Here is a 72,089-nt window from a genome sequence, read left to right as displayed (position 1 = left end):
GCCCTATGCAAAATTAAAAGTGGGGCCGCAAAAGCCAAACAAGTTAGATTTTATTGTGAAACGACTGATGTCATTACAAAGTAAAATTGGTAGTGCATAAAACAAGCCCTTGTAGGGGTCTGTAGGTGGAAAACTGAAAGCGTTATGGTTTTTAGAAGGTGGGGAGGAAAAAACAAAAGTGGAAAAACGCTGAGTCCTGAAAGGGTTAAATCATCAGGAGCACAAGCCACAAAGCTTGTAGACACACAATATTTGCTAGACACACAATACCGCTATATTATTCCAAATTAAAAACCACGATAAAAAGACCAATATTCTGACATACAATAACATATACTGTAGTAGTAGATACCAACTATACACTGGCACCCTGCAGATCGAATGAGGCCGGGTTCACATATGTCAGGCGTGCACTGGAGGGAAACTAATGCTAGAACTGATCCCATTTATTTGAATGGGACAGTTCAAAATCATCCAGCGTCTTAATTTTGACGCTGGATTGTTGGACACACCGGAGAGGGAGGTTTGGATTACACCCCCTGAAAAACACTACTGTGCGTGTGTGTGTGTATATATATGTATATATCATAAGAAAGAAAGAAAAAAAAAAAAAAAAAAAAAAAAAAAAATATATATATATATATATATATATATATATATATATTTCCCAACCAGAGTGTATCCAGCTGTTGCAAAACTACAACTCTCAGAATGCTGGGATTTGTAGTATTCCAACAGCTGGAGGCACCCTGGTTGCGAAACATTGATATATACACACACATGCATAAATCAGTGTTTCCCAACCAGGATGCCCCCAGCTATTACAAAACTACCAATCCCAGCATGCCCAAATAGCCTAAACAGCTGGAGGCACCCTGGTTGGGAAACACTGTTAACAATATATATATATATATATATATATATATATATATATATATATATACAAAGTCCCGAAATCACAGCACCAGTCAGGTCATGGATCTTGAAATACTGGATTATTTTATTCTTCCCCACAGCAAATGCAACGTTTCGGAAGTAGTAGCCTTTATCAAGCATAATACAAATACAAAATGTGCATATATATATATATATATATATATATATATCACAGATACCTTTCATTGGCTACAACTCATGTGATACAAATGTATAATTATCTAAAAACGCACCTCTATTTAATTTTAATTGGAGCAATGCTCTGTTAATCACAGTGATGTCAAGTTGACATAGCATCCGTCTATATACAATACAATCAATACACATATAAAGTGCCCTGTGCCATATGACATACAGTGCTATATAGTGTTATATAGGTACCTTCAGTATCAGCCAAATATATAACTCGATCGCACCCAGAACATGCCGATCGCTGCCATCTCCGTTCTCATTCTTGTTTGTATACAAAGCGACTGCGCATGCGTCGGAAAAGTTCCTACGTATCAGCGCATCACTTCCGCTCCCGATTGCTCACAGTAATGTGTGCTGATCAGGTGCGCGTAATGCCCTTACCCACACTAATCACCATTTGTGTTCTGCGGCTGCGCAAACGGGTCCGACGATCGTGTTATCACACTGGACATATCGCGATCCAGCCGGCCGGCTGTGCATGCGCATTGTAACCAAACACTTGTAACCTAGCAAATCATGTTTGAATAGTACAACAGTAAATGCTGACATCAAATTATCATGCAACTGATATTTTATTTCTAGATGACATGAATGAGGGCATATATTAGAAAAAATAATAATATATAAGAGGATGGCTGCAATGGCTGCGATCTTGGCTGTAGTGAAGGTCCCCACGCATTTGCTGTCGGGAAGAATAAAATAATCCAGTATTTCAAGATCCATGACCTGACTGGTGCTGTGATTTCGGGACTTTGTTTATATATATATATATATATATATATATATATATATATATATATATATATTCTTTTATTTTATTGAAGAGCTGAGGTATGTGCTCTCAAGTCACCCAAGTGCAAGTATTCACACAAAATACCGTGCACAAGGATGCGGTCTATCGCAAGCCCTTTTTTTACACTTGATCTTAGCCAAAAGGCCCAGAGGTGATAACCGGTAAAGGGGTGGAACCAACCATGCCCCCTTCATGAGCACTCACACTACTTATAGGGAAGAAAGGAAGGCTGGCAGGTGGCCTCCCATGCATAGGAAAGGAGGGAGGCAGGCAGTCTCCCATACACTCTCTGGGTGGGTGGCAGTCAGCCACCCGTACATACAGCACAGGCTAAATCCACATCATTGCTTAAAAGAAGGACAGGAGTCCATTCCACTCTGATGGAGCAATAAGCAATGCAATCCATACCCTGGCTTTTACAGGAACCCCTGTAATTGTGTAATTCACATTTCTTGCCACAAGATGGCAGTGGTGTTTTAAAATCTTGAACGCTGTACACAGCTAACTCCGTACTATTGAAATTGCTCAGTGTCTGTCAGACAGACTGGTATTTAGACTCTTCTATCTAGTTAGTTCCGGTGCTCTGCTGCAGCTCAGGCACGGGAGTTACTAACTAAACTGGGACACTGGCACAGCGTTATTATTAAAACATAATCCTCCCTTACTTTAAAGGAAGGGAGGATTACGTTTTATATCATGAAAAACTATTTCCGAAACTATCTCGGAGTTAGCTGTGCACAGCGTTCAATATTTTAAAACACCACTGCCATCTTGTGGCAAGAAATGTGAATTACACAAGTCAAGAAATATTTTAAAGAAGCATTAATAAAAGTAAATTTTTAGGGGATCTTTAGTCAGGGTTAATCCTGAGGGGATTTATTTCCCCAAGTAGGTTGCTCATTAATAAGTCGGCCCAGAGATCCCTAGGGGATTTAGCTAGTGTAGGTTTTCGTGACATATTCTACTTTAACATAGCGGTAAATTTTTGTCGTTACTTGCATCACAAAATGTCATGAAAATGTTGAAAATTTAGCATTTTTCTAACTTTGAAACTCTCTGCTTGTAAGGAAAATGGATATTCCAAATACATTTTATATTGATTCACAAACACAATGGGGGAGATTTATCAAAGGATTTAGACTGATTTTTCCTGTCTAAATTTGTCGCACAGAAAGTCGCAGTCTAAATATGTGCGACTTTTCTGCGACTTTTGCTCTAGAGGATTTTTAGAACATGATGCATGCAAGTCTATTTTAGACAGAAATGCATTGGAAAATGCATTGGTGCTAAATTTATCAAGTGCGACTTTTGTGCGACAAGTCGCATCTGCCCAGAATACGCTGAAATGTCAGACCATGTTGGAGCAGGTCTAAATGCAGTTTAAGCTGTAGACCCTGAAGTCTGAGCACAGAATTTATCAAGGGCTGTGAGACCTTTGATAAATTAGGAGCACAATAGACAGGAAACTACCACATACGCTGGTCTATTAGCATACCCAGAATAGACTAGATTAGTAAATGTCCCCCAATATGTCTAATTTATGTTGGCATCATAAAATTGACCAATTTTTTACTGTTTGAAGACATTAGAGGGCTTCAAAGTATAGCAGCAATTTTCTAAATTTTCATGAAAATTTTAAAATCTGAATTTTTCAAAGACCAGTTAAGTTTGAACTGGATTTGAGGGGCCATTCTGTGAGAAATACCCCATAAATGACCCGATTGTAGAAACTACACCCCTCATAGTTTTCAAAATGACATTCAAAAAGTGTGTTAACCCTTTAGGTCTTTCACAAGAATTGCAGCAAAGTGGAGGAGAAAAATCAAAATCTGCATTTTTTACACTAACATATTCTTGTAGCCCCATTTTTTTCATTTTTAAAAGTGGTAAAAGGAGAAAAAGCCCCCCAAAATTTGTAGCTCAATTTCTCTCGAGTACGTAAATACATCATATGTTGACATAAAGTGCTTTGTGGGCTCACAACATGGCTCAAGTGGGAAAGAGCAACTGTAGGATTTTTTTAAACAAATTTTGCTGTCATGGTTTTTGGGGCCATGTTGCATTTAGGAAGCCCCCATGGTGCCAGAACAGCAAAAAAAACATATGGCATACTATTTTGGAAACTACACCCCTCAAGGAATGTAACAAGGGGTATAGTGAGCCTCAACACCCCACAGGTGTTTGGCGACTTTGCGTTGAAGTTGGGTGTAAAAATGGAAAATTAGATTTTCTCTATCGGCTCCATTGGGGGACACAGACCATGGGTGTATGCTGCTGTCTCTAGGAGGTATGACACTATGGCAACAAAAAAAATCGTCTCCTCCCAGCAGGATATACCTGCCTCTAGGCCCTGAGCTAATCAGTTTTAGCTTAGTGTCTGAAGGAGGTGGACATGGTCTGGAATTCTCCAGACCAGGTCTTCTGTTTCTTATTTTTCCTAGTTTTTTTTTTTGATTGAAAGAGCTTTATTTTCCGTTCAGTCATTACAAGTCGTACAATAAATTACAGTCACACAAAGCATGATAGTACAATACACAGCAAAGGTTCCCTAAGCTATACATCGCACACCATGCTACTCTAACATTCAGCTCAATCCTGCAATAGAAAGGCACAAGAGATCAAACAAAAACCAAATAATACAATCTGTGATCGGGGTAGGGGTGTGGGCGACTATGTGGGGGTAGGGAGGGGGCGGATCACAGGGCCAAACTGTTGGGCTGTATCTTCAGGGAGACATGGGAGAAGGAGAGGGGTCTTCACTCCTCTTCTTCCTCATCAACGGCCGAGCTGTCCAAGATGGAATAGTCTCTAAGCAGGTTCTTGATGAACCTGCAGCAGTCCCGGACGGACATGTTTTCCCTGTTGATCACGAGGCGGTTCCTGGCAAGCCACACTGCGTCCTTAAAACAGTTCATAAGGCGCCAGGCCTCCTGGATGGCCTCCACGTCGTGGGTCCCAGGGAACAGGCCATAAAGCACCGAATGGTACGATAGGCAGCTCCTGGGCACTGAGTCTCTGAGTTCATGTTCTAGGGCCTCCAACAGACCCTGTGCAAAGGGGCACTGCCAAAACACGTGGAAAGATGTTTCCTCCACGTAGGGGCAACGGGGGCAGTACCGGGTCTTGCACAGGTTGTGGGCATGCATGAATGACCTGAGAGAGAGACCTCCCATGACGGCCATCCACGACAAGTCCTTGTGTCCATTGGTAAGCCGCTTTGAGGCCACATTGTTCCAAACTGTCTCTGCAGTGGCTGCGGGGAGTCCCGGAACCAGCTCGGTCAAGTCCTTAGCTCGGATGAGCTTGTGGATTGTCTTCGGCTTCCATAGGTCGGGTTTCAGTCCTTCCAGTTGGTGCTCCCTCACAAACCGGACAACATCCCCATAGAACCAGGGAGTGTTCCAGTTGTAAGGGATGGAGCTGTCCCACTTGTCCCAGCCCAGCTGTCTCCAGAGGGGCATGAGAAGCAAGCGAGACATGGACCTGCCCGCTGAGCCAGTCTTTTCAACAAGAGTCCGCTGCACCGTGACACATGCAAAGGAGGCCCTCAGCAGAGCGGGGATGTCGGGTATTCCCTTCCCACCCTTGCGGGGTTCCTTGTACATCACGGTCCTCTTGACTCCGTCCATTTTGCCCCAGACGAAGCCAAACACTGTCCGGGTGATGGCCTTGCAAACGGTGGTATGGGGAGGCCAGGCCTGTGCGGTATATTGGAGCACAGGCAAAACTTCACTCCGCAGGACAAGTGCCTTGCCTTCCATCGTGAGCTTTCTGGAGCTCCACAGTCCGATCTTCGAGTTTATCCTTCCTAGTCGGTCTTGCCAAGACTTAAGGGCCGCTCCTTCCTTCCCGAACCAGACTCCAAGAATTTGAATGAAGTCCGGCTTAACAGTAAAGGGGAAGGGGGCGGAAGAAGCCAGGTGCCATTCCCCGAAGACCATGGCCTCCGACTTCCCGCAGTTGACTTTTGCCCCCGAAGCTCTGCCGAAGTCCTCGCAGGTCTGGACGAGTGCAGTCACCGAACGCTGGTCAGCGCAGAAGACGGTCACGTCGTCCATGTAGAGCGAGCACTTGACCTCGTGGCGATCTGGTCCTGGTGCGGTGATCCCTCTGATCTCTCCATTCTGCCGGATAGTCTCAGCGAAGAGCTCTATAACACAAACAAAAAGGAGAGGTGAAAGAGGGCAGCCTTGTCTAACCCCTGAAAGAATAGAAAAGGGGTCAGTCTTCCAGCCGTTCACCAACACCGTGCTGTAAATGTCAAAATACATAACGTTAACAAAAGAGCAAAACATCTTCCCCAGACCCAGCCTGCGCAAAACCCTGTCCATGAATGCGTGGGAGACACGGTCGAACGCCTTCTCCTGATCTAAGCTGACCAGGGCGGCGCGGCCCCCGCGGTCCTGGATGTAATGGACCGTGTCTCTAACAAGGGCAAGGCTGTCAGCAATCCTGCGGCCAGGAATGCTGCAGGTCTGGTCCGGATGGACGATCTGCCCCATGACAGGTTTCAGCCTGTTGGCCAGCACCTTGGCGAGGATCTTGTAGTCCACGTTCAGGAGAGAGATGGGACGCCAGTTTTTCAGGTCACATCTCTCCCCCTTCCGCTTATACAAGATCGTGATCATCCCTTCCCTCAACGACGGAGGCATTCTGCCCCCCACCACCATCTCCTCGTACACCTCCAACAGGTCCGGACAGATCAGGTCACCCAGCGCTACGTAGAGCTCGGCCGGGAGACCGTCACTGCCCGGGGTCCTGCCGGGCTTAAAGGATTTAGCGGCAGAGAGCAGCTCCCCCACCGTCAAGGGATCGTCCATAGCCGCCGCACCTGCGGGATCAACAACGTTAGTGACACCTGACAGGAACCTCTCGGCGGCTTCGGGGTCAGATGACTTGGGGGCGTAGAGGTTGCTGTAGAAGTCGTGGACGACCCCCATCACTTCCTCCTTGCCGCTCCTCATGTGTCCGGTCTCATCTCGTAGCTCAGTCAGGGGCGTGTGGCCGGCATGGAGCTTCCTGAAAAAGAAAGAGTTACATTTCTCACCCTTCTCCAGGTTCTCCACCTTGGAACGAAAGACGATTCGCTTGGATTCCTCCTCAAAGTGCCTTTTCAAGCTCTTTTTGGTCTCCTCCAGCTCCTCCCTGATGTCCCAGCCACACTGGAGCAGGTCCTGCAGGGACCGCAGCTCGCACTGCAGTTTCCTCAAGTCCCACTTCTTCGCACACGCCTGTTGTCTACCTTTTGCCTGAAAGAAACAACGGAATTCGACTTTAACATATTCCCACCAATCGCTGATGCACTTGAACAGACATTTGTCATTTCGCCATACAAGGTACGCATCCCTAAGTTCCTCCATGACCTCCCTCTGCTCCAACAGGGCACAATTCAACTTCCAGGAGCCTGGGCCAGGTGGGAATCCATGGCCCAGAGTCCCCCGGAATCGAATGGCCCTGTGATCAGAGAAGAAGCAGGGGACCATAGAGTACGACACCTTTCTGACTGCTCTCGAAGTGAAGATGAAGTCTATCCGAGAACGGAGCGAGCCATCGGGGCGGCTCCACGTATAGTTTACGGAGCCATTCCCGACGGACCCAACAACGTCCTGCAAGGATGCCTCCGTCACCATCTCAATCAGCAGTTTAGACGTCACGTCCAGGTTGGCGGATGTGCCAGAACTGCGCCCGTCCACCTCAATGGGGCAGTTGAAGTCACCACCCAACACTACTGCCCTAGTGGTGGCGAGTTCAGCCCGCAGGGCCTGGAGAACCTCCAGTCGGACATCCCTCTCAGGGGAGGCATACACGTTGATGAGCCGCACGGGCTCACCCGCCCAGGAACCGTCTGCGACAAGAAGTCTGCCACAGACGAGCTCCCGGACGGAATCAAGTGCAAAGTTACCTCCCCTGATCAGGATGGCCACCCCCGCAGACCTATTGTCGCCCCCACCAGACCAGTAGGAAGGGCCGTGAGGCCACTGCCTGGCCAGATGGTTGTGAGACCTAGAAGCAGACAAAGCACATTCCTGCAACATGTAAACATCACACCTCTGGGAATCTAAGAACGTAAGAACAGTCTGAAATCTAAACCAAGCTCTAATACTCCTCACATTAATGCAGAAGATGTTGAGATCAGCCATGGGAATAAAAAGAGAGGTTAGTTCTGATACTAGTTACCAGTCTGGTCGGACGGGTCCTCTTCTCTGGCGCCTGTCTGCTCGTGTGGCTTCTCGTAGCGCCCTTCCAAGAACTCGTCGTAGACCGTGTTGGACGGAGTGTCCAGGATTTTCTTGACCTCTGGGTCCTGCAGCAGCTCCTCCATAGATTGAGCTTGGACTGGCTCTGCTTGGACCTGCTCCACTTGGGCCTGCTCCATCACCTCCTCTCCTTCTGAAGCTTCAAGGCTCTCGCAGACCTGCTCCATCTCCTCCTCCTCATCTGAAGCTTGAGGGGTCTCGCAGGTCTCGATTATCTTTCTTTTGTGGGACTCTTCTGATGCGTTGTCCCTTCCTTTCCTCTTCCTCTGTATGGTACCTGGGGGGGGAATCACAGGAAAGTCCTCCGAAGGGCGGGCACCAGCAGCTGGAGGGGGGTTAGGTGCTGCTGGGCCAGGAGAGAAAGGAGGCTGGGTGGGGCGGGGGGCAGGAAAGAGTGCCCGGGCAGGGGAGGACGGGGCAGGGGTGGGCCGGGCAGGGGAGGACGGGGCAGGGGTGGGCCGGGCAGGGGAGGACGGGGCAGGGGTGGGCCGGGTTGGGGTACGGGGGGCAGGGGTGGGGCGGGATGGGGCAGGAGGGGCAGGGGTGGGACGGGATGGGGCAGGGGTGGGGCGGGATGGGGCAGGAGATGGGGCGGGAGGGGCAGGGGATGGGGCGGGAGGGGCAGGGGAGGGGCGGGACGGGGCAGGGGTGGTGGCTTTCGCCTTCTTACCCTCCTTGGTCGGCTTGGCCATCCGTGGTGTTGGCTCCGGAGCTGGGGCTGGCTTCGGTGCTCTCGCTGCCACAGATGCCCATGTTCTCTCCCTCTGGGGGCAGTCCTTGTATCTGTGGGCTGCCAGTCCGCAGAGGTTGCAGGTCTTGCTCTTGGGGCAGTCCTTGGTCGTGTGACCTGTCACACGGCAATACCTGCAGGCATCCTCCGTACAGTCCTTGCCCTCGTGGCCCATCTTGCCACATCTCCTGCAGGTCTGCGGCATATCCGGGTAGAAGATAAGTCCTGTGGAGTTGCCCAAGGAAAATGTCGTTGGCAGGTGCTGTAGTCCGTCTGGAGAAGCAGGGTTCTTGTTGAGTCTGACGACCACAGACCACTTGCAGGTCCAGTATCCGAGTGAGTTCAGGATGCGGGTGGGCTCCCTTACCACAGTGCAGAAGCGCTTCAGGAAGGTCGAGATGTCCGTGCCTGGGGTGTGTGGGTTCCGCATTGAGACCGTCACCCGCCTCTCCTCTCTTTGAATAAGGCAGTTGCCCACAAAGCGAGAGAAAGGAGATTCGGGACTCGCCGCTTTCACCACCTCCCAGTATCTTCTACAGGTCCCAATGGTGGCAAAGGTGATGTAGAAGATTCCCGAAAAGAAGGTTGCTATTCCCAGGGTGTCAGCCGTGGGGAAGCCTTGATCCGCCAGCATCTTCTTGCAGAACACGTCGTGGGACATGTCCGGCACCCTTCCGTACACGGGCTTGAGCTTCAAGGCAACAGTCTGCCTCATCCAGGGCTCCAGGGTTGGAGCTTCCAGGTTAGGAATTCTCCCGCCCTTCTGCCTTGCTGTGGTGGAGGTTGAAGCTTGCTGTGGTTGGGGCTGGACCTCCAGGCCTTGCCCTGCAGCCTCCTGGGTGGACTTGCTGGTTGAGGCCATGGCTTCTTCCAGCAGGCTCTTTTCCGCTTCCTTGCTTGCTTTTGGAGAGAGGCTTCGCAAAGTCTTCTTTCCAGAGTGGGAGGAGCTATGCAGATCCGGTCCCGGTGGGAGGAGCTATGCAAATCCTTCTCCAGAGGCAGCGAGTTTCTTCGAAAAGATTCTGCGCCGCCTTCCTCTTCGCCGCTGTTCCGGAATTCACCGCCGATTTCCTTCTTCCAGGTTCTTCGTCGGCTTCTTCCGGAGCTGCAGTCTTCAAGATCTTCTCCTTCTTCAGATGTTCCGAGGCAGGCAGGAGAAGATCTTCAGGTGGTATGCTCTAGAGAAATGCGATTCTAATAAGAACGAAAAGTACTGCAATCTTACTACGCAAAATCTCTACCACAATGCTTTGGAGTTCTTCAGACCGTAGCGATCATGGTATCTCCCCTGCCAGGTACTACACTTGATCTTAGCCAAAAGGCCGAGAAGCGACCTTCTTATTTTTCCTAGTTAGGGTATGTGTTAGTTTTTTATTCCGTTTTCTTTCATGTTTTCAGGTGGGGACTCAGGAACTGCGGCTCACTGTTTCCTCATTGTGATTGAGGGGGCACAGACATTGCGTATATGCGCTGTTCACCCCCTCTCGCCAACGGTCAGCGTCTGGGGTTGTACCTCATGGGTCCGGGTCCCCCTATTCCCTGCTCGCTTTGCTCGCACATGGTAGCTCAGCGTGATGCAGGTAACAGAAAGCTGACTGAAGACCTCACAGAAGACTCCATTAGGTAAGTACTTCTGATTGAGGTGAGTATATATTCTTCTCCCTTTAGGTGCTGACTTGCAACCTCTGGAGACCCTAATTTTTTGGCCCACCTTTCAGGGTCCAAGGGGCTGGCCTGTGTTAGGGGCTCTATCTTTTATTCTAAAAAAGGGGCGAGCAATGGCATATTGGGAATGAATGGTTTACTTTATTATTATGCACATGTGTGTGTGTGTTATACAATGTGGCTGACAGCCGCGGCGCTTACTATGTGGCTGACAGCCGCGGCGCTTTTACTGTTCGGGCGCATGAAGCGCCGACTTACTTTCGCTTTCGGCAACAGACGACTGTCGGCGAATATGTGTATCGCCCGCTCACTTCCCCGTGGGCGCATATGCGGCTGACATGTGCGCCTGGGGCAAGGAGCGGGCGCCATTACTATTGTTCTTCTCGGCGGCCGGGGCGCTATAGCTCCGCCCACAGGGCCGCCGGAGCTCACTGGAGGCGCGGATTGTCCTCCAATCAGCGCCGTGCGTGCGATTTTCGGTGGCAGAGGCCAATCAGACAGGGCCCCTGCTCCAGGCACGCCCCTCTCTGGCTATTGGCTGGCCTGTTTCTCCCTCTCTATCCACACAGAGCGGAGTTCTCCTCACAGCAGCCGCCACAGGGGACACAGACTCGGGTGAGATAGTTCTTTTTTCATTATGTTCGTACCCAGAACTGTTCCTCCCTCTAAACAGACAAATGGAGCGTTAGTTTCCTATTTGGTCTGTAAGAACTGTAATTCCAAAATGCCTGGTTCTGCTGAACCCACTTGCTCTGCCTGCTCCTCTGCTGCCCCAGACCCCCTGGTACCCTCGGATGCTCTTTCAGTTCTGGTGGATTCGGCCGCCCCTCCAGCCTGGGTTTCTTCCCTATCCCAGTATATGGGCTGACTTGACTCAAGTCTCCCGTTCGGTGGCTGAGGCTTCTCGTGACGTGGTGTCTGCCTTGAAGAGGTCTGCCCTGTGCCAACCCTCTAAAGGGCCCCGCTCCTCTTCTCCACATACTTCACCCTCTCACAGGCGTACTAGGGGTGTATCTTCTGACTCTTCCATTGAGTCTTCAGGTAGACGTGGGTGCTCCCCTCGTGGGTCCCGCCCCCCCGTGTCATCTGGTCACAAACGTCGCTCCTCCAGAGGAGTTCCCACTCTGCCTCGCAAGAGTCGCGTACCCGGTCATGGTCGCCCCCCTCCAGGGCTGCCTCCACTTGTTCACATTCTCCTGGTGAACTGGTGGATGAGGCTTTCAAATCGGCATCTGACTCGGAGGACCGCTCGGATACAGTTGAAATGGTGAACTCATTGGTTGCGGCCATAAGAGACACCTTTCACTTAGAGGACCCAGGATCTTCGGATGTGACTCCTGAAGTATCTTTTCATCATGCTAAACTGGCACCTCAAAGGTTCAGCTCTCACGCTGAATTTGACACCCTTCTGGAATCTGCATGGAAACATCCAGACAAGAGGCTCCCGGGAATGAAGAAGGTTCAGGTGCGTTACCCATTCGACAAGGACCTTGCCTCTAAGGTGGTTTCCCCTCCCTTGGTGGATCCACCAATTTCCCGCCTCTCTAAGGCTACTACACTGTCGCTAGCAGATATGGCTGCTTTCAAGGATTCTACGGACAAGAAGGTGGAGTCCTTAGCGAAGTTTGCCTCTGAAGCAGCAGGCTCTTCTCTGCTTCCCACCTTCGCCTCGGCTTGGGTGTCCAAGGCCCTATCGGTGTGGTGCTCAAAACTCTGTCAGGGTATCCAGGCGGGATCCCCCCAGAGGATCTGTCTGCTTTGGTTCTCCAATGCTCTAAAGCTGGGGACTTTCTGTGCACAGCTTCCATGCAGTAAGCCCGTTGTGCTGCCTTTGCTGTGGGTCACCTGGCGGCCCTCCGCCGTTCCATGTGGCTTAAGGCTTGGGATGCGGATGCCGCTTCCAAAAGGTCTCTCACCGAGCTTCCTTTTACTGGTGCCCGTCTTTTTGGCAAGCGCCTTGACGAGATTATCTCTGAGGCGACGGGGGGCAAGAGTTCCTTGTTGCCTCAAAATAAGGCTCGCTCTACTTCCCAGAGGAAGTCCTCTTCCTTTCAGTCCTTTCGGACTTTTGGCCCTAATAAGGGGTCTAGGCAGGCGCCTTCGCGGGACAAGAAGGCTCCCTCATTCCGGGCTTGCCCGTCTTGGAAGTTGGACACCAACCGTTCCGGCCGTTTTGCGGCCAAATCGGGCAAACGCAAACCCACTTCCGCATGAAGTGATGCCCTCACCCGCAGATTTTTCTCGGGTGGGAGGTCGTTTCTTACTTTTTCAAGACATCTGGACCACACACATTCAGGACTCATTGGTCAGGTACGTGGTGTCCAATGGATACCGAATGGAATTTGCCTCCCTCCCGAGGGATCGTTTTTTTCAGTCCCGGGCCCCCCGGTCTCCTTCTCTGGCGAAACAGGGAGGCTCCTCCGGTCCCTGCTTCTCCAGGGAGTTATTGTCCCCGTTCCTCCAAGGGAACGTTTTTGGGGTTTCTATTCCAATCTTTTTGTGGTCCCCAAGAAGGGCGGTTCTGTGCGGCCAATCCTGGACCTCAAGCGTCTCAACCTTCATCTTCTCATCCGCCACTTCTGATTGGAATCCCTCCGTTCGGTAGTGGCATCCATGGAACAAGGGGAATTTCTTTCTTCAGTGGACATCAAAGATGCCTACCTCCATGTTCCAATATTTCCCAGCCAACAATTGCTTTTTTTCCTATTACTCCTTGTGAAAATGAAAAATTTGGGATAACACCAGCATTTTAGTGAAGAAAATAAAATTTTTCCATTTTCACGTCCAACTTTAATGAAAATTTGTCAAACACCTATGGGGTGTTAAAGCTCACTATACCCCTTCTTACATTCCGTGAGGGGTGTAGTTTCCAAAATGGGGTCACATGTGGGTATTTATTTTTGTGCGTTTATGTCAGAACCGCTGTAAAAGGTAAAAGGAGAAAAAGCCCCCCAAAATTTGTTGGGCAATTTTTACCGAGTACGGTAAAGTGAGAGAGCGCCATGCGCATTTACGGCCTAAATTACGGATGCAAGAGTTAGACTTGCCTCGGATATTAAAATTACCCTACGGCAGTGTTTCGCAAACAGAGTGCTTCCAGCTGTTGCAAAACTCCCAGCATGCCTGGACAGTCAATGGCTGTCTGGCAATACTGGGAGTTGTTGTTTTGCAACAGCTGGAGACTACATTTTAGAAACCGTGCCATACCAGAGGTTTCTCATTTTTATTGGGGGGGGGGGGGGGGGGGTGGGAATGTGTAGGGGTATGTTTATAGGTAGTGTTTTTAGGGTACATTCAGACTGCCGGGGGATTACAGCGAGTTTCCTGCTGGGAGTTTGAGCTGCAGCAGAAAATTTCCTGCATCTCTAGCTTGCAGCGAGAGACTAACTGTAAACCCCCGCCCCTTGTGAATGTACCCTGTACATTCGCATGGAGGGGGGGGGGCAAACCCCCAGGTACCGCCACCATCTTCTCCCCCCCCCCCCCCTCTCTGCCTGACATCCAGGGGCGGGCAGAGCGGGGAATTTCCATGGTAACCCCTCCGCCTTTAACTGCCATTGGTCAGTAGTCATTACTAATGGCAGGGGATAGGGGGGGATGGCACCACTGCCACCTCACTCCTATCCCTTAGGAGGATTGGGGCTGTCACTGACAAATCCTTTCATCCCTATTTTCCGGGCAATCGGGTCATCAGAGACCCGATCAGCCCGGAATTGCCACAAACGTCGATTTGCCGCCATGGCCGACATGGGGGGTTCTCAGGACCCTCCTAGGCATTTTCACAGGATGCCTGCTGAAAGATTTCAGCAGGCATCTCGGTCCGTTCCCCGACGGCTAGCGGCGGGGACCGAAATTCCCACGGGCATATCCATACACCCTCAGTCCTTAAGGACTTTGAAACGGGGGCGTATGGGCACGCCCTCCATCCTTAAGGGGTTAAGATCTGCATATGAAAACAACACGCCTACCTTTGTTGCCTGTAGCCACCTCCCTGGCTGTCCGGACACGGAATCAAACCAACTGTAACGAGAAACTGAAAATAAACAGTATTCACCTGCATCCTTTTGGACTCTTTGCTGAATCAGGGTAATCTAACAACCCATGGTCGTGCTGTTGGTGCTTCTGGTTCTTCTGCTGTTTACACCTGGCAGTGGCATTGAATGACATTTAATAGAACTAAAGGTCCTGGGTGCAACAATCCTCCCATGAGGACCAGCCTCAACAGCTTTGTAGATTGCACTCATGTTTGCAACTCCATATACATTTTCTTTTCTTCATACTTCTTTCTTCATACTTTTTTCTTTCTGTCATTCAGACTTTCATTCATTCATTCTCACTCACTCACTCACTCACTTTAATTCATTTGTTCTCTCTCTCACTCACTCAATTACTCACTCAATCACTCATTCACTCTCACTCACTCTCTCTCTTACCCACTCACTCAGTCAGTCTCTCTCTCTTTCTTTCTTTTTTTTTATTAATTTTTTTCCATCTTCTTCTTCTTCTTCAGACCCCATCATAGCACTAATGCTTATCCAATACCACCAGCAGATGGAGACACTCCATTGCAACATTGGTTGTGAGCAGCAGTTTCTAAAAACAAATGCCTCATGGCTGATTTCCCATCAATCAATGAATGGCAAATTTTGTTTTTATCATTCACTGACCACAGAACCAATGCATGGTCAAGCAACAGCAATGACGCACCCTTGTGAATAACCATGAGACCCTCACATCATTTAACAGGATTAAGCACCACCTGCAAGACAGCTACGTATCATGTCATGTCAAACCTGCACAGGTGTGCTAGATTAGTATTATTATTATTTTTTTATTTTTTATTACATCAATCAGTGTGCAAACATGGTCAGTAAAACGCCAAATGGATAGACGTTCATAAACCAGTCAGTGCAACTCATTATTGTGGTCTCTAATTGTGGAACTCTTTTTTTTTTTTTGTGAGGATACGATGAGCTTATCCAATTAAGGAGGCCATTCAGCAGTACTGGGTCTGGACAGCAGCGGCACCTTCTGCAGCCAGACTGACTGACATGACAAGGCAGGCAACAGCTGCAGCAGCACCCACAGAGGATTAAATAAGAATCTGTCTTTTTTAACACTGGAATGGGGTGGTGCACTGTACCCGAAGATACTGCCATATCGGGTCAATGCATTGGGCGACGGAAGCAAGTTTCCAAATCGTCTCCCATTCTCAAAAATCCATTTAATTTATGGTCCCCAGATAGGGGACGTATCAGATATTAAACTGATAAGAACAGATTTTTGATTGAAAAAACCTTTATTACCAATCAATTGTCAATCACACAATAAATATATTCACCATAACAGAACTGACTTTTTTTTATCTATCTATCTATCTATCTATCTATCTATCTATCTATATATATATATATATATATATATATATATATATATACCGTATTTATCGGGGTATACCACGCACCGGCCTATAACATGCACCCTCATTTTACCAAGGATATTTGGGTAAAAAAAGTTTTTTACCCAAATATCCATGGTAAAATGAGGGTGCGTGTGTGCGCGTGTATACCCCGATAAATCCCCAGGAAAGGCAGGGGGAGAGAGGCCGTCGCTGCCCGCTTCTCTCCCCCTGCCTTTCCTGGGGTCTAGAGCGCTGCTGCCGGCCCTTCTCACCCCCTGGCTATCGGCGCCGCTGCCCGTTCTGTCCTCCTGACTATCGGTGCCGGCGCCGATAGCCAGGGGGAGAGAAGCGGCGCCGACAGCCAGGGGGAGAGAAGGGGCAGCGGCAACCATTGCCGGCGCCGCTGCCCCGTTGCCTCCCCCCATCCCCGGTGGCATAATTACCTGGGTCGGGTCCGCGCTGCTGCAGGCCTCCGGCATGACGTCAGTGCGCCGCGCCGTGCAGCGCATAGCAACGACTCCGGTGACGCACGCCGGAGGCCTGCAGCAGCGCGGACCCGACCCCGGCAACAGGTAATTATGCCACCGGGGATGGGGGGAGGCAACGGGGCAGCGGCGCCGGCGCCGGCAATGGGTGCTGCTGCCCCTTCTCTCCCCCTGGCTGTCGGCGCCGATAGTCAGGGGGACAGAACGGGCAGCGGCGCCGATAGCCAGGGGGTGAGAAGGGCTCTAGACCCCAGGAAAGGCAGGGGGAGAGAAGCGGGCAGCGACGGCCTCTCTCCTCCTGCCTTTCCTGGGGGTGTATCGGCGTATAACACGCACATAGACTTTAGGCTAAAAATTTTAGCCTAAAAAGTGCGTGTTATACGCCGATAAATACGGTATATATATATATATATATAGATATATAAAAAAAATTATTTTATTGAAGAGCTGAGGTATGTGCTCTTAAAGAGTAGCTATCCTCAACTAAAATGTCCATATTCCCCCTCCCCATCTTTCCCTCACACTGTCTACATCTATCCCTGTTTTTTTTATCCTCTTAAAACATTAGAACAATACCTTTTTCCACTCCTCTTTGGTAGCTCAGAGTTGAGCAGTCTCACGATTGCAGGAAGTCGGCGGGCGGGCCGGCGTGACGTCATCTGAAGCCTTGCCGGCCACCACTTCCGCCCATCTTGCTGTATTCTGCGCTCAATGTCGGGAGCGCGCATACAGGCGCGCATACAGGCTGGGAGGGACGGCAGCCTCTGAGTCTCCTCCTTTCTGTTTGGTTTTGCACGTACCATTCAGAGAGGAGGAGAGTCTGAGAACGGAGCTGCTGTACTGTGCCCTGAGGGAATTTATAATATCAAAATGGTGGGTAGTACAATTGATTATATGCCTAAAACAATAAAAATAAAATTTCACAAAGCTGCAATCCCCAATGAATGACTGCAGACCGCAGTGCATTATAAATGGTGTGAATAATAGTGATTTTATCCCAATCAAAAATGATGCATAATTTTTGAATGGGATAAAATCTCCATTATTGACACCATTTATAATGCACTGCTGGCTGCAGCCATTCATTGGGGATTGCAGCTTTGTGAATTTATTTATTTATTTTTTCATATAAAGCTGCACTCCCAAATGAATGGCTGCAGCCAGCAGTGCATTATAAATGGTGTCAATAATAGTGATTTTATCCCATTCAAAAATGATGCATCATTTTTGTAATGGAATAAAATCTCATTTTTTTCACCATCTATACCAGTGGTCCCCAAACTGTGGCCCTCCAGATGTTGCAAAACTACAACTCCCAGCATGCCTGGACAGCCAACGGCTGTCCAGGCATGCTGGGAATTGTAGTTTTGCAACATCTGGAGGGCCACAGTTTGGGGACCACTGACCTATACTGCATTGCTGCGGTTTTATCGTGTACATGTGCTCACTGATTGCATATTTTATTGCATTAGGAACACCGCAGCAATTCAGGATAGTTGGTGATTAAAAAAAAAGATTTTATTCCATTCAAAAATTGTGCATATTTATTGATGGAATGAATTCACAATTTATATCACCATCTAGACTGTATTGCACATAACACCATAACCTCCCCCCAATGGAATAAATGTGCTTTTTTTGCTCACCATCTATACTGGAGTGATCCGGTGTTACTCAATAAAACCGCAGCACTACAATGTAGATAGTGATCCAAAGTCCCAAATGAGTCCAAAATCTGAAATTTACCGTGCATACCATCCACACTCAATATATGATAATGAGCGTGCATAGCATGCAGGCTCAAAACATGATAATGAGAGTGCATACCATCCACACTCAATATATGATAATGAGCGTGCATAGCATGCAGGCTCAAAACATGATATTGAGAGTGCATAGCATGCATGCTCAATACCTGATATTGAGCATCCATAGCATGCACACTCAATACATAATAATAAACATGAATATTTTGAGCGTGCATAGCCTGCATGTTCAATACATGATATTGAGCATGCATAGCATGCACAGTAAGTATATGATATTGAGCATGCATAGCATACACACTCAATACATGATAATGAGCGTGCATAGCATGCAGGCTCAATACATTGTAATGAAAGTGTGTAGCATGTATGTGTAGCATACATTGAGCATCCATAGGATGCATACTCAATACATAATAATGAACGTTAATATATGAGCGTGCATAGCATGCATGCTCAATACATGTTATTGAGCGTGCATAGCATGCACAGTCAATACATGATATTGAGCATGCATAGCATGCACAATCAATACATGATAATGAACGTGAATATATGAGCGTGCATAGCATGCATGCTCAATACATGTTATTGAGCATGCATAGCATCCACAGTCAATACATGATATTGAGCGTGCATAGCATGCACAATCAATACATGATATTGAGCGTGCATGGCATAAACACTCAATACATGATAATGAGCATGCATAGCATGCAGGCTCAATACATCGTAATGAAAGTGTGTAGCATGCATGCTCAATAAATGATATTTTACATGCATAGCATGCACACTCAATACATAATTAACGTGAATATTTTGAGCGTGCATAGCCTGCATGTTCAATACATGATATTGAGCATGCAAAGCATACACAATCAATACATGATAATGAGCATGCATAGCATACATTTTCAATAAATGATATTGAGCATGTATAGCATACACACTCAAAAATGATATTGAGCATGCATAGCATACAGGCTCAATACATCATAATGAACATGGATGCTCAATACATAATAATGAACATGAATATATGAGCGTGCATAGCATGCACAGTCAATACATGATATTGAGCATGCATAGCATACACACTCAATACATGATAATGAACGTGAATATATGAGCGTGCATAGCATGCATGCTCAATACATGTTATTGAGCATGCATAGCATCCACAGTCAATACATGATATTGAGCGTGCATAGCATAGCATGGATGCTCAATACATAATAATGAACATGAATATATGAGCGTGCATAGCATGCACAGTCAATACATAAACACTCAATACATAAACACTCAATACATGATAATGAGCATGCATAGCATGCAGGCTCAATACATCATAATGAAAGTGTGTAGCATGCATGTTCAATATATTACATTGAGCATCCATAGGATGCATACTCAATACATAATAATGAACGTTAATATATGAGTGTGCATAGCATGCATGCTCAATACATGATATTGAACATGTATATCCTACACACTCAATACATTATAATGAGCGTGCATAGCATGCAGGCTCAATACATCATAATGAGAGTGCATAGCATGCACACTCAATACATAATAATTAGCGTGCTTATCTGATCAATATCTGATGTTGAGCGTGCATAGCCTGCACAGTCAGTACATGATAATGAGCCTGCATAGCTGAGTGTGCATAGCATGCACACTCAATACATGATAATGAGTTTGCTTAGCTGAGCGTGCATAGCATGCAGGCTCAAAATATGATATTGAGCAGCCCTAGCTTGCTGTCGCTATAAATACAATGTGCAGAGTATTATTAAACCTTGTATAATTGATTATTGTACTGAAAAAGGATGATAGCCACTAACATGTTATCTCAACAAGACCAAAACCAAGTAATGGAGAATTTTGCTTTAGGCTATTACATACTCTATTAATCTATTTACTAAAGGCAACTGGATATTCATATGCTGCAGAGGAGGAAAGGGATGAAGAATATAATCCTGAAGAATCTTCTGATGAGGTAATTAATATTCTTTATTATTTATATATATATATATATATATATATATATATATATATATATATATATATATATTATTATTTTTTTTTTTAATACTTATTATTATATTAATTCACTTTTTTTTTTTTTTTTTAAATAGGAAGATTATAGTATTCAACAGGAGACGGAAAGTGACAGTGAGGAGGAAACAGCTGCAACAATACATGAAATAACGCCGGTAAGCATATCAACAAGCTACACTTGAAGATCATTTGAACACTGTAATTGAACCCACACCAGGGTCTAACCTACACATTACTAACAGCACCCTGATGTTTAGCTTTCTACCCCGTTTGACAAAAGATCTCCATAGAGCTCAATGGGCAAAAAAAAAAAAATAATAATAATGTTTTAGATCTAGCCCATTCATTCCTATCCACCAAAAATAGACCCTGGAGGCTGACTTCCAGTACCCTGCTGTTTAGCTTCCTACTTCATTTGACACAGGATCTCCATAGACCACAATGGGCCATTGAATTCAATGGGCAAAAAATCTCAATATTATAGATGTAGCCCATTCATTTCTATACACCAACAATAGACCCTGGAGGCTGACTTCATACTCAGCCTCCAATGGTATTTTGACTAAACAAACCTCAAATGTTAATTTGAGTTAATGGGTTAATTTGTTGGTGTATAGGAATGAATGGGCTAGATCAGTGTTGTTCAAACAGTGGCCCTCCAGATGTCGCAAAACTACAACTCACTCACAGTCCAGGCATGCTGGGGGTTTTAGTTTTGCAACATCTGGAGGGCCACAGTTTGAAGACCACTTGGCTACATCTATCTTCTACAATCTTCACTATCACCAATCTCTTCTTTCTCCTGCCCTAATCTAGCAGCCAAACATTACCATGACACCCTAAAGTCTACCCTGGATCAAATGGCACCCTCTAAAACACGAATCTCCCGACACAGACGGCAGCAACCCTGGCACACGCAAACAACCCGCTTTCTCAGGCGATGCTCTAGGTGTGCTGAACGTCTCTGGAGGAAAACTAAGACTTCTTCAGACTATCTGCACTATAAATTCATGCTTAAATCCTATTACTCCGCTCTTCACCTCGCCAAACAAACATATTTTACCTCCCTCATCTCCTCTCTGTCTAACAACCCAAAACACCTTTTTGACACGTTCAACTCTCTCCTTCGGCCTAAAGTACAGACCCCAATCACTGATCTCTGTGCTGAAGACCTGGCCAAATACTTCAAAACTAAAATCGATGAAATTCGTGATGAAATCCTCTCCCAGTCCCCTAAAAGTTCTGATCCAATTCCCAGCCACGTCTCCTCTTCATCACTCTCAGTTTTTGAGCCTGTAATGGAGGATGAGGTTTCCAGGCTCCTCTCCTCCGCCCGCCCCACTACCTGCTCTAGCTACCCCATGCCTTTACACCTCATCCAGTTTCTCTCTCCCGCTATCAGCTGTCACCTAACTAAAATCTTTAACCTCTCCCTCTCTTCTGGGGTCTTTCCCTCCTCCTTCAAACACTCTATCATAACCCCACTATTGAAAAAAACCCTTCCTGTGCAGCCAACTATCGACCTGTCTCAAATCTCCCCTTTATCTCCAAACTCCTGGAATGCTTGGTCTACTCCCGCCTTATCCGCTATCTCTCCAAGAACTCTCTCCTTGACCCCTTACAGTCTGGTTTCCGCTCCATTCACTCCATTCACAGAAACGGCCCTAACCAAAGTCACTGACGATCTTCTGATGGCCAAATCAAATGGCAATTTCTCTTTACTGATTCTCTTGGACCTGTCTGCGGCTTTTGACACTGTGAATCATCAACTCCTCCTCAATAGTCTCCGCTCCATCGGTCTCAAGGACTCTGCTCTTGCCTGGTTTTCCTCCTATCTCTCTGGCCGCTTCTTTAGCGTCTTGTTTTCTGGCTCTACTTCTTCTCCTCTTCCCCTTGCTGTCGGGGTTCCCCAGGGATCGGTCCTAAGTCCTCTACTCTTTTCACTCTACACATCCCCCATTGGAAAAACAATCAGTGGATTTGGTTTCCAGTACCACCTCTACGCTGATGACATCCAACTTTATACCTCCTCCTCCAACATCACCCCTGCACTCCTACAGAATATCAGTGACTGTCTCTCTGCCGTCTCAGACATCATGTCCTCTTTATATCTGAAACTAAATCTTTCTAAAACAGAACTTCTTGTCTTTTCTCCATCAACTGATACTGTACCTAACCCTGACATTTCCATCTCGGTATGTGGTACTACCATAACTCCCGGGCAGCAGGCTCGCTGTCTTGGAGTTATACTTGACTCTGATCTGTCTTTCACTCCCCATATTCAGTCTCTTTCACGTTCTTGTCACCTGCATCTAAAAAACATTTCCAGAATCCGCCCGTTTCTCATTACTGAAACTGCTAAAACTCTCATTATTGCTTTGATTCACTCCCGTCTCGACTACTGTAACTCTTTACTAATAGGCCTTCCTTTCTCCAAACTCTCTCCTCTACAGTCCATCCTTAATGCCGCAGCCAGACTCATCTCCTCTCCAGCCGCTACACCGACGACTCCTCCCTGTGCCAGTCACTACACTGGTTAACAATTCAGTCCAGAATACAGTACAAAATCCTCAGTCTCACACACAAAGCTCTCCACAATGCTGCACCTCCCTACATCTCCTCTCTCATCTCCGTCTACCATCCTACACGTTCTCTCCGATCTGCTAATAATCTCACACTAACATCTTCTATAATCCGAACTTCTCACTCCCGTCTACAAGACTTCACTCGTGCTTCATCGGTTCTCTTGAATGCTATCCCTAAATCCCTCAGACTCAACAACAACATCCATAGTTTCAAACGTGGCCTAAAAACACATCTCTTCAGACAGGCCTACAGTAGTCTCTAATTGGCCTCAACATATCCTCAACATATCCCCAACATATCCTCAACATATCCCCACACCTCTTGTTTGAATAGTTATTGTGTAATTTTATGTCTGATACTTGTCTTTGTTTGTACCCCATAATTGTAAGCGCTGTGGAATCTGTATGCGCTATATAAATAAATAAATAAATAAAATAAATAAATCTATAACATAGTGATTTTTTGTCTATTTAAATCCAAGGGCCCATTGTGGTCTATGGTGATATTGTGGTAAACTTGTAAGAAAGCTGAACAGCAGTGTCTTGTTAGTAATGTGTATGGGAGACCCTGGTGTGGGTTCAATTCCTCTGTTGATATAGAGGGAGATTTATCAAAACCTGTCCAGAGGAAAAGTTTCTGAGTTGCCCATTGCAACCAATCAGATTGCTTCTTTCATTTTTCAGAGGCCTTTTAAAAAAAATGAAAGAAGCAATCCAATTGGTTGCTATGGGCAACTGCACAACTCTTCCTCTACACTGGTTTTGATGAATCTCCCCCATAGAGTTCTGTGATTATACTCATATTAGTTTGAACTTTTGTGAACTAGGTCAATTGAATACAACACATTACCTCCTTTTTCAATTAACCTAGTTGCCCATTTATGGTATCCAATCAACCTAGTTTCAATTGACCTATATCTGTCAAACCTAATTAAAGAATAATCACACAACTTGAGCTGAACCCAGGAATTGAACCCACACCAGGGTCTCCCATACATATTACTACCAGTACCCTGCTGTTTAGTTTCCTACTTCATTTGACACAGGATCTCCATAGACCACAATGGGCCATTGAATTCAATGGGCAAAAAATCTCAATGTTACAGATCTAGCCCATTCATTCCTATACACCAACAATAGACGATGGAGGCTGACTTCATACTCAGCCTCCAATGGTATTCTGACTCACCAAAATGATAATGTTTAATGGGTTAATTTATTCCTAAATTTCTGTACTTTCCTATTTTGTCTGTAGCTTGATGCATTGGACAAACATTTTAGCAGGAACTGGTGGGTTTGGATAAAACAGTCCCCCATAGTGCTACTGTAAGTGGTCCCCAAATTTTTTTGTGACACCCCTATGTCCATTTAATATATTGTTCAAGAGGATTACATTTTTTTATTGTATACAATTTTTTTATCTTTTTGTATTCATTTTTAGAAACGAAAAGCTCTTCTGGAAAGACTAAGAAAAAAGGCAGAACTACATGGCGAGCTCCATGAGCACTCTTTCCAAAACGATCCAGAGTGGCCAAGCATCAATGACATCTCAGGTGACATAGTTACATAGTTACATAGTTAGTACGGTCGAAAAAAGACATATGTCCATCAAGTTCAACCAGGGAATTAAGGGGTAGGGGTGTGGCGCGATATTGGGGAAGGGATGGGATTTTATATTTCTTCATAAGCATTAATGTTATTTTGTTCCAGGAATGTATCTAATCCTGTTTTAAAGCTCTTAATTGTTCCTGCTGTGACCAGTTCCTGAGGTAGACCGTTCCATAAATTCACAGTCCTCACGGTAAAGAAGGCGTGTCGCCCCTTGAGACTAAACTTTTTCTTCTCCAGACGGAGGGAGTGCCCCCTCGTCCTTTGGGGGGTTTAACCTGGAACAGTTTTTCTCCATATTTTTTGTATGGGCCATTAATATACTTATATACGTTTATCATATCCCCCCTTAAACGTCTCTTCTCAAGACTAAACAATTGTAACTCCTTTAATCGCTCCTCATAGCTAAGATGATCCATGCCCCATATTAGTTTAGTCGCGCGTCTCTGCACCCTTTCCAACTCCGCAGTGTCCCTTTTATGGACAGGTGCCCAAAACTGAACAGCATATTCCAGGTGAGGCCGTACCAATGCTTTATAAAGGGGGAGTATTATGTCCCTGCCCCTTGAGTCCATGCCTCTTTTGATACATGACAATATCCTGCCGGCTTTGGAAGCAGCAGCCTGACATTGCATGCTATTCTGTAGTCTGTGATCTACAAGTACACCCAGATCCTTCTCTACCAGTGACTCTGCCAGTTTAATCCCCCCTAAGACATACGACGCATGCAGGTTATTAGTACCCAGATGCATAACTTTACATTTATCCACATTGAACCACATTGAACTATAATGATCCAAGAATTGGGAATACACATTGGTACAAGTGCCAAAATTGCAAAATTATGCCAACAAGAGATGAGAGCATCTGCTGCCAGGAGGAGGATATTCTTAATCCCCACTTTGATAAAGGACTAACTTGTATTCTACAACACGAGGAGTTAGTCAACTTGAGATTTAAAGAAAAAAGTTCAGTGGATGGATACGTGCCAAAGAATTGTTAAAAAATCGCAATAGGTAATAATATTGTATTGTATATTAATTTTTATATCTTTTTTAGAAACATTTTTTTTAATGTTTTTAAATATTACTCTCTTTTTTTGACCTTTTCATAAAACTTGAAAAATTAAAAATGTGCATATCAGCATTTCTCTGTGTTTACATGAACATAATTGCAGTTGCTATTACAATTCATTTTATTTTTTATTTATTTTTTTGTGTGCAAATAATCTACCAATCTCAAAGTACATTTACACAAACTTTAGCGTATACGGCTGGGGGAGATAAAACCGGGGGATCACGTATCCCTGCCATATGCAACCGTATGTTAATTCCTTTCTATGAGCCGACCGGAGTGAAATGCCGATTATGGTTGGCTCATTTTTGCCCTGTATGCGCTTTTTCCACAGACCTAAAGCCATAGTCGACCATGGTTTTACTTCACCTTTTTAGGTACGGTTGAAAGTGCATACGGGACAAAAATGAGCCAACCTCACTGAGGATCACTCCGGTCGGCTCATTGAAATGATTTACCATACGGCAGGGATACGGTAGCACATGGTTTTAGCTCCACCACAGCCTTATGAACTCATGTAAGTGTAACAACATGATGTAGGTCTTTATAAGTCTTCGCCCAGGTTTGTGAAATTTTAATCTAAATCCACATATCTGTAAATTATTCATAATTTTTAAACTATTTTAATCTTATTTTATTTGTAGGGTTATTCGCAAGTCCACATATAGATCCTACTCTTGTTTTGCGCATGGAATCCTTGGGCCTAAACGACGAAAGCCAATACCATCATGTGTCGTCAATTTTATTAGGTCTGAATTTCCAGATCCTGACGGGCAATATATTGGATTCCACTGGCCTGATGAATACCCAGCAAGTGACATGGCTGCTGATGTTTGATTCACTATGACACTTACTTTCTGCACTTTTCATGTTACTACAGTTTTACATTGCACTTTTATTGTTTACAATTTTTTTATGTTTATTTATCTTGTTATTTATATTATATTAATTAGTTATTTAAATTTTTATGGTGGTTATTTTATTTTGTCTATTTTAATCTGTCTACACCAGTCATTTCGCAAACGTGGTCCCTCGGCACACTGCTATTCCATTTGACACTTCCCATTGTTGGAGTTTATTTTTCCGTTTATTTTTTTATTTCCAGCCCTGGCATGCTCGCTGATGACTGACGGGGCAGGATGGAAGGGAAGCCTGCGTGCGAACTGCACACAGTGTCCCACTCCCCCTTGCGGCCCAGTGAGGCAAAAATGGAGCCATGGTGAAGAAGCTGTAATACCTGCGGTGCCACCGTCACTGCGGTGTCACCCAGGTCCACCCTCTACCCACCCCAACTGTCAACCCCCCCCCCCCCCCGTCCACACCCGTGTCACCATGTTCATCCTCCTGTCCTCACTGTCACACATGTTCCCCCTCCCCGTCAATCATGTCTACCCCCTATTCACATCTGTCACCCATGTACACTCCTCTACACCCCTGTTACCCAATTACACCCCTCTGTTACCCATGTACACTCCTCTACACCCCTCTATAAACCATGTACACTCCTCTACACCCCTCTATAAACCATGTACACTCCTCTACACCCCTCTATAAACCATGTACACTCCTCTACACCCCTCTATAAACCATATACACTCCTCTACACCCCTCTGTCACCCATGTACACCCCTCTGTTACCCATGTACACTCATCTACACCCCTCTGTTGCCCACGTAAAATAATTGCGGATCCTAATGTGTTTGTTTTGCATGTTTAACAGTGAAGAATTGTGTGTGGAATAAATAGTCAAGATGGCAACAATTCAAAGTAGAGAAGATATTATTTTTTTTTTTTTAAATAACTGTTTATTTTTCAAAAAAATTCCAAAACAAAGAACAACAAATACATATACAGAAAATAAAAATAAAATAAGTAAATAAATAAAAATAAAGAACAGGCACATCTTTAGGTAAATCAAAGTAAAAAAAATAAATAAATAAATAAAAAAGGGAAAGGAGTATATGAAGAGGACATAAGACGGTGATCAACAGTTCATATGATGTTTCAACTTCACATATTCAGTCGACATATAACCATAGAAATAACATCCCAGATATCCATGCAGGCTCACCAGTTTGGAACAGAAGTGTTTTGCACCCAACATGGCAATGGAAAAACAAACACAATAAGGTATGCACAAAGCATTTCGATTAGAGAAGGTAAATAATAATGAGAGTCACTTATCTTCAGCGACAATTGAGAACATAGAGCAAGTCTTACAATAAGACTACACCATTATCTGGGATATTGGACAATAACGTCCTAGATATATGGACAAAAAACGTGGTAAATAGGAGGAGCCATGAAACAGATAAGGAGACTGTTGAAAGGGGGACATAAATAAAAAGGAAAAGTAGAGGAAAAGAAAAAGTGAAAAGAACGGACCCGCGCAGATCCGAGACCCAACCCCACCGTCTCACGATGTTGCCTCCGTTTCTATAAACCTATCCCAGACCATCCAGACTTTATAGAACTTTGGTAAGAGATTGTCTGTCAGAGCTGAAAGGTATTCCATTTTTCTGATTGACGAAATTTTATTCTTCAGATGTAGCATAGTGGGTACATCTGTAGTGCGCCATCGTTGGGCAATCAAGCTCTTGGCTGCAGTTAAAATATGATGAAATAGTCCAATCTCAGGTCTCTGCATGTCTTTGGGAGGGAGGTTGAGGAGGTATGTTAAAGGATGGAACGGGATATCTTTATTAATCACTGATCTTACCATAGTTTGAACCTCTAACCAGAAGTGTCTAAGTGAGGGGCAGTCCCAGAAGATATGAGGTAAGGTACCCAAACTGGATTGGCATCTCCAACAATTGGAGGACACATCTGGATAAAATCGATTGAGGACCACAGGGGTATGGTACCAGTGGAACAAGATCTTGTATTGCGCTTCTTTATGAGCAACACAAGATGAGGCTTTCGCCGTGTGTGTCCAGACTGTCCTCCAAGTAGCAGGAGAGATTGGGGTTCCCAAATATGACTCCCATTTTGCCATATATGCATGGTTTATAGTGTTAGATTCAGCAGGTGTGTTGAGGATGGAATAGATTTCTGATATCAGTCCTCGTGTCGAGGATCCTCTTTTACATAAAATCTCAAATGGGGTAGGGCGAGAGAAAGGGCTATTCACTGAAGAGGATAATAACTTGTTTAGTGTAACGTGGTAGAACATGCCTGATTCATTGGGTAGGTTATGTTGCTTTTGTAGGGCAGAGAAAGGGACAATTTTCCTTTGAACAGGTTCTATTAAGTCTGCGAGATGAAAGATGTGTGTCATCACCCAAGGCGTGATTATTTCTGGGTTAGTACTGTCGGGGACACAGGGGTTAAACAATAGAGAAGTAAGAGAGGATGGAGAAGACTTCAAAGTGTAGATGTCAGTGAGTTTCCTCCAAAGAGTTATGGTGGATCTCATTGGGCCCAGTAAGTTTTTGGGTAAGACAAGAGGAGGAGAAGACCAAATTAAGGAACACGGGTGAGTGGGGGCAATCCATTTTTTTTCAATATCTGTCCATTTATTGTAAGCCAAGAATTGTGTCCAAGACGGAATACGTCTAAGATGGACAGCATGGTAATATTTAAAAATATCAGGCATGGCTAGACCACCATGTGATTTCCCTGCAGTAATAACTGAAAGTGGCACCCTGTGTCTGCCACCCCGCCAGATAAATTTAAGTAGGGACGTCTGAAACCTCTTTAGTGCTTTATTAGGAATCAAAATAGGCAGAGTTTCTAGTAAGTACAAAAATTTGGGTAGAATGGACATTTTAATAGCAGTGATTCTACCAATGAGTGACAGGGGTAAAGAGGACCATTTGCTCAACAGTGAATCCATATCAGTGAAGAATCTCGGGAAATTATGTTTATAAAAAGAAGAGTAGGTAGGGGTAAGGCAGATTCCTAAGTAACTGAGGGAAGAGTCTTGCCATCTATAGGGAAAAGTAGTTTTCAAAATGTTAAGTGTCGTGACAGGTAAGTTAATGGGCATAGCTTCCGTTTTGCTGTTGTTAATTTTGTATCCTGACATCTGTCCGTACATGTCCAGTATCGAGTGAAGAGAAGGGAGTGAGATCAATGGTCTAGTGAGGGTCAGCAGGACATCATCCGCGAATAGCGAAACTTTGTATTCTTTACTTTGCACTACAACACCGGAGATGTCTGGACAAGCGCGGATTTGACTGGCTAAAGGCTCTATACATAGTACGAAAAGCAACGGGGAAAGGGGGCAGCCCTGTCTGGTACCATTACGTATCTGTAATTTGGGGGAAGTAGCATGGGGCAATTTGATTTGGGCTGAAGGGAGAGTATAGAGTTGTTCAATTGCACATAAAAACGGGCCTGATAAACCATATGCACCAAGGGTGGACATTAGAAAAGGCCAGTTTAAGCGATCAAACGCTTTTTCTGCGTCAAGACTCAGTAAGAGGCCGGCAGATTTAGATTTATTTAAGACTTCAATAAGGTCAATGGTGCGTCTGGTGTTATCCCCAGCCTGTCTATGGACAATGAAACCTACTTGATCTTTGTCTATAAGAAGGGGGAGGACAGTACTGAGTCTATTGGCCAATAATTTGCTATAAATTTTCAAAATTTTCAGAATTTAGAAGTGATATAGGGCGATAACTCGCACATTCTGACGGATCTTTATTGGGTTTAGGGATTACCGTAATGTATGAGTCAAGCATGGAGGATGGTACAGGGGAACCTGACATAAATGAATTATAAAGTGTGACAAGGTAGGGGCCTAGAATGTCAAAGAAAGACTTATAATACAAGTATGGGAGACCATCTGGGCCGGGGGTTTTACCGTTAGGTAAGTCTCTGATAGTCTCAAAGAGTTCTTCCCTAGAGATCACCTTGTTTAGGAACTGTAGATCAGTGTCCGTTATGCGTGGTAGACCACATTCAGCAAGGTAAGTTCCAAGTTTATCATTCCTAACAGTTTGGTTGGTTGGGAGATTTGAAGGGAGGTTGTAAAGATTAGAGTAGTATTCATGAAACGAGTTGACTATTTTTTCCGGGTCATATACCAATTGACCACGTGAGTTTTTAATCGAAAAAGGGTTTCTTTTATATTGTTGTTGATTTAGCTGAGATACTAACAAAGAATGAGGTTTGTTCGCTTTAGCATAGTACGTGTGCTTTGTGTATGTGAGTAATTTTTCCACTTTTCCAATATCTAAATCTCTCAAAGCATCTCTCAGGGAAGTTATCTGTTTAAGGACTCTCAGAGAAGGCTTTTTTGTCATTACTCCTTCTAAGCGTGTCAGTTTTCTCTGTAGGTCAGAATATTCTTTTACATTGGTACGTTTAATATGAGAGGCTAAGGAGATACAGTTACCTCTAAAAACCGCTTTATGGGCCTCCCAAAGGGTAGAGGCCGATAATACACTGTCAACGTTATTGTCAAAATAGTCCCGAAGGCCAGCCGCTAAAGTTTCTCTATGCTCAGGTTTCTTTATAAGAGATTCATTCAATCTCCAATGACAATGTCTTCTAGGAGTAGAGGCTGGCCTCAGGTCCAAAGTGACAGGAGCGTGATCTGACCATGTTATTGAGTGAATTTTTACTTTATCCATTAATCTAAGGCCTAATAAATTGCCCATGAACATATCGATCCTACTGTGAGTAGAGTGGGGATGTGATAGAAAGGTAAATTCCTTATTATTGGGATTACAGATCCTCCATAAGTCGAATAAATGGAACTTCCTAATAGATTGGCGGAATGTTGTAGATAGTCGTATTGCAGAAGGAGAGGGGACAGGATGTTTAACCGATAATCTGTCCATAGAGGTCGAGAAGGGTACATTGAAATCACCACCAATAATAAGCGTGGTAGGAAGTGTGGAGGTTAATTTTGTGAATACCTTGTTAAGAAAGGGAATTTGGGAAGTATTGGGGGCATATAGATTACAAATTGTGATTGGGACATTTGACAATGTGCCTGATATGAAAATGAATCTACCATTAGGATCTGCATGTGTAGAAGTAATTTGGAGTGGACACGTACGGGAAATCAATATCGCTACTCCCCCTCTCTTCCTGTCTTGAGTCGCTACATATACCTCTGGGTATTGTCGAAAGGCAAATTTAAATGTGGAAGACTCATCATGGTGTGTCTCCTGAATTAGAGCTATATCAACTTTTTTATCCTTCAGCTCTTTCAAAAGCAAGCGTCTTTTAATGTCGGAGTTTAACCCCTTCACATTAAATGAGATCAGACGCACCATGATGAGTATGTGTGGTGGGCTTTGGGGATAGTGAGACAGGTCCTACCGTCCGTAGCAACGAGAGGAACCTTGTAGTTTGAAGAAAGGTCAGCGAAGTGGAACATCGGAAGATGTAGGATTTGTAAAACATCAGACAGGACATCTAAGGAGGCCGGGGTGGGCTCGGACCGCGCGGAGTAAAGGAGAAAAAAAGAGAATAAGTTACAAGTAAAAAAATAGGCAACATAAGAATAAGACAAAATAAAGGAAAATAAAACAAACATAAAAAATAAGCAAAAACAAAACATCAAGTCAATCACTTGTGAACTACAAGGGGTGAACCCCTCGAATATGAGGATATATATCTAATCTCTCACACCTATAGCCTAACAGCTTAAGGGAAGGAGGGATATCCTCAAAAACACGGGAGAAGAGGCAGAGGCTCCAAAAAAGGAGAACGAACCTACAAAAAAAAAAAAAAAAGGAAAAAATTGCCTCTGAGCTACCAGCTCTCCCAGCTCTTAATGTAATGTAACTACCAATAGGTGATAGTCCCCAAATTACTCTAAGGGGAATACTCCCATCTCCTGGCAGTAAAATTTAGAATGCGGTTCTGTATTAAAGCATAAAATATAAGCTAGCCCTAAAAGATAAATGGAAAAGAAACACAACATACATCGTAAACTACCTAAGCCTAAGGTAGCGACTCATCTGGCATCAAGGAAACATTTATGCCTACTAATAGGGGAAAAGAGACAAGGTTAAATACTGCAGTTGGTACAGGAAAGTTCTCAGGTGAAGGTGTCTCCTCTCGGCGACCTGCGCTGTGGTGGGGTGCGTTCAGGAGGAGGGCGCTTCTTTTGGTTCCCCACTTTGGTCCATACAGGAGGAGGAGATGGTGGTGGGGGAAGTAATTCCCAGTTGGGGAGATCAGGAACAGGTATGTCCAAAGTCTCACAGAAGGAATGAAGGTCTTGCGTTGATTTCAGCGTTGCGCTTCTGCCATTCCTCCTGGCAGAGAGGCTGAACGGGTATCCCCATCTGTATACTATGTCTCTATCTCGCAGCGATTGGAGTAGGGGCCTTAGCAGTCTGCGTTTTTGTAACGTGACCCAGGAAAGATCAGGTAAAAGTTGGAGGACAACCCCGTCGAACTCCACAGTTTTCATAATTCTAGCTTTGGCCATTATTTCTTCTTTTGTCATATAATCAGTGACACAACAGATAATGTCTCTAGGTAAGGAGGAGGAATTTTTTGGCTTCAACGCTCTGTGAGCTCTATCTAGCTGTATGCGATTAGAGGGAGGTGCTTTGAGCACCATATTGAAAATGGCTTCGAGGGTTGTTTTTAGGTCCTCATCTTGGGTTGCCTCAGGAAGTCCTCTTATCCTAATATTGTGTCTCCTGCCTCTGTTATCGAGGTCTTCGAGGTGACGTTGATAGTCACATAGACATTGATGTTGGGCTGTGACTGTGGACTGCAGGGAAGAAATGTAGCGACGTGTATCATCATGTTCTTCCTCTAAGTCGTCGACTCTTTTAGCCACACCTTTAATATCTTGTCTTACATTGGAAATTTCTGATTTAAGTGTTTCCTTGACGTCTTTCAAATAACCAGCTAAGTCTTCTTTCGTGGGTAGAAGTTGTAGGAATTTCCTCCAATCTTGGTCGTCTTCGCCACGGTGACTCTCCTTGTCTGAATCTAGAGAGCGGGGAGACCAGGAAGATTTGTCTTGTTTCTTCCCATGAGGAGACACAGGTGTGGTAGGAGGATCCATTTCCCAATGTGAGTGAGAAGACAGGGATCTTTTAGCTTGAAGAGGTGTTTCCCTAGGAAGCCTTTGTTCCCTAGGAGTGGAGTCAGACGGTTTAGCGTGTTTAGTTTGGGTCAAGTGCAGTGAAGAAATCTCAATCTGAAATTGATCCGCAACTTCCATATCGGACATTGGTATTTGTTGAGATCGGCTTCTAGTCAAATGTCTCGTGAAGTGAGTCTCTTGGTTGTGAGGATCAATTTTACGGGAGGTAGGACCCAGGCGTGAAGGGGATGGAGGTTCGCTTCTGGTTTCCAGTAGTTCAAATGAAGCGCTTGTAAGCTTATTAGAATATTTATCTTTGGCAGGTTGAGTAGTTAACTTGGAGTAATCTTTTTGTCTCGGCTTGTTATTTGAGCGTTTTGTGCCACCCATGAAGAACAGTCCATGAAAATGAGGATGTAAAACAATAGGAAAATGGTATTACAGAGGGATGTAGTACACAATGCAACCAGAAGAGGGCACTCAGAGCTTGTGTAATCGATCAGTAGTAGGTGATGGAAGTATAAGAAACAAATGCTGAGATAGGTCTGGTCAACAAATGGTATTATATGGGTGATATAGACAGTCTCTGAAATGATGAAATGTGCTGATATATAGCAGAAATCCAGGAATGACAATGTAGTAGATTATAAACTTTAAAAGAAGAAGCCAAAGTTCATGGATTCCTTATTATCCAGTTCTCAAGTTAGCAGTGAGAAGGATTTTGTTTATGTACCCTTAATGATCCAGGAGAGAACTACTCACTGTTGAATAATAGATGAGGAGATTATGAGGTAGTAGCCACGTGTGTGTCCACAGGAAGGAGACTCAAAATGGAGGCTGTTGTTTCATCTGTCAGCAGGACCAGGAGAGAGGAACCACAGTCAGGCAGGTATGTGTTAAAATCGGAGAGGAGCAGGGCCTGATTCCAGTGTATGTAGGAGGTCCGGCTATGTCACTACTCCCGGCAGAGAGCGTGACTTATGGAGTCTTATATGTGAGATATCGCTATGGCTGGCTAAGTGACTCTCACCTCCGTTTTCAGCCAAGTAGCGTGGGAGTTCCGGTGCCCCGTAGAGGTCTCCACAGTACAAGAGGAGCGGGATAAGCAGAGGTCAGTGCTGACAGGTACGTAGTGTGAGCGAGGGGGGAGCAGAGTACTCCACAGCAGGAGAATGTTTCACAGCTCTCGGCAGAGAGCGTGATCTGTGGAGCTGTCAGTGAGGAGCGCAGCTTCAAGGAGCCCTCCTCGTCGTCGGGTCCGGTGGTATGGGAACTCCGGTGCACTGTGCAGGTCCCGGCAGCAGTAGATGGCAGATACGGGTGGAAGTCCGTGGTGGGTTTGTGCGCAGCTCCGGTCAGTGCGGGTGGCGGGATCTCAGCACTCGGCCGGAAGAGGAAGCCACAGGGAATATGGCGCGGGTCCTCTGAAGATCTTAGATTCCGCAGTCTAAGAGGCCACCAGCAGGTCTCACTCAAGAGTGACAGGCAGTCAGAAGGATTCAGGAGGGCCAGATGAGTCTTTTATATCAAAAATAATGCATGTACGTGGGCTGTAACCGCTATATTAGCCGTGAAGAGACGGAGCTCGCTCCAGGCACGTCTCACTCCATGGACCTCCGGCCACGCCCCCGAGAAGATATTATTTGTCAGTTGCTATATAAAGCAGAAATTTAAAATACATACCAACTGAAAAATAGATAATCCATACTCCTTGTATCTCGGCCAGCTGCAGCACCTGGCGTATGAGATAACCCCCGGTTTTCTATAAAATTTTACCTTGTTTAAAGGTAGTCTTATATGGCATATAAAAAAAATATTAGTTCCTTAGAAACTGAATATTTTTGATTTACTTTTTTTTTTAACAATTGATGATTAAAATTTATTTTCTGTAATGAAAACATTTCACAAAAACAAGTAGTAATAATATTTTTTAATAAACAACACTATAATAATAAACCATTAATAAAAAAAAGTATTTTTTACTCATGAAAATATACATGAATATGCATGTTAAACAATATAGCACATAAACAAGTATATAGCACATAACAAACAAGTAAAAAATTAAAATCTTGAGTGGTGTTTTTCAACCATTGATTGTTTGTCTGGTTTTTCAATTGGTGCTATATTAGAAGCCATTGTTGACCGGCAAGAGGTCCAGTCTATGGAAATGTTTCCATCGGCAAGTCCCATTACATCCTGCATGATTTTCGAGACGAATTCCTGAGTGGTTGGCTCATACACTGATCGTACAAACCACTCTTTCCGGGCTTTTGAATAGGCAAGATTGTACCTCGGTGTGACTAAAGGTCCGCTAGTTTCAGTCTCTCTTGTAACAACTGCTTGCACTCTATTCACATTATAATTATGGTCAAGAGCAGCAAGCTGTGTTCGAGCATACACCCCGTCTGTACTAAAATGAAGTCTTTTAGGCCTGTATTTTGTTAGTGAATTATGAAACACTTCCAGATCTCCAGTGTGACAAAAGTTGCTAAGATGTCTAAGGTCTTTTTGTAGTCTTGTATCCATGACAATTTTTCCAAGTTCAACATAACAGGCACTTTGTTTTTTTAACCATTTTCGGGTGGACTGAATGTCCTCAGGGAGTTGGTCATGATGACAAGATGATTCCTGACCATTATCATCCTTCCAAAAATGAACGTTGGTGACATGGTACAAGACAGAGTTCCATCTGTTTACAAGTTCATCTGGATTGCATTCACAAGTATTAGAACTCCACCATAAATGATTTTTAATTGGTCCTATCCATTCTGCTAAATCTTGGCAGTTTTTTTTTTTTTTTTTGCTGACGGCAAGTAGCTTTTTTCCAATAGATTTAGCTAAGTGCCAGACATCAAACTGGTGACCAATTGTTTTATATTCCTCACGCAGCATTTTTTTGATGGATACGTGCCGGTCAGTGCAAATGATGTCTATGTCCACTTTATTTTGCAGTAGAAATTCCATGGCATTCTTGCACGCTATTTTTTCAAGGGCAACAGAGGATAAACCAATACCGATTTGTTGAATGTTGTTAGTTTCTACATCCATCAATGTGTATATACAATATTTTGCACTGTGCCTGGGTGAATCACATTGTCCATCTCCAGCAACACATACTGCATGTTGTGATATTTTTTCCATTTCAAATTTTTGATTAATTGTCCAAGAATTTTCATTTGCAGGAAATATATATATTTTTGGGATACGGTAGTAAGTAGCCTGGCTAGTTCCCAAAATATTAAATATTTTTAGGAACTGTTGGATTTTGATGTAAGTGTTTCCACTAGTAATGATAGCAGTAGCTAACTGTAAATTTCCAATTGGTTTCTTTCCCAATCGGGGCTGGCTCTGCCATATGCGTTTTAAATGTTTGGCCTCGCATTCAGCAAAGACTGAAATATATGATCCCTTTATTTTTTTATACACTCTTAGTATTTTTATGTTGCAGGGTGGATTAGAGGTACAAGGCATCTTGTGTAGTAATGTGTCCAAACAGCTTTCATAAACTATGAATTTTCTTTCTTCATGATGTGGTACATTTACATTTACAAATTTTTCACTCAGCACATGCTGACTGTCCTCTTCTTCGTAGTCTTCATCATCTGAATGAACTGAGTCTCGCCCATCATCACTTGAACTACTTTCATTTGTTGAGACTGGAGTTGTGATTGTTGATAAACTTTTATCTACTTCTAAAACAGATATAGGGGCATGCAGAGTAGATTCCTCCACAATAACAGTGACTTCAGGGTCTTCAATAGGTTGCATAGGTGAAATTGTCAATTCGGATAAAAGCGTGGAAGGTAGTAGTTCGTGTCTAGCTCTACAACTTTCTTGAAACTCAGGTACACTGTTAAGAGTTGCTGATCCAGTTGGTCCTATATTTTTTTTCGGAGTCGAAAATATTACACTGGCACCTTGCAATGGCTCCGAAGGCAGGTTTCCAAATACCAAGCTTTGTCTTGATTTTTTTTTTCTCAAGATTTTTTTTTTAACCAGTCTTCTGCATTGTATTTTTATAGAGAAAGTTGTAGGTTTTACTTTTATACACTGATTTCCGGTTCCCCAATTCCTGTCAAATATAGTTGCTGCTTCCTTTTTCGTTATCTCTGAGGCTTGTGGCTCCGTTTCAGTTGGGTTAACATGAGGTACAATATTTCGGCAGGTTGGGCACATTTCCCCTGGCTTTAAACCATTGGTTGAAGCTACGTCTTCATCCAATCTTTTCCTCTTTTGAGGATTCAGGATTTCAGCCTCAACTGCCTCGGCAGCTTGAACTTGTATATCTCGTGTAGGGAAAATACTAGGAACGGCAAAGGGGGTGAGCCTCTGTTTTCCTGTATTTGGATTAAAGGTATAGTCAGTAGTTTTAAAATGGGCTGAGCAGAGCCGATAATTGTTCGTTTTAGAGAGATGAATGTGGTCAACCAGTTCATCAATTTTGGGAAACTCTTGATCTGTAGCCAATAGCCATGCCATGATACGATCCCTCTCTCTTGGGAAGGAATGCATGATGATATTATGGTCGCCTTTTACGCTCCTTGACTTGCAACCGTTGACAATGCAGCCCGGCATTTTCTAAAGAAGAAAATGGAATAATGGATTTTAAAATAAATACTAAATATGTCTATATAAAAATATTAAAATTACATTATGTTTCTATTTTCTAGGAGAACATTTGAAAAATAATATTTATTGAAAAAGCACCATTCAAATAATAAATACAAGATTAATATGTTAGTTCACTAGTACAGTAATGTAACTCCTTCCAAAATTTTACAAAGCTTTCTAAATAATGTAATTTTTTTTACTTGGCCTGTACTTATTACTGTTTATCCAAAATATGGTTACTCCGGTTGTTGCAAAACTTCATTGGCTGTCATGTATGTGTACCCTCTGTATGTCTGAGATTGCTGGGAGTTTTACTTTTGCAACAGCTTGTGGCACACTGATTGTGAAACACTGCTTTAGTGTGTCCTGTTTTAACTCAAATATTTTTACAAGATGAACACAAATCTTTTCAAATTATTATCGTTTGAGTTGAATCATGGCTTGTGTTTCTTTTGAGCCTTTGTGATAGTGCGGGAGCATTACATTATTGAACTGAGGCATAAGATAGTATCCACTATAATCTAAGAATGGTGCAGAATCACGTGGAATAAAATAGTGTCCATTAGTGGAAGATGTTTCCTATTGTGAATAGAGGATAAAAAAATCTTTATAAATTATAGAGTAGTGTCATGTACTAAATGAAGATTGTAATTAACTATAAAACCCTTAAATACAGTAGAATATCTGAGAGCCTTTTAGTAATCTACTAAAACCACCACCCCATATGATTTTAACCACTGTGCCATATTATTTCACCTTGATCCGCCACTATGTCTACTACTAATTTTCACCCTACTATTTCATTGCCCCTTTATTACCTCTGTGTGGCATGAAGAGGAAATACATTTATGTATCTAAAGGTTGTTGGGTTGCCCAAAGCAAACAATCATATAGCTTTTTTGATGAAAGAAGCGATCTGAACGGTTGCCATGGGACACTCCTCAGCTTCACATCAGGACAAGTTGTTCTAAAATCACCCACACTATATTTATGTATTACATAACTTTATGTAAAATTTTTATGCAAACCTGAAAAGCGGCTCTGATAAGTAGTAGACAATAAAGCAAAAGAAAAGAGCTGTTCATGAGTCTTCTGAAAAAAATCAAAAAAGGATAATGTCACATTGACACACAGAACTAAACATCATTTTATTACTTAGATTTTTGATCTATGTTGCCCAGCATTGAAAAAAATTAACACATAGACACCATAGATGAACTAAGCCTAAATAGACAAAATTTATAACACAACAAATGACAACTTATCACAAGTTAACCCTACTAATCGCTTTTGAAAATGGGGATGTGGCTTCCATAAATGTGTGTAGCCTAGGATTGCCTACACCAATACCAAAATATTATACACATAGTAGTACACGCAATTACGAAGCCATTACTGTCTCACTTGAGAACTGAGAGCACGCTCCACTGATCACAACATCACCGCTGTCCAGCCAAATCGTGGCATTGGTCCCTGAACCTAGTCCAATAACACCACCATCTGCATTTTCCAGCAAGAGGCACATACTGGCAAACCTTCATTCCGCTTGAAACTTGGTTAATATTGTAACAGCACTGCAAGGGTAAAAGAGTTCCACAGCGGAGGACTCAAGTAAAGCAGTGCGCCCCTGAATGACTCAGTACTCACCCCCACCCCACTAAATATCACTCATACAGCAGGGCTGTGACGACAGGGTATATTGGGCAGAAAATAGAGGGACTCCAGCACAGCTACTAAACTCATTTTTACGTTTTATTCCGACTACATTGGTACAGTGACGTCTGTGCCAGCTACATGTAATGCTAAGACATTGATTATAACAAAAACATTTTTTTTATGTACATTTAGTTTATATTACATAATACAATTATGTATGTATTATTAAATGCCAACCTGTATAGCTGTTCTGTAGAGTAGTCGACAATAAACACAAATAAGATAGCTGTAGATGAGTCTTCTGAAAAATGAAAAGGAAAATGTCACATTGACATACAGACCAATACATCATTTTCCTAATTATGGTTTTGATCTATGTATCACAACTTGTTCCAAATTGAATGCATAGACACCTTATGGTGAACATTAGAGATGAGCGAACTTACAGTAAATTCGATTCGTCACAAACTTCTCGGCTCGGCAGTTGATGACTTTTCCTGCGTAAATTAGTTCAGCCTTCAGGTGCTCCGGTGGGCTGGAAAAGGTGGATACAGTCCTAGGAAAGAGTCTTCTAGGACTGTATCCACCTTTTCCAGCCCACTGGAGCACCTGAAAGCTGAACTAATTTATGCAGGAAAAGTCATCAACTGCCGAGCCGAGAAGTTCGTGACGAATCGAATTTACTGTAAGTTCGCTCATCTCTAGTTAAAGCATAAATATTGACACAATTGACGCCACAACAGATGACCACTTATCATAAGAAGTAGAGCATCTGGTGTCCATTTTTTCAAGACAGTGGACAGGGCAACGCATAAAGATGTGTTACCCTGTCAGGTGCCCTCTCAGATGTCCAACCATCCTGCCTCAAAATTGATGTCCTGCAAAGTTTCCCTCTGGCGTGATTTGCGGGTAAAATCAAGAACTGATACCAATCTTTTCTTTTTGACAGTTCACATTCATCAAGAATCTAAATTTAATGCCAGATGGGTGGACATGATGGAGGGCTTATGACAGGGTAACACAACTTTCTGCTTTCACCTGTTCGTTGGCAAGAAACAATGGACGCATGAGTCAATACAATTTATGCCAAGTTTTCATAAGTTATTCAATCAGTTGTGTCAATATTTAGGGTGAGACCACCTATGCAGTGTCACGATTCGGCTGGCAGGAGGTGGATCCTCTGTGCTAGAGAGGGATTGGCGTGGACCGTGCTAGTGGACCGGTTCTAAGCTGCTACTGGTTTTCACCAGAGCCCGCCGCAAAGCGGGATGGTCTTGCAGCGGCGGTAGCAACCAGGTCGTATCCACTAGCAACGGCTCAACCTCTCTGACTGCTGAAGATAGGCGCGGTACAAGGAAGTAGACAAGAGCAAGGTCGGACGTAGCAGAAGGTCGGGGCAGGCAGCAAGGATCGTAGTCAGGGGCAACGGCAGGAGGTCTGGAACACAGGCTAGGAACACACTGGGAAACGCTTTCACTGGCACGATGGCAACAAGATCCGGCAAGGAAGGGAAGGGGAAGTGAGGTTATATAGGGAAGTGCACAGGTGAATACACTAATTAAACCAACTGCGCCAATCAGCGGCGCAGTGGCCCTTTAAATCGTAAAGACCCGGCGCGCGCGCGCCCTAAGGAGCGGGGCCGCGCGCGCCGGGACAGGACCGACGGAGAGCGAGTCAGGTACGGGAGCCGGGGTGCGCATCGCGAGCGGGCGCCACCCGCATCGCGAATCGCATCCCGGCTGGAAGAGGTATCGCAGCGTACCCGGTCAGCAGGTCTGACCGGGGCGCTGCGATTGCGAGGATGTTGCGAGCGCTCCGGGGAGGAGCGGGGACCCGGAGCGCTCGGCATAACAGTACCCCCCCCTTGGGTCTCCCCCTCTTCTTGGAGCCTGAGAACCTGAGGACCAGACTTTTGTCTAGGATGTTGTCCTCAGGTTCCCAGGATCTCTCTTCAGGACCACAGCCCTCCCAATCTACCAAAAAAAATCTTTTTCCTCTGACCGTCTTGGAGGCCAGTATCTCCTTTACGGAGAAGATGTCAGAAGAACCGGAAACAGGAGTGGGAGAAACAAGTTTGGGAGAGAAACGGTTGATGATGAGTGGTTTAAGGAGAGAGACATGGAAGGCATTGGGAATACGAAGAGAAGGAGGAAGAAGGAGTTTGTAAGAGACAGGATTAATCTGGCACAAGACTTTGAAAGGACCAAGATAGCGTGGTCCCAGTTTGTAACTGGGGACACGAAAGCGGACATATTTAGCGGAGAGCCATACCTTGTCTCCGGGAGCAAAAATGGGCGGGGTTCTTCTTTTCTTATCGGCAAACCTTTTCATGCGGGATGAAGCCTGTGAAAGAGAATTTGGGGTCTCTTTCCATATGGTGGAAAGATCACGAGTTACTTCATCCACAGCGGGCAAACCAGAGGGCAAGGGAGTAGGGAGGGGGGGAAGAGGGTGACGACCGTACACCACGAAAAATGGGGACTTAGCAGAAGATTCAGAGACTTTGAAGTTGTATGAGAATTCGGCCCATGGTAGAAGATCTGCCCAGTCATCCTGGCGGGAGAAAACAAAATGCCGTAAATAGTCACCCAGGACCTGGTTAATTCTTTCTACTTGCCCATTGGATTGGGGATGATAAGAAGAAGAGAAGTTTAATTTAATCTTGAGCTGTTTACAGAGGGCCCTCCAGAATTTAGACACGAATTGGACGCCTCTATCCGAGACGATCTGCGTGGGCAAACCGTGAAGACGAAAAATGTGTACAAAAAATTGTTTTGCCAACTGAGGCGCTGAAGGAAGACAAGGAAGAGGAATAAAATGTGCCATCTTGGAAAATCGATCAACGACCACCCAAACAACAGTGTTGCCACGGGATGGGGGTAGGTCAGTAATAAAGTTCATACCAATCAGTGACCAAGGCTGTTCGGGGACAGGCAGAGGATGAAGGAGACCAGCAGGCTTCTGGCGAGGAGTCTTATCCCGGGCACAGAGAGTACAGGCCCGCACAAAATCAACAACATCCGTCTCCAGAGTCGGCCACCAATAGAAACGAGAGATGAGTTGCAGGGACTTTTTGATGCCCCCATGGCCTGCGAGGTGGGAGGAGTGACCCCATCTGAGAATCCCGAGACGTTGGCGTGGAGAAACGAAGGTCTTCCCTGGAGGAGTTTGCCTGATGGAGGCTGGGGAAGTGGAGATCAGACAGTCAGGAGGAATGATGTGTTGCGGAGAGACCTCTGCTTCCGAGGCATCCGAGGAACGAGAGAGGGCATCGGCCCTAATGTTCTTGTCGGCAGGGCGAAAATGAATTTCAAAGTTAAAACGGGCAAAGAACAACGACCACCTGGCCTGGCGAGGGTTCAGCCGTTGGGCAGACTGGAGATAGGAGAGATTCTTGTGATCGGTGTAAATGATAACTGGAAATTTTGATCCCTCCAGCAGATGTCTCCATTCCTCAAGTGCCAATTTAATGGCCAGTAGTTCTCGATCTCCGATGGAGTAGTTTCTCTCCGCCGGAGAGAAGGTCCTAGAAAAAAAACCACAAGTAACAGCATGCCCGGAAGAATTTTTTTGTAGAAGGACCGCTCCAGCTCCCACTGAGGAGGCATCTACCTCCAATAGGAAGGGTTTAGATGGGTCAGGTCTGGAGAGCACGGGAGCAGAAGAAAAGGCAGACTTGAGCCGTTTAAATGCGTCTTCCGCTTGGGGAGACCAGGACTTGGGATTGGCATTTTTCTTGGTTAAAGCCACGATAGGAGCTACAATGGTGGAAAAGTGTGGAATAAATTGTCTGTAATAATTGGCGAACCCCAAAAAACGTTGGATAGCACGGAGTCCGGAGGGGCGTGGCCAATCCAAGACGGCAGAGAGTTTATCCGGGTCCATTTGTAATCCCTGGCCAGAGACCAAGTATCCTAGGAAAGGAAGAGATTGACATTCAAACAGACATTTCTCCATTTTGGCATAAAGTTGATTGTCTCGAAGTCTCTGAAGAACCATGCGGACATGCTGGCGGTGTTCTTCTAAGTTGGCAGAAAAAATCAGAATATCGTCCAGATACACAACAACACAGGAATATAAGAGATCACGAAAAATTTCATTAACAAAGTCTTGGAAGACGACAGGGGCGTTGCACAGGCCAAAGGGCATGACCAGATACTCAAAGTGTCCATCTCTGGTGTTAAATGCAGTCTTCCATTCGTCCCCCTCCCTGATGCGGATGAGATTATAAGCACCTCTTAACTCCAGTTTGGTAAAGATGTGGGCACCTTGAAGGCGATCAAAGAGTTCTGAGATAAGAGGTAGAGGGTAGCGGTTCTTTACCGTGATTTTATTAAGTCCGCGGTAATCAATGCAAGGACGCAGGGAGCCATCTTTTTTGGACACAAAAAAAAATCCAGCTCCGGCAGGAGAGGAGGATTTGCGGATAAACCCCTTTTTTAAATTTTCCTGGATGTATTCAGACATAGCAAGAGTCTCTGGAGCGGACAGAGGATAAATTCTGCCCCGGGGTGGAGTAGTGCCCGGGAGGAGGTCAATAGGACAGTCATAAGGCCTGTGAGGAGGTAAAGTCTCAGCTTGCTTTTTGCAAAATACGTCAGCATAGTCCATATAAGCCTTAGGGAGACCGGTTACAGGGGGAACCACAGGGTCACGGCAGGGAGTACTGGGAACCGGTTTAAGACAGTCCTTGAAACAAGAAGTACCCCAGCTCTTGATTTCTCCTGTGGACCAATCAAGGGTTGGGGAATGGCGTTGAAGCCACGGTAATCCAAGGACAATTTCGGAAGTGCAATTGGAGAGGACCAAAAACTAAATTTTTTCGTGATGAGGTCCGATGCACATTAGGAGGGGTTCCGTGCGAAAACGCACGGTACAGTCCAATCTTTGATTGTTAACACAATTGATGTAGAGGGGTCTGGCGAGACTGGTCACCGGGATGTTGAACCTGTTGATGAGAGAGGCCAAAATAAAATTTCCTGCAGATCCGGAGTCCAAGAAGGCCATAGTAGAGAAGGAGAAGATGGAGGAAGATATCCGCACAGGCACAGTAAGGCGTGGAGAAGCAGAGTAGACATCAAGAACTGTCTCCTCTTTGTGCGGAGTCAGCGTACGTCTTTCCAGGCGGGGAGGACGGATAGGACAATCCTTCAGGAAGTGTTCGGTACCGGCACAGTACAGGCACAGATTCTCCATGCGGCGTCGTGTCCTCTCTTGAGGTGTCAAGCGAGACCGGTCAACTTGCATAGCCTCCACGGCGGGAGGCACAGGAACGGATTGCAGAGGACCAGAGGAGAGAGGAGCCGAACAAAGTCCATATCCTGGCGGAGCTCCTGACGCCTTTCGGAAAAACGCATGTCAATGCGAGTGGCTAGATGAATAAGTTCATGCAGGTTAGCAGGAATTTCTCGTGCGGCCAGAACATCTTTAATGTTGCTGGATAGGCCTTTTTTAAAGGTCGCGCAGAGGGCCTCATTATTCCAAGATAATTCGGAAGCAAGAGTACGGAATTGGATGGCGTACTCGCCAACGGAAGAATTACCCTGGACCAGGTTCAGCAGGGCAGTCTCAGCAGAAGAGGCTCGGGCAGGTTCCTCAAAGACACTTCGAATCTCCGTGAAGAAGGAGTGTACAGAGGCAGTGATGGGGTCATTGCGGTCCCAGAGCGGTGTGGCCCATGACAGGGCTTTTCCGGACAGAAGGCTGACTACGAAAGCCACCTTAGACCTTTCAGTAGGAAACTGGTCCGACATCATCTCCAAGTGCAGGGAACATTGTGAAAGAAAGCCACGGCAAAACTTAGAGTCCCCATCAAATTTATCCGGCAAGGATAGTCGTAGGCCGGAAGCGGCCACTCGCTGCGGAGGAGGTGCAGGAGCTGGCGGAGGAGATGATTGCTGGAGCTGTGGTAGTAGCTGCTGTAGCATCACGGTCAGTTGAGACAGCTGGTGGCCTTGTTGCGCTATCTGTTGCGACTGCTGGGCGACCACCGTGGTGAGGTCGGCGACAACTGGCAGTGGAACTTCAGCGGGATCCATGGCCGGATCTACTGTCGCGATTCGGCTGGCAGGAGGTGGATCCTCTGTGCCAGAGAGGGATTGGCATGGACCGTGCTAGTGGACCGGTTCTAAGCTGCTACTGGTTTTCACCAGAGCCCGCCGCAAAGCGGGATGGTCTTGCAGCGGCGGTAGCAACCAGGTCGTATCCACTAGCAACGGCTCAACCTCTCTGACTGCTGAAGATAGGCGCGGTGCAAGGGAGTAGACAAGAGCAAGGTCGGACGTAGCAGAAGGTCGGGGCAGGCAGCAAGGATCGTAGTCAGGGGCAACGGCAGGAGGTCTGGAACACAGGCTAGGAACACACTGGGAAACGCTTTCACTGGCACGATGGCAACAAGATCCGGCAAGGAAGGGAAGGGGAAGTGAGGTTATATAGGGAAGTGCACAGGTGAATACACTAATTAAACCAACTGCGCCAATCAGCGGCGCAGTGGCCCTTTAAATCGTAAAGACCCGGCGCGCGCGCGCCCTAAGGAGCGGGGCCGCGCGCGCCGGGACAGGACCGACGGAGAGCGAGTCAGGTACGGGAGCCGGGGTGCGCATCGCGAGCGGGCGCCACCCGCATCGCGAATCGCATCTCGGCTGGAAGAGGTATCGCAGCGCACCCGGTCAGCAGGTCTGACCGGGGCGCTGCGATTGCGAGGATGTTGCGAGTGCTCCGGGGAGGAGCGGGGACCCGGAGCGCTCGGCGTAACATGCAGGATACCTGATATATGTGAACCACACCATATAGCGCCACCTCTACCCTGTTAATATATATTTTGAATACTATGTTACACAATTAAATTATTATGTTTTATTTTCAAGTTCATTAATTGTGAGGAATACAATTTTGCATTCTGTTGCCTATGTAGCTGGCTCTCCTTTATTTTGGTATAAAAACAATAAAATGGAGGGGAGTGCTTATTTCTCTAAAATTTTATATTTTTTTTTTTATTAATTTATATTATACGGTTTAGTAGTGGAACCAATCGTATAGATGTAGTCCATTACAAACGCAGGGATTAGCGTTTGTGCCAAAAAATAAATAACCAGGAAGCGGTAACCTCCAATTATTACCAAGTTCACAACCTAAAACAAGGTACCGGGAAGAGCCGGTACCAACAGGCCCAGAGCGTCCAAAATGGTGATCCTGGGCCTAGTTGTTAACAGGCTGGTGTTTTTTAGTCTGGGGAGGGCCAGTAACAATGGTCCTTGTCCACTCTGGTAATGTCAGGCTCTTGCTGTTTGTTTGCTATCTGACAGAGACTGAAAAAATGGTGACACACGTTGTTTGTCAAAAATAATTACCAAGATGGGGAAAAAAAAAAAACGTGTGCAGTTCACCATATTTTCATTCTCAGCCAGATACCAACCAAACAGCAACAGCCTGACGTTACCAGGGTGGATGAGGACCATTGTTACTGGCCCTCCCCAGCCTAAATAATGCCAGTCTGTTACCACCTAGGCCCAGTAGCTCCATTTTTGATTCTCCGGCCCTGTTGGTACCGGCTCTTCCTAGCACCCCTGGGGCGGTGGGTACCAGGGTAATAATGGGGGGGATAGCGCTAGCTGGTTTTGGCGCTAAAGCTAAGCCCTGACTTAGTAATGGATTCTGTCTACAAGACAGTTTCCACTACTAAGCCTTATAATGTAAATTTATTACACAAAAATAAAAAATAACACGTTTTATAAAAATTTTATTGAAAGAAGCACTACCACACAAGCTGTCAAAATATTTTTTTGAATTTACAACAAAATAAACGTAGTCCATCAGACAGAGTTGTAGCCCTTCACACGTATCTGAAATAAAAACAAAAAAAAAAGTTACTACATGCATGGCACTCACCCCTGTGGAGAACGTTTTTTTAATGTGGATGCTCCAACTTTTGATAAAAAACAACCCCCATTTCCTGTGTGGGAATGATGGGAGTTGTAATTTAAAAAACATGTTGAGCCTAAAGATTTGCAACAGCAGAAGGCAACCTGTTCCTAAAATACAACCCTTATCATGGGAGTTGTTGTTTAGAAACAGTTATTCATGTGTCTACTAAAATTACTGTTGATGAATATAATGAAGTATATGTTTATTGGTCTCAAGAATGTTTTTATCATGTCAGTAAGCAATACATACACACACACACATATATATATCTCTATGGATATATATATATATATATATATATGGGTATATATATATGGGTGTGTATGTGTTAGCACACTTTTTAAGGATAGTTACTGGTCATATTTTATCCGTTTTAATACAGGTTTTTTTTTATGAGGAGGAATGGGTGGTTTAAAACTGTTTTAAGCTGTCCTTATGCTTTTAATCTTCCCCAACAATACAAGATTTTAGAGAAAATTTTCAACCTGTACAACTTTAACGGAAAAAGTATTAATGAAATAACTAATAGCAAAAAACTGTTAAAATATATTAAAGAAAGTGGTTTTATTGCCCCTGTGAATAATTTTAATGGAGAGAAATGCAGGAAAATATGGAAGATGGCAAATATGATTTATCTTTTTAATTCACAGAAAGATCTGGCCTGGAGCTGCATACACGAGTGTCTTCCATGCTGGGCATTCCAGCACCGAAGAAGGATGGCCAACACTGCAGTATGCCCGAGGGAGGGCTGCCAGGAACCCGAGACCGTGTACCACCTTTTCTGGACTTGTTTTTATGCAAAAAGGATATGGACTAAAATACTCCCTCTGGTGAAGAAGATAACAGAAATAAAGGACTTAAACTCTGCAGCTGTTTTTTATGGATGTCTGGAATGCCCAATACGGACTCAAGAGATAATGGCATGGAAGATCAAAAACTGTGTTAAAGCAGCTCTATGGAATGCCAGAAACATTTTACTTTTTAAACATGAGATTTTATCTGTGAATGATGTTTTAGCTCTTTGTAGTAGTGATATGTACCAGTACTTTTTATTAGACAAGAAATATTATCCTTTATTAGCTAGAAAATGGTATTTTAATGAATGGAACGCCCTTTTGTAAAGCCACCAAGTGCCCATTTTAAGTGTATTATGATTGTATATATGTGAACTTTTATTGTTATATGTGATTTTATTATCAAAATTTGTTTTTATTGAAAAAATTATATATAAAAATCGTAATGCACTTTGTAAAATTTTATGAATTCTAAATAAAAAGATACCTCTCAGGCAGGGGCGGACATACCATATGTGCAGCCTGTTCAGCTGCACAGGGGCCCAGGAGCCAGGGGGGCCCAGCCGGAACTGAAACTATTAGCGAGTCAGTGAGTGACAGTCACTCACTGACCGCTGGGGCCAGGCCCGTCTTTAACGCGGGGCAAAAGGGGCAGCTCCCCCAGGCCCTCTCATTCCTGGGGGCCCAAAAGCAGCTAGCCCCTTTTGCCCCACGCGGGGCTCTGGTCATGACAGGCGGGCTGGGAAACAGGCGGGCCAGGCTTAAAAATTTTTGACTGAGGGAGGGGGCCCACCACCACCGCCGCCCGCTACCTTTTTTTTAACTCATTGCTGCCGCCTCCGCCGTCAATCTTGCACAGGCAGCCACTATCCCAGGACCGCTGTGGCTGCCTGGGAAATAGTCACGCCCGCTGACGTGATGTGCGACGTCACGGCGGGCCGCGGGCATCATAGAGATGAAAGGAGCGGAGCAGAGAGGAGTCCTCCACTCCTCTCTATCAGTGATTTACAGCCCCCACACGGCCTCCAGGCTGCAGCGTCACTCACCGCCAGATGGACCGGTATATCATCTGGATTACATGTGAGTTGAGGGGTAGGGGGTTGTTTGGCAGGGGGGTGGGGTGAGGATTGGAGGGGTTGCGATTGTGTGTGGGGTGGGAGGAAGAAATTATGCATGTGAGTGGAGGATAATAATGATTATTATAATCCTCCCCTCACATGTATGTAACATCTCCCCCTCACATGTATAGTCTGATAACCCCCTCACATGTAATCTTATTAGGAGATTATATTTGTGAGGGGACTATAAATGTGAGGAGGGGATTATCAGATTATACATGTAAGGGGGAGATGATACATATATGTGAGGGGAGGATTATAATAATCCCCTCCTCACCTGTATAATCCCCTCACATATACTCTGATTATGATATTATATATGTGAGGGGATTAAAAATGTGAGGAGGGGATTATCAGATTATACATGTAAGGGGGAGATGATACATATATGTGAGGGGAGGATTATAATAATCCCCTCCTCACCTGTATAATCCCCTCACATATACTCTGATTATGATATTATATATGTGAGGGGATTAAAAATGTGAGGAGGGGATTATCAGATTATACATGTGAGGGAGATATGATAAATATATGTGAGGGGAAGATTATAATAATCCTCTAACGTGTATAATCCCCTCCTGACATGTATAATCCCCTCCTCACATGTATATAATCCCCCCTCACATGTGTATAGTCCCCTCCTCACATGTATAATCCCCCCCTCACATGTGTATAGTCCCCTCCTCACATGTATAATCCCCCCCTCACATGTGTATAGTCCCCTCCTCACATGTATATAATCCCCTCCTCACATGTGTATAGTCCCCTCCTCACATGTATATAATCCCCCCTCACATGTGTATAGTCCCCTCCTCACATGTATAATCCCCCCTCACATGTGTATAGTCCCCTCCTCACATGTATATAATCCCCTCCTCACATGTATATAATCCCCTCCTCACATGTATAATCCCTCCTCACATGTTTATAATCCCTCCTCACATGTTTATAATCCCTCCTCACATGTTTATAATCCCCTCCTCACATGTATAGTCCCCTCCTCACATGTATAGTCCCCTCCTCACATGTATAATCCCCTCCTCACATGTATAATCCCCTCCTCACATGTATAGTCCCCTCTTCACATGTATAATCCCCTCCTCACATGTATAATCCCCTCCTCACATGTATAGTCCCCTCTTCACATGTATAATCCCCCCTCACATGTGTATAATCCCCTCCTCACATGTATAATCTGATTTTGCGATTATAAATGTGAGGAGGAGATTATTAGATTATACATGTGATGGGGAGATGTTACATATATGTGAGTGGAGGATTATAATAATCCCCTGCTCACATGTATAATTCCCTTCTCACATGTATAAGGCTTGGTTCACATTGATGAATCTCCAGAAGCTAGCCCTTTGGGCGGCGCTAGGACCGTGCAGATCTTTTTGCTGATCCGCTCAGAAATGCATTGCTGTCTGGAGAGTTTTCAGTGTGAACCTAGTAATTATAATAGTTATATCCTGTATTATATTCCAGAGCTGTACTCACTATTCTGCTGGTGAGGTCACTGTGTACATACATTACATTACTTATCCTGTACTGATCCTGAGTTATATCCTGTATTATACTCCAGAGCTGTACTCACTATTCTGCTGGTGAGGTCACTGTGTACATACATTACATTACTTATCCTGTACTGATCCTGAGTTATATCCTGTATTATACCCCAGAGCTGTACTCACTATTCTGCTGGTGGTGGGGTCACTGTGTACATACATTACATTACTTATCCTGTACTGATCCTGAGTTATATCCTGTATTATACCCCAGAGCTGTACTCACTATTCTGCTGGTGAGATCACTGTGTACATTACATCACATTACTTATCCTGTACTGATCCTGAGTTATATCCTGTATTATACTCTAGAGCTGCACTCACTATTCTGCTGGTGAGGTCACTGTGTACATACATTACTTATCCTATACTGATCCTGAGTTATATCCTGTATTATACTCCAGAGCTGTACTCACTGTTCTGCTGGTGAGGTCACTGTGTACATACATTACATCACTTATCCTGTACTGATCCTGAGTTATATCCTGTATTATACCCCAGAGCTGTACTCACTATTCTGCTGGTGAGATTACTGTGTACATACATTACATTACTTATCCTGTACTGATCCTGAGTTATATCCTGTATTATACTCCAGAGCCGCCATTCATATAACAGAACCTGAGGAGCATCACAACAGTCGAATCTAAAAGTTTCCTTAGGAGACTAGGTGAGTGACCTGCTGCTTCCACCATAAGTAATGTAAAGTGACCCTTCATTTATTGCAATAGTTAGATTTTGCACAATGGGTGCCACCCGTTGTACAAGATGTCACTATTGCGGTGAATGTAGGGTCACTTTACATTACTTATGTACTGATTTATATCCTGTATTATACTCCAGAGCTGTACTCACTATTCACTAGACTGTCCGGGAATGCTGGGAGTTGTAGTTTTGGACCACCTGGAGAAACACTGTTTTGAAAACACCTCCTTAGTCAGTATTTTCCAACCTGGGCTCCTCCAGCTGTTGCAAAACTACAACTTCTAGCATTCCCCGGATAGTCTTTAGCTGTCCAGGCATGCTGGGAGTTTTAGTTCTGCAACAGCTGGAGGCACTCAGGTTTGGTAGGTAGGTCCTTAGTCCATTGTTTCCCAACCTGGGTGCCTCCAGCTGTTGCAAAACTATAACTCCCAGCATGCCCAAACAGCCAAAGCCTGTTTGGAAAACACTGGACTAAGGGCCTACCCACCAAATGTTATGTGGCTACCCACCTACCAACCAAACTTATACCTGCCTACCTACCTACCTACCTACCTAGCACCAAACCTTTTACCTGCCTCCCTACCAACTGAACTTACTAACTGCCTATATGTTTTGAAAATTTACTACTTGCCTACCTACTTAGAAAATGTTCTACATACCTAACTAGCAAATGTACTACTTGCAAACGTACTACCCACTTACCTAGCAAACATATTACCTGGGGGGGGGCCCAGGCATATTCTTTGCACAGGGGCCCTCTGCTGTCTGTGTCCGCCCCTGCTCTCAGGGGTAGCCAAGTTAAAAAAAAAAAAAATCTGTTCTTATCAGTTTAATATCTGATACGTCCCCTATCTGGGGACCATATATTAAATGGATGTTTGAGAATGGGAGCCGATTTCGAAGCTTGCTTCCGTCGCCCTATGCATTGACCCGATATGGCAGTATCTTCGGGTACAGTGCACCACCCCCTTACAGGGTTAAAAAGAAAGATTCCTACTTTCATTGCTACCTGCTTGCTGGCTAGCCAGCTAGCCAGCCCTGTGGGCCTTGCTGCTGCTGCAGCCAAAAAACAAAAGGTGGTGCTGCTGCTGCTTGTGTCTGGCCGCTGTTGGAGCGTCCAGGCACAGGACTTCTGCTGCTGCTGACTAAATGGCCTCCTTAATTGGATCATCTGAGCAGCCAGCACACCTGTGCAGGTAGGGCATGACATGATAGGCAGCTGCCGTATAGCGGGTGGGTGCTGAATGTTCCTAATTGACATAACATGGGGGGTCTCCTGGCTGTTCACACAGGTGTGTCATTGCTGTACATTGACCATGCATTGCTTCTGTGATATTGCAAAGGCAAAGACAAATGCTTCCGGCCATCCATTGCACTAATGGATTGGTCATCAGCTGGCTGTCTATGTCCTGCATCAATATAGACCAAAGTACAGAGGGTTAGGCTATGCTATTGTGTGCGACAAATTTCTGTGCGACAAATTCAGACAGGAAAAATCAGTATAAATCCTTAGAAAATTATCCCCCAGTGTCTCCATCTGCTGGCGGTATTGAATAAGCATTGCTGCACTGATAGGGTATGCATTAGACGAAAAAAAAGAAGAAAAAGAAGAATAATACGCCGAGAAAAGAGGCGAAAAGGAGAAAAACGTGAAAAAACGTGAAAAAAAAGTAAGAGGAAGAGAAGGGAAAAAAAGGTGGAAATGGGTTTAAAAGTGATTTCGGCGGACAAATATATATATATATATATATATATATACGCACACACACACACACATATATATAAACGTATTCTCCGTTGAGATATTGCAGCCGCTGCTGCGTCCAGGCCCAGGAGCCTTAGCACTGTGCTGTGATGTCACTCAATACCACTGACATCACTAGGTGTAAACAACATCTCACCTTTGCTGTGCATGTGACTATGGAGCTGGTTGGTGATGTCGTCTATTATGGCCTTCATAGAAGCAACAGGAGATTGTTGCATCCATCTAGAACCCTTAGAACTACAGTGCTATGATGTCACTCACTTCCACAGGCCTTGCAGAGTGTAAACAACAACAACCCAGCTTTGTTGTGTATGTAACCATAGGGATTGTGATGTCGCCTAGAACCTTCACAGCAGCGACAGCTTTATGAGGAGCATCAGCACTGCTCTGCCTGAGCAGAACCATCACCGCCATAGGTTGTCAAATAACCCGGATTTAACCCACACAAGTAAGTCCAATAGGGTGCAGGCATGTCCTCTATGCTTACAGCTTCCCGTGGGTGTTGGTTTGATACCGTTTGGGGACAGCCAAGGAGGCATCTGCAGGCAACAAAGGTAGGTGTGTGCTTGTGTGTGTGTTTCCTATTAGTGTTGCTCGCGAATATTCGCAATTCGAATTTTATTCGCGAATATCGCATATTCGCGAATTCGCGAATATTCGCGAATATAGCGCTATATATTCGTAATTACGAATATTGTTATTTTTTTTATTTTTTTTTTTTGCAGTACACATCACAGTGATCATCCCTCTCTGCTTCCAGCTTATGTGGTGTAAGAAGGCTCTAATACTACTGTGTGAGACTGGCGCGCAAATTTTCGCATATGCGAAAATTTGCATATGCTAGTTTTCGCATGTGCGAATTTTCGCTTATGTTAATTTTTGCATTTGTAAATTTTCGCATATGTTAATTTTCGCACACGCGAATATATGCATATGCGAAAATAAAACGAGAATATTACGAATATGCGAATATTCGCGAATATGACGAATATTCGTCCATATATTCGCGAACATTCGCGAATTCGAATATGGCCTATGCCGCTCAACACTATTTCCTATGCAGATCCTAAGCCCAGTGTCACATGCAAGTAGGAGGAGTAAGAAGGGTTCCTGGCAAATCCGGGTTATGGATTGCATTTAAAAAGGCCCCGTGGGAGTGCAATGGGCCCCTGTCTTGCTGCTTAGCAATAATGGTATGGGTTTAGGTTCTGCTGTGTGTACTGGTGGTTGACTGCCCCCCAGCCCAGAGTGTGCATGGGAAATTGTCTGGCAGCCTCCCTTCCAGCAAGCAGTGATAGTGCCCATGAAGGGGACCTTGTTGGGCCCGCCCCTTTCACGGTTATCGCTTCTCGGCCTTTTGGCTAGATCAAGTGTCTGGTCAGGAGGATCCTGGGAGTTTGTCCTACCTTTTTCAAGGGGGGCTGCTACGAGGAACCGAAAAGGCGATCGACAAGATGGGTGTTCGCATCCGTTACCTTACATCCGGTGAAACGCGGGTTAGTTTTTCCTTTCGCTTTGATGTTGATGAAGACAAGCAAGAACTCGTCCAACTTTCCTATTTTGTGAAAGAAACTCTCTACAAGCTTCTTGGGGTGAAGAAAGAGAACATCGTCTGTCTCAGAGATCCTCGGAAGGGCAGCTTCATCCTAACTCTGGACTCTGCTTATGCATGCCAGAATCTTTTTGAGAAGCTGAAAAGCAATCAAGACCTTGCTGAGCTTGATGGGATCACGGTCACAGTGTTGTATACTGGAGGCGATATTCCTCTAGTTGTGTGTATGCACAATCCCTTTGTGACTGTGTCCCATATTGAGCTCTTTTTGGGGAAATACTGCAGTTCTGTTAAGTATTCCCATAAGGTGATGAATTCAGAAGACCTATGGACGGGGAAACATAAGTTTTTTGTGAAAATGAAGAAGGATGCTACTGGCATTGGAGGGTTGTGTCATCCACCCTCCAACTTTTCTATCGGTCGGGATAAGGGCTATTTGTTTTATCCCGAGATGCCTACTTTTTGTAGGAAATGTAAGAAATTCGGACATACTATGGAAGTTTGCACGGACACTACAGTTCGCTGTGGTCGGTGCAATCAAGAAGGCCATGTTTCTAAGGACTGTGCTAAAATCGTCTGCAACATTTGTGGTGAAGAAGACCATGCCTTTAAAGATTGCAGTCTTCGTTCCAGTGTAGCTAGATCGTGGGCTGACCGTGTAGCGGGGAGAGTGGGTGTAGTGCAAGCTGAAGTACCACCTGCGAAAGCACCCCAGCGGTCTGAGGCGCCTTCAGAAAAGCCGGCTGTAACTTCTGATGTCGTGGCGGAGCTTATGGACCTTTCTGCTGCTGTGCCTGAGACAGAGGGGAGACCTTCTGTGGAGGGTTCTGGCGGTGGAGGGTCACTAGTGAGCAGTGAAGCCATGGAGGTTGGCGTGAAGGAGATCAAGCGGAAGAAGGAACTCGGAGATGAGCCACAACTTGGCATTAAACGGCCTGTCAAAAAAAGCTCAGACGAATGTGAGGACAGTCAACATGCATGGAGGCCTTCTATAAGATCAGCGTCCGATCCAAAAAATATCAGAGTTCGAAAGCCCGGAGTCACCTGTGGGTTTCATATCGGACTCAAACTCCAGTAGCGAATAGCTTCCTTAAAGTGCTCCTCTCTTAATGTGAGAGGTCTAAAGAGCCCTACGAGAAGGGCTGCTTTGTTTAGTTTTTTAGAGACCTTGGACTGTTCTCTGTTCTTTTTACAAGAATGTGGAATTGAACATAGTCCAAATTATGAGGACCTTTGTCGTGGCTGGACTTTGGGACCATCGGTCTGGTCGGGTGACAATCTGAACAGATCTTCAGGTGTTGGGATCTTGTTTAGAGGTTCAGATGTACAAGTTTTGTCCTTCTTAGAAATTATACCTGGTAGAGCGCTATTAGTTAATATTAAGTACAATGGCTCAGAGATTAAGCTTTTTAACATCTATGCTTCGCCTGAAAAAAATGAGAGAGCCGACTTGATTAATGATATTCAGGCTTTTATCCCAGGTTCAACACCTATTTTAATGGCTGGAGATTTTAATTGTTGTATGAGTGGTGATCATCGTGAGAGTGGAAGTGTGCATGTCAGAGTGGATAAAACAGAGAAACAGATTAAGAGTATGACTGAGGATTTTAACTTTACCGATGTCTGGAGGAGAAAATACCCAGACGACCCTGGTTACACATGGGAAAATAATGTCTGCAAATCCAGGATTGATTTTATTTTTTTATCGGAAAGTTTTAATCTAGTTGATGTTTCTCTTTTATCGAATATTTTCTCTGATCATAAGGTATTATATGCACATGTCACTTTACCTGGCCTAGAGAAAGGCAGAGGCGTTTGGAAGCTCAACACTACTTTATTAGAGGACATGAAAACAAAAAATGATTTTATTGCTGCTTATAACAAATGGAGATTGCGTCAATCCCAATATAAAAATATTTTGGATTGGTGGGAGGATGTTAAAAAGTGGACTAAACAGTTTTTTATCCGTGTGGGCATCCAAAAGGCTAAGGAGAAAAAGTTATGGTTTAAAATGTTAAACACTAAAATCCAAACATATTATAAACTAAAGCAAGCCGGGCTTGAGATGGATGATGTTATTGCTCAGACAAAGAATGAAATAAAAAATGCCATTAGTCAAAAAGGAAAAGAAATGATTTTTAACAGCAAGGTGCAATGTCTGGAGAATGATGAAAAGTGTTCGAGATTCTTTTTTAAGAAGGTGGTGGGAAAGAAAGAAATGATATCTGTAATAGAAGGGAAGATAACCAATGAAGAGATGTTGCGAGAAGCACAAGTATTTTATCAGGAGCTTTTTAATAAAAAAGATATTGATATTTCCTTTACTAATGATGTTTTAGATACCTTGGATTCAAAACTTGACAAAACTGACCAAGAGAGCCTTTGTGATGAAATCTTTTTACCTGAACTTTTAAGCACTTTTAAGAGTTTTTTAAATGGTAAAACACTTGGTTCGGATGGGTTGCCAGTTGAATTTTATCTGTGTTTTTGGTCCATTTTAAAAGATGATCTTTTAGGTATTTTTAACTGTGCTTTTAAATCTGAGATTTTACCTGCGTCCTGGAGAGATGGTGTTGTTACTCTGATTTCAAAAAAAGGAGACATCTCTAAATTAGAAAATTGGAGTCCTATTACCCTGCTAAATACAGACTATAAGGTTTTAGCAAAAATTTTAGCAAATAGGCTCAAGCAGGTAATTGCTAAGGTTATACACAGTGACCAAGTATGCGGAGTACCTGGAAGGAAAATAAGTGATCATCTAAACCTTGTAAAAGATGTTTTATGGTATCAGAAACAATGTGATCAGAAATTGGCAATTTTATCCTTGGATTTTCAAAAGGCTTATGACCGTGTTTCTCATGATTTTTTATGGTTGGTTTTAAAGAAAATGAATTTTCCTGATTTTATTGTTGTTTTAGTCGTATTTTAATTAACGTTTTTTTATCCCAAGAGGTATGTTTACAGTCTGGAGTGAAACAGGGGTGCCCCCTATCACCCATTCTTTTCATATGTGCAAGAAATTGGGGGGTAAGGATGTGCCTGATTTAAAAAGGTTTTTATATATTCACTTTTTTTCTATGTGTTTTAATGGCTTGCAAAGAAACTGTTATTGGTCTTATTTTTTAAAATATGCTGCAGGTCACATTTTTAGAAAAAGAAAGTGGATAACCTTACCTTTAACGTCCCCAATCTTATTTATTCCTCCAGCGCACTATGTGGTTTTAGAAAAGATTATTCGTATTTATGGCATTGCTAATTTTAGTCAAGAAATTTGTAGTAATGCACGAAAATTAGTTCCTGAAATCAGGAAGATAGAACAGATTTGCTTAATATCTAATTATTCCACTGAGAAATCTCTAAGAGTTTGGAGGATGGTGAATATGGGATTCTTATCTAATGACTTAAAAGATCTGGCCTGGCAGATAGCACATCAATGTTTGCCTACCAGAGAATTCCAACACAGAAGAGGATTGTGTCGTAGTGCAAAGTGCCGGAGAATGGGGTGTCCTAGTGAGGAAACAGTTTTACACATTTTTTGGAACTGTTTTTACGCCCAAGAGATATGGCATTTGATAGGACCCTTACTAAAATTCATTTCTGATCTTAATTTTTTAAATCATGAAGTTATTTTATATGGATTTTATAATGTTTTATCTGTGGAGAAGTCTCGGGTTTTGTGGATTAGTATAAATTGTATTAAAATTGCACTATGGAAGACGAGGAATATTCTTCTTTTTAAAAGAGACACTATTACCTCTAAAGATTGTGTTCGCCTAGCTCTTAGTGAGATGTATGTTTTCTATTTATTGGATAAAAAAAGATTAGGTCACAAAGTGGCTAAAAGTCTTTGGAATCTACATCTGTGGAATATGCTTTTAGCAGACTAAGTGTAATCTGGACTGCGTAAGGTCTTTTAGTCTAAGAATATTATATCTAAAAGTAAAAAATCTGTTCTTATCAGTTTTCATGCTGGTGGGGATGGGTGCTGCATGGAGGATGCAGGTGTACCAGAGCTTTCCGGGGCTGGTTCTGAGGAATCAGCTCGACGGCTGCCCCGATGTGACCTGTTCCCTCCGGGTCTCGCCATGAGGCTGAGAGGGTCTAGAGCCGAGGTACTTTTGTGCCTCGGGGAGTGGTGACCCCGAGGTGCCGAAACTCACTGGGAGGATGGGCTCACTGAGTTGAAGCACGGGCACCATAATCTCTTCACCTTGTGGCACTCACCTCTTGATTCCCGGCCTTCTGGCTAGGATCAGAGAAATTTTTATAGATCCGGCCGGATGTCCGGGCAGTATATCTGCACACATTCACTTATTTATTTCTTTTTGTCTCACTGTGTCACTTTTTGAGTGTTGTGTGTTCACAGGATTTGTCAGGATGCGGTAGCCTTTCTGGGTGTCCCTCCTGGCGGTCTAGGGGAGGTGTGTGTGGCCATTAGGTTCCGCACCTCCCTGCAAACACCCCGGGTGCTCCTGCTTTGGCAGGGTACCTACCGTTATCGGCTCTGCGGGCAGATACCTTGGCTAACGCCAAGGGGGATGCCGGGAGCATTTGTGGTCCCCTAGTAGCTTCGGCGAAAAGGGACATCGAACCTGGAACCTCGCAGGTACCTTTTGGTCCGGAGGCGAAGGGTAAGGTTTGTTGGGGGGCCTCTCTCCTATCGGAGAAGGGCTTGCGATAGACCGCATCCTTTGTGCACGTTTTTTTTAGTGTAACACGTTTGCACTTTTTCTTGCACTTTGGGTGAATCGAGAGCACGTTCCTCGGCTTTAGATAAAAAAAAAAAAAAAAAAAAATCTGTTCTTCTCGGCCTTTTGGCTAAGATCAAGTGTAGTACCTGGCAGGGGAGATACCATGATCGCTACGGTCTGAAGAACTCCAAGCATTGTGGTAGAGATTTTGCGTAGTACGATTGCAGTACTTTTCGTTCTTATTAGAACCGCATTTCTCTAGAGCATGCCACCTGAAGATCGTCTCCTGCCTGCCTCGGAACATCTGAAGAAGGAGAAGATCTTGAAGACTGCAGCTCCGGAAGAAGCCAACGAAGAACCTGGAAGAAGGGAATCGGCGGTGAATTCCGCAACAGCGGCAGCGCAGAATCTTTTCGAAGAAACTCGCTGCCTCTGGAGAAGGATTTGCATAGCTCCTCCCACCGGGACCGGATCTGCATAGCTCCTCCCACCCGGGAAAGAAGACTTTGCAAAGCCTCTCTCCACAAGCAAGCAAGGAAGCGGAAAAGAGCCTGCTGGAAGAAGCCATGGCCTCAACCAGCAAGTCCACCCAGGAGGCTGCAGGGCAAGGCCTGGAGGTCCAGCCCCAACCACAGCAAGCTTCAACCTCCACCACGGCAAAGCAGAAGGGCGGCAGAATTCCCAACCTGGAAGCTCCGATCCTGGAGCCCTGGATGAGGCAGACTGTTGCCTTGAAGCTCAAGCCCGTGGACGGAAGGGTGCCGGACATGTACCACGACGTGTTCTGCAAGAAGATGCTGGCGGATCAAGGCTTCCCCATGGCTGACACCCTGGGAATAGCAACCTTCTTTTCGGGAATCTTCTACATCACCTTTGCCACCATTGGGACCTGTAGAAGATACTGGGAGGCGGTGAAAGCGACGAATCCCGAATCCCCTTTCTCTCGCTTTGTGGGCAACTGCCTTATTCAAAGAGAGGAGAGTCGGGTGATGGTCTCAATGCAGAACCCACACACCCCAGGCACGGACATCTCGACCTTCCTGAAGCGCTTCTGCACCGTGGTGAGGGAGCCCACCCGATCCTGAACTCACTCGGATACTGGACCTGCAAGTGGTCTGTGGTCATCAGACTCAACAAGAACCCTGCTTCTCCAGACGGACTACAGCACCTGCCAACGACATTTTCCTTGGGCAACTCCACAGGACTTATCTTCTACCCGGACATGCCGCAGACCTGCAGGAGATGTGGCAAGATGGGCCACGAGGGCAAGGACTGTACAGAGGATGCCTGCAGGTATTGCCGTGTGACAGGTCACACGACCAAGGACTGCCCCAAGAGCAAGACCTGCAACCTCTGCGGACTGGCAGCCCACAGCTACAAGGACTGCCCCCAGAGGGAGAGAACATGGGCATCTGTGGCAGCGAGAGCACCGAAGCCAGCCCCAGCTCCGGAGCCAGCACCTCGGATGGCCAAGCCGACCAAGGAGGGTAAGAAGGCGAAAGCCACCACCCCTGCCCCGCCCCGTCCTTCCCCTGCCCCTCCCGCCCCATCCCCTGCCCCTCCTGCCCCATCCCGTCCCACCCCTGCCCCATCCTGTCCCACCCCTGCCCCATCTGACCCCGAAGCCGCCGAGAGGTTCCTTTCAGGTGTCACTAACGTTGTTGATCCCGCAGGTGCGGCGGCTATGGACGATCCCTTGACGGTGGGGGAGCTGCTCTCTGCCGCTAAATCCTTTAAGCCCGGCAGGATCCCGGGCAGTGACGGTCTCCCGGCCGAGCTCTACGTAGCGCTGGGTGACCTGATCTGTCCGGACCTGTTGGAGGTGTACGAGGAGATGGTGGTGGGGGGCAGAATGCCTCCGTCGTTGAGGGAAGGGATGATCACGATCTTGTATAAGCGGAAGGGGGAGAGATGTGACCTGAAAAACTGGCGTCCCATCTCTCTCCTGAACGTGGACTACAAGATCCTCGCCAAGGTGCTGGCCAACAGGCTGAAACCTGTCATAGGGCGGATCGTCCATCCGGACCAGACCTGCAGCATTCCTGGCCGCAGGATTGCTGACAGCCTTGCCCTTGTGAGAGACACGGTCCATTACATCCAGGACCGCGGGGGCCGCGCCGCCCTGGTCAGCTTAGATCAGGAGAAGGCGTTCGACCGTGTCTCACACGCATTCATGGACAGGGTTTTGCGCAGGCTGGGTCTGGGGAAGATGTTTTGCTCTTTTGTTAACGTTATGTATTTTGACATTTACAGCACGGTGTTGGTGAACGGCTGGAAGACTGACCCCTTTTCTATTCTTTCAGGGGTTAGACAAGGCTGCCCTCTTTCACCTCTCCTTTTTGTTTGTGTTATAGAGCTCTTCGCTGAGACTATCCGGCAGAATGGAGAGATCAGAGGGATCACCGCACCAGGACCAGATCGCCACGAGGTCAAGTGCTCGCTCTACATGGACGACGTGACCGTCTTCTGCGCTGACCAGCGTTCGGTGACTGCACTCGTCCAGACCTGCGAGGACTTCGGCAGAGCTTCGGGGGCAAAAGTCAACTGCGGGAAGTCGGAGGCCATGCTCTTCGGGGAGTGGCACCTGGCTTCTTCCGCCCCCTTCCCCTTTACTGTTAAGCCGGACTTCATTCAAATTCTTGGAGTCTGGTTCGGGAAGGAAGGAGCGGCCCTTAAGTCTTGGCAAGACCGACTAGGAAGGATAAACTCGAAGATCGGACTGTGGAGCTCCAGAAAGCTCACGATGGAAGGCAAGGCACTTGTCCTGCGGAGTGAAGTTTTGCCTGTGCTCCAATATACCGCACAGGCCTGGCCTCCCCATACCACCGTTTGCAAGGCCATCACCCGGACAGTGTTTGGCTTCGTCCGGGGCAAAATGGACAGAGTCAAGAGGACCGTGATGTACAAGGAACCCCGCAAGGGTGGGAAGGGAATACCCGACATCCCTGCTCTGCTGAGGGCCTCCTTTGCATGTGTCACGGTGCAGCGGACTCTTGTTGAAAAGACTGGCTCAGCGGGCAGGTCCATGTCTCGCTTGCTTCTCATGCCCCTCTGGAGACAGCTGGGCTGGGACAAGTGGGACAGCTCCATCCCTTACAACTGGAACACTCCCTGGTTCTATGGGGATGTTGTCCGGTTTGTGAGGGAGCACCAGCTGGAAGGACTGAAACCCGACCTATGGAAGCCGAAGACAATCCACAAGCTCATCCGAGCTAAGGACTTGACCGAGCTGGTTCCGGGACTCCCCGCAGCCACTGCAGAGACAGTTTGGAACAATGTGGCCTCAAAGCGGCTTACCAATGGACACAAGGACTTGTCGTGGATGGCCGTCATGGGAGGTCTCTCTCTCAGGTCATTCATGCATGCCCGCAACCTGTGCAAGACCCGGTACTGCCCCCGTTGCCCCTACGTGGAGGAAACATCTTTCCACGTGTTTTGGCAGTGCCCCTTTGCACAGGGTCTGTTGGACGCCCTAGAACATGAACTCAGAGACTCAGTGCCCAGGAGCTGCCTATCGTACCATTCGGTGCTTTACGGCCTGTTCCCTGGGACCCACGACGTGGAGGCCATCCAGGAGGCCTGGCGCCTTATGAACTGTTTTAAGGACGCAGTGTGGCTTGCCAGGAACCGCCTCGTGATCAACAGGGAAAACATGTCCGTCCGGGACTGCCGCAGGTACATCAAGAACCTGCTTAGAGACTATTCCATCTTGGACAGCCCGGCCGTTGATGAGGAAGAAGAGGAGTGAAGACCCCTCTCCTTCTCCCATGTCTCCCTGAAGATACAGCCCAACAGTTTGGCCCTGTGATCCGCCCCCTCCCTACCCCCACATAGTCGCCCACACCCCTACCCCGATCACAGATTGTATTATTTGGTTTTTGTTTGATCTCTTGTGCCTTTCTATTGCAGGATTGAGCTGAATGTTAGAGTAGCATGGTGTGCGATGTATAGCTTAGGGAACCTTTGCTGTGTATTGTACTATCATGCTTTGTGTGACTGTAATTTATTGTACGACTTGTAATGACTGAACGGAAAATAAAGCTCTTTCAATCAAAAAATCTGTTCTTATCAGTTTTCATGCTGGTGGGGATGGGTGCTGCATGGAGGATGCAGGTGTACCAGGGCTTTCCGGGGCTGGTTCTGAGGAATCAGCTCGACGGCTGCCCCGATGTGACCTGTTCCCTCCGGGTCTCACCATGAGGCTGAGAGGGTCTAGAGCCGAGGTACTTTTGTGCCTCGGGGAGTGGTGACCCCGAGGTGCCGAAACTCACTGGGAGGATGGGCTCACTGAGTTGAAGCACGGGCACCATAATCTCTTCACCTTGTGGCACTCACCTCTTGATTTCCGGCCTTCTGGCTAGGATCAGAGAAATTTTTATAGATCCGGCCGGATGTCTGGGCAGTATATCTGCACACATTCACTTATTTATTTCTTTTTGTCTCCCTGTGTCACTTTTTGTGTGTTGTGTGTTCACAGGATTGGTCAGGATGCGGTAGCCCTTCTGGGTGTCCCTCCTGGCGGTCTAGGGGAGGTGTGTGTGGCCATTAGGTTCCGCACCTCCCTGCAAACACCCCGGGTACTCCTGCTTTTGCAGGGTACCTACCGTTATCGGCTCTGCGGGCAGATACCTTGGCTAACGCCAAGGGGGATGCCGGGAGCATTTGTGGTCCCCTAGTAGCTTCGGCGAAAAGGGACATCGAACCTGGAACCTCGCAGGTACCTTTTGGTCCGGAGGCGAAGGGTAAGGTTTGTTGGGAGGCCTCTCTCCTATCGGAGAAGGGCTTGCGATAGACCGCATCCTTTGTGCACGTTTTTTTTAGTGTAACACGTTTGCACTTTTTCTTGCACTTTGGGTGAATCGAGAGCACGTTCCTCGGCTTTAGATAAAAAAATCTGTTCTTATCAGTTTAATATCTGATACGTCCCCTATCTGGGGACCATATATTAAATGGATTTTTGAGAACGGGGGCCGATTTCGAAGCTTGCTTCCGTCGCCCTATGCATTGACCCGATATGGCAGTATCTTCGGGTACAGTGCACCACCCCCTTACAGGGTTAAAAAGAAAGATTCCTACTTTCATTGCTACCTGCTTGCTGGCTAGCCAGCTAGCCAGCCCTGTGGGCCTTGCTGCTGCTGCAGCCAAAAAACAAAAGGTGGTGCTGCTGCTGCTTGTGTCTGGCCGCTGTTGGAGCGTCCAGGCACAGGACTTCTGCTGCTGCTGACTAAATGGCCTCCTTAATTGGATCATCTGAGCAGCCAGCACACCTGTGCAGGTAGGGCATGACATGATAGGCAGCTGCCTTATAGCGGGTGGGTGCTGAATGTTCCTAATTGACAAAATAAGATTAATGCTTATGAAGAAATATAAAATCTCATCCCTTCCCCAATATCGCGCCACACCCCTACCCCTTAATTCCCTGGTTGAACTTGATGGACATATGTCTTTTTTCGACCGTACTAACTATGTAACTATGTAACTATGTAACATAACATGGGGGGTCTCCTGGCTGTTCACACAGGTGTGTCATTGCTGTACATTGACCATGCATTGCTTCTGTGGTATTGCAAAGGCAAAGACAAATGCTTCCAGCCATCCATTGCACTAATGGATTGGTCATCAGCTGGCGGTCTATGTCCCGCATCAATATAGACCAAAGTACAGAGGGTTAGGCTATGCTATTGTGCACCTACCTAATGCATCAGAAGGTGCGAGGCCCTTGCTAAATTCTGTGCACAGACTTTGAGATCTATGCTTTAGACTGTATCTAAACCTGCTCCAACATGGACTGACATTCTGGCCTAATTTCAGCCGATGCGACTTGTCTGTCGCTGAACAGTCGCTTTTTATGTATTCAGCACCTATGTATAATGTTGTAAAAATGCTCTAGAAGCTAAAGTCGCAGAAATGTCACACATATTTGGCCTGCAACTTTCTGTGCGACAAATTCAGACAGGAAAAATCAGTATAAATCCTTAGAAAATTATCCCCCAGTGTCTCCATCTGCTGGCGGTATTGAATAAGCATTGCTGCACTGATAGGGTATGCATTAGACGAAAAAAAAGAAGAAAAAGAAGAATAATACGCCCAGAAAAGAGGCGAAAAGGAGAAAAACGTGAAAAAAAAGTAAGAGGAAGAGAAGGGAAAAAAAGGTGGAAATGGGTTTAAAAGTGATTTCGGCGGAGAAATATATATATAACCTGAATCTCCGTTACACCTGAAGAGGTGTCCTCTCCCTGAGGAAAGTACTGACCCCTTTTAAAGCCTCAGGCCTCTCACCACAGCCAAGCCAGATCACCCTGCTCTGTACTGACGAGGGGCAAAAACCCCGAAACAGCTGTCTGCAGATGGGTCAAAACTTCCCTTTTGGGGAGTAGTCTGGCTTGGCATATATCCCGTTCAGCTTTTTATATTTCTTAACAGGAGCTAAGCTGATACAAGGGAACACTACCTGAAAAGGTTGTGTAATGAGCTGCTTTGCATATTCCCCTACCCAGAATGCCTGCGGAGTGCTAAATGGCCTAATCTGAATCTCTGTTACACCTGAAGAGGTGTCCTCTCCCTGAGGAAAGTACTGACCCCTTATATATATATATATATATATATATATATATATATAGGATAGATAGAAAGATAGATAAATAGATGATATATAGAGAGAGAGATGATATATAGAAAGATACATAAATAGATGGATAGATAGATGATAGATACATAGATATGATATAGATAGATAGATGATAGATAGATATGATATAGACAGATAGATAGATGGATATGATATAGATAGATGGATAAGATATAGATAGATCAGTTTCCCAACCAGGGGGCTTCCAGCTGTTGCAAAACTACAACTCCCAGCATTCCTTTGGCTTTATGAGCATACTGGGAGTTGTAGTTTTGCAACAGCTGGAGGCCCCCCTAGTTGGGAAACACTGATCTATATCAATCATCTATTTATTATCTATCTATCCCAAAAAAAAAAAAAGCAAGAGACCAGCAGCACACAGAAAAATTAGTGCAAAAAAGGTGGAGATTTATTGCATTATCCCAGTGTACAAAAGAAGCTACGTTTCAGCAACCTCTCATCGCCGTTCTCAAGGAGCTTGTATACTGGGATAATGCAATAAATCTCCACCTTTTTTGCACTAATTTTTCTGTGTGCTGCTGGTCTCTTGCTTTTTTTTCTAGTACAAGTGAACCTCTCACCAAGATCCACACCCAGCGTGCACCATTGCATCGGTTTTCTTAATTTTGTTGTGCTGCTCTTCTGGAGTTTTTTTTTTTAATCTATCCATCCATCTATCTCCTATCTATCTATCTATCTATCTATCTATCTCTCATATCTATCTATCTATATCATATCTATCTATCTATATCCATCTATTTATGTATCTATCTATCTTTCTATTTATCTATCTATCTCATATCTATCTCAGATAGATGAGAGATAGATGAAAGATAGATAGATATGATAGATAGATAGAAAGATAGATTAATAGATGATAGATAGATAGATGATAGATATGATATAGATAGATGGATAGATAGAGGATTGATAGATAGAGCAGTGTTTCCCAACCAGGGGGCCTCCAGCTGTTGCAAAACTACAACTCCCAGTATGCTCATAAAGCCAAAGACATGCTGGGAGTTGTCGTTTTGGAATAGCTAAAGACCCCCTGGTTGGGATACACTGATCTATCTATCTCATATCTATTATCTATCTATCTATCTATCTATATATCATCTATCTATCTATCTACATAAGGTGCAAAAACAAAGTGTTTTATTCCCCCATGTATGTGTGACGTTTCGATAGCATCCCGCCATCTTCATCATACGTACAGTTGTACATTCTGTAGTCTGTGACATCACTGTGCTTCATAATAAACTGTGACATCACTGTGCTTCATAATAAACTGTGACATCACTGTGCTTCATAATAAACTGTGACATCACTGTGCTTCATAATAAACTGTGACATCACTGTGCTTCATAATAAACTGTGACATCACTGTGCTTCATAATAAACTGTGACATCACTGTGCTTCATCCTGTAATTTGATGTCACTGTGTATAACAACCCTGTAGTGACATCACAGTTTATTATTCTTGAATGCTGACTTCACTGTGTATATTTTCCCGGTACAATGACATCACTGTATAGTTACCCTCTACTGTGACAACACTGCGTTTATTAACCCTGTAGTGGCAAAACTGTTTATTGTCCCTGTACAGAGACATTACTGTTTATATTAACTCTGAACTGTGATGTCACTGTATATATTAACTCTGAACTGTGATGTCACTGTGCATATTTACCCTGTATTGTCACTCGCAGTGCAAGGTAAATATGTACAGTGGCATTAGGGTATACAGGGTTAATATATACTGTGATGTCACAGTGCAGTGTAAGTATCAACAGTGATGTTGCAGTATAGAGATAACACACAGTGATGTTATAGTTCAGAGATAATATACACAGTGATGTCACAGTACAGGGATAATACACACAGTGATGTCACAGTACAGGGATAATACACACAGTGATGTCACAGTACAGAGATAATACACACAGTGATGTCACAGTACAGGGATAATATACACAGTGATGTCACAGTACAGGGATAATACACACAGTGATGTCACAGTACAGAGATAATACACACAGTGATGTCACAGTACAGAGATAATACACACAGTGATGTCACAGTACAGAGATAATACACACAGTGATGTCACAGTACAGGGATAATACACAGTGATGTCACAGTACAGGGATAATACACAGTGATGTCACAGTACAGGGATAATATACACAGTGATGTCACAGTACAGGGATAATACACAGTGATGTCACTGTACAGGGATAATACACACAGTGATGTCACAGTACAGAGATAATACACACAGTGATATCACAGTACAGGGATAATACACAGTGATGTCACAGTACAGAGATAATACACACAGTGATGTCACAGTACAGGGAGGGAAAATATACACAGTGATGTCATAGTACAGGGATAATACACAGTGATGTGACAGTACAGAGATAATACACACAGTGATGTCACAGTACAGGAATAATACACAGTGATGTCACAGTACAGGGATAATATACAGAGTGATGTCACAGTACAGGGATAATATACAGAGTGATGTCACAGTACAGGGATAATACACACAGTGATGTCACAGTACAGGGATAATACGCACAGTGATGTCACAGTACAGGGATAATATACACAGTGATGTCACAGTACAGGGATAATACACACAGTGATGTCACAGTACAGGGATAATACACACAGTGATGTCACAGTACAGGGATAATATACACAGTGATGTCACAGTACAGGGATAATATACACAGTGATGTCACAGTACAGGGATAATACACACAGTGATGTCACAGTACAGAGATAATACGCACAGTGATGTCACAGTACAGGGATAATACACACAGTGATGTCACAGTACAGGGATAATATACACAGTGATGTCACAGTACAAGGATAATACACACAGTGATGTCACAGTACAGGAATAATACACACAGTGATGTCACAGTACAGGAATAATATACACAGTGATGTCACAGTACAGAGATAATATACACAGTGATGTCACAGTACAGAGATAATATACACAGTGATGTCACAGTACAGGAATAATACACAGTGATGTCACAGTACAGGAATAATACACAGTGATGTCACAGTACAGGAATAATACACAGTCGTGTCACAGTACAGGAATAATACACAGTGATGTCACAGTACAGGAATAATACACAGTGATGTCACAGTACAGGGATAATACACAGTGATGTCACAGTACAGGGATAATATGCAGAGTGATGTCCCAGTACAGGGATAATATACAGAGTGATGTCACAGTACAGGGATAATACACAGTGATGTCACAGTACAGAGATAATACACAGTGATGTCACAGTACAGGGATAATACACAGTGATGTCACAGTACAGGGATAATACACACAGTGATGTCACAGTACAGGGATAATATATAGAGTGATGTCACAGTGCAGGGATAATACACAGTGATGTCACATTACAGGGATAATACACACAGTGATGTCACAGTACAGGGACAATACACAGTGATGTCACAGTACAGAGATAATACACAGTGATGTCACAGTACAGGGATAATACACAGTGATGTCACAGTACAGGGATAATACACACAGTGATGTCAGTACAGGGATAATACACAGAGTGATGGCACAGTACAGAGATAAAACACAGTGACGTCACAGTACAGGGATAATACACAGTGATGGCACAGTACAGGGATAATACACACAGTGATGTCACAGTACAGGGATAATATACACAGTGATGTCACAGTACAGGGATAATATACACAGTGATGTCACAGTACAGGGATAATACACACAGTGATGTCACAGTACAGAGATAATACGCACAGTGATGTCACAGTACAGGGATAATACACACAGTGATGTCACAGTACAGGGATAATATACACAGTGATGTCACAGTACAAGGATAATACACACAGTGATGTCACAGTACAGGAATAATACACACAGTGATGTCACAGTACAGGAATAATATACACAGTGATGTCACAGTACAGAGATAATATACACAGTGATGTCACAGTACAGAGATAATATACACAGTGATGTCACAGTACAGGAATAATACACAGTGATGTCACAGTACAGGAATAATACACAGTGATGTCACAGTACAGGAATAATACACAGTCGTGTCACAGTACAGGAATAATACACAGTGATGTCACAGTACAGGAATAATACACAGTGATGTCACAGTACAGGGATAATACACAGTGATGTCACAGTACAGGGATAATATGCAGAGTGATGTCCCAGTACAGGGATAATATACAGAGTGATGTCACAGTACAGGGATAATACACAGTGATGTCACAGTACAGAGATAATACACAGTGATGTCACAGTACAGGGATAATACACAGTGATGTCACAGTACAGGGATAATACACACAGTGATGTCACAGTACAGGGATAATATATAGAGTGATGTCACAGTGCAGGGATAATACACAGTGATGTCACATTACAGGGATAATACACACAGTGATGTCACAGTACAGGGACAATACACAGTGATGTCACAGTACAGAGATAATACACAGTGATGTCACAGTACAGGGATAATACACAGTGATGTCACAGTACAGGGATAATACACACAGTGATGTCAGTACAGGGATAATACACAGAGTGATGGCACAGTACAGAGATAAAACACAGTGACGTCACAGTACAGGGATAATACACAGTGATGGCACAGTACAGAGTTAATACACATTGATGTCACATTACAGGGATAATACACAGAGTGATGGCACAGTACAGAGATAATACACAGTGATGTCACAGTACAGGGATAATACACACAGTGATGTTACAGTACAGGGATAATACACAGTGATGTCACAGTACAGGGATAATACACACAGTGATGTCACAGTACAGGGATAATACACAGAGTGATGGCACAGTACAGAGATAATACACAGTGATGTCACAGTACAGGGATAATACACAGTGATGTCACAGTATAACCATCTCACAGCCGGACCACCATTTAATTTCAGCAGAAAATAAAGCAGGGCCTCATGTTCAAGTTTCACCTAAGGCCTCACAAAGTCTAGAGCCGCCTCTGGTCGGCCCTACCATGGGACCCGGTGGGACCATTAGTCCCAGGTGGCACTTTTCAGGGGCGGCATTTTGCTGCCCCTTTTTTTTTTGTGCCTAGTAGGTTCATGGTAGGGTTGGCGCCGCCGCAGCTCACTGTTCTAAAGCAGCTGCGGGGTATAATAGCGCAGCGGGCACTTTAGACAGTGAGTCTGCCTCCGGCCGACCGGGGTCTGACGAGGGACGTCGCACAAGTGACGTACTTCTGCAGACCTGCTCAGGAGGACATCAGTGACGTCACTCATCAGGCCGCTGCCAGAGAGGAGAAGGGCTGTGCAGGACAGGTAAGTGTGTCTCTGTGTGTGTCTGTGTCTGTCTGTGTGTTTGGGGGGGCTATGGCTACCTAATGTGAGGAAACTGTTACCTAATGTGGGGAATCTGTGCT

General features: G+C 44.9%; 2 non-coding genes and 3 pseudogenes across 2 annotated transcripts; 2 read left to right on the top strand and 3 right to left on the bottom strand.

Annotated features, from left to right (window-relative positions):
• Nucleotides 1-1,840: 1,840 nt before the first annotated feature.
• On the bottom strand, nt 1,841-2,077 carry LOC130283620 (U2 spliceosomal RNA; annotated as a pseudogene).
• Nucleotides 2,078-10,074: 7,997 nt separating this feature from the next.
• LOC130283628 (U2 spliceosomal RNA) lies at nt 10,075-10,242 on the bottom strand (annotated as a pseudogene).
• A 5,458-nt stretch (nt 10,243-15,700) lies between these two features.
• LOC130283639 (U2 spliceosomal RNA) lies at nt 15,701-15,887 on the bottom strand. The gene has a single exon (XR_008846761.1). It is a non-coding gene; the product is annotated as a U2 spliceosomal RNA (small nuclear RNA).
• A 36,840-nt stretch (nt 15,888-52,727) lies between these two features.
• Nucleotides 52,728-52,918, top strand: LOC130283673 (U2 spliceosomal RNA). Its single transcript, XR_008846787.1, has one exon. It is a non-coding gene; the product is annotated as a U2 spliceosomal RNA (small nuclear RNA).
• An 11,876-nt stretch (nt 52,919-64,794) lies between these two features.
• Nucleotides 64,795-65,005, top strand: LOC130283605 (U2 spliceosomal RNA; annotated as a pseudogene).
• Nucleotides 65,006-72,089: the final 7,084 nt, after the last annotated feature.

This window comes from Hyla sarda, chromosome 7, assembly GCF_029499605.1.
Source record: "Hyla sarda isolate aHylSar1 chromosome 7, aHylSar1.hap1, whole genome shotgun sequence".
Taxonomy (NCBI): Eukaryota; Metazoa; Chordata; class Amphibia; order Anura; family Hylidae; genus Hyla; species Hyla sarda.
Note: the sequence above shows the minus strand (reverse complement) of the source record. Positions and strands in the feature narration are given on the sequence as shown.